Below are 72,089 nucleotides of genomic sequence, written 5' to 3'. Positions count from 1 at the left end.
AGGCCGTGCGCCGATTTCTCGGCTTGTGCGCCTATTACAGACGCTTTGTCAAAGACTTTTCACGGATCGCCGAGCCACTAACGCAGCTCACGAAGACCGACGTCGAATTCAGGTGGCAAACAGCGCAAGTCGAAGCATTTCATGAACTGAAACGACGCCTGCAGACACCTCCGATACTTGCCCATTTCGACGAATACGCCGATACGGAGATTCACACCGATGCAAGCAGCATAGGACTCGGCGCCGTCCTTGTGCAGCGGGCGGGCGGACTGGAAAGGGTTATCAGTTATGCTAGCCGGTCGCTGTCTAAAGCAGAGGTCAACTATTCCACAACAGAAAAGGAGTGCCTCGCCATCATCTGGGCTACGTCAAAGTTTCGCCCCTATCTCTACGGCAGGCCCTTCAAAGTTGTGAGCGACCATCACGCCTTGTGTTGGCTAGCTAACTTGAAGGACCCTTCAGGTCGCCTCGCACGGTGGAGCCTGAGACTTCAAAAATTTGACATTACTGTCGTGTACAAGTCCGGGTGGAAACACTCCGACGCCGACTGCTTGTCTCGTGCCCCCATCGACCCACCAACGCCCGACGACCAGGATGATGACAGCTTCTTGGGAGCCATAAGTACCGAAGACTTCGCCGAACGACAGCGAGCCGACCCTGAACTGAAGGGTCTAGTGGAATACCTGGAGGGCAGGACCATCGTTGTCCCAAAAGTATTCAGGCGAGGATTGGCATCATTTTCTTTGAAAAACAACGTCCTCGTAAAGAAGAACTTCTCTCCGGCCCGAGCCAGCTACCTTATCGTAGTACCTTCGGGACTGCGACCAGAAATCTTGCATACCCTGCACGACGACCCGACGGCTGGACACCTCGGACTTTCCCGAACGCTCGCAAGAGTACACGAAAAGTACTACTGGCCGCGCCTTGCCGCCGACGTCACTCGCTACGTAAGGACGTGCCGAGACTGTCAGCGACGGAAGACACCGCCCACAAGACCAGCAGGCTTCCTTCAGCCGATCGAGCCTCCTCGGCGACCATTCCAGCAGATCGGGATGGACCTCCTGGGGCCGTTCCCAACGTCGACTTGCGGAAATAAATGGATCGTCGTGGCTACCGACTACCTCACCCGCTACGCCGAAACAAAAGCCCTGCCCAAAGGCAGTGCCGCTGAGGTAGCCAAGTTCTTCGTTGAGAGCATCGTCCTTCGACACGGCGCCCCAGAGGTTCTCATCACCGACAGAGGTACGGCGTTCATGGCTGACCTAACTCAGGCGATCTTGGAATACAGCCACACAAGCCATCGCCGCACACCGCGTACCACCCACAGACCAACGGCCTCACCGAGCGTCTAAATAAGACCATCGCCGACATGCTGGCCATGTACGTCGACGTCGAACACAAGACGTGGGACGCCATCCTTCCGTACGTGACCTTCGCGTACAACACGGCCGTACAGGAAACGACGCAGATGACGCCATACAAGTTGGTTTACGGACGGAGCCCGGCAACGACGCTCGACGCCATGCTACCAAACGTGACGGACGAGGAAAACATCGACGTGACGACCTACCTACAGCGCGCCGAAGAAGCACGACAGCTCGCCCGCCTACGGATAAAGAACCAGCAGACGACTGACAGCCGCTACAACCTTCGACGACGCCACATGGAATACCAACCCGGTGACCGTGTATGGGTATGGACGCCAATACGCCGACGAGGACTTAGTGAGAAGCTTCTTCGACGATACTTCGGACCGTACAGGGTACTTCGACGCCTCGGCGCACTCGACTATGAGGTTGCCCCTGACGGCATTACGAACTCTCAGTGGCGCCGTGCGCGACCTGAAGTCGTCCATGTCGTGCGCCTTAAGCCGTTTTTTGCGCGTTAGCGAGCCTGGGGACTCTATTTTTTCCTTCGTTATTGTAATTTATTTGTGTATGCACTTGTATTGTTTTGTTTTTTTTTCTCTCTCTTCTATGTTCTTTCATAAGCATCGGGACGATGCTTTTTCAGAGGGGGGCAATGCCACGCCCACTTCTTGTCTTGTTTTGATGTATTCGGGTTTGACCGACAGGGACGGTTATCAACGCTCGACGCTGTCCGCGAAGTAGTGTTCTAGAAGCGTCGCGATTGTAGTAGATCGGTTTGTTAAGATTGCGCCCCGCACGCGAATGTTCCAGTTTTGTCTAGAGATAACGCCGCCACCAGCGATATTGCTGGAAAGTTCGATAGCGCCTGTATAAAAGCCGACGCGCTTGATCGCTTGTCAGTTGATCGACGGACGACGCCCTGTTCGCCGCTATCATTGTACAGCGTGCATTGCTGTAGTTCTAGTTCTCATTTTCCGGCCACAAGTTCGGCCAAATAAACAGTTTCATCCTACAAACGCCGACTGCTGTGTTCGTCGACGTCACGACCACGTGACAAGATTAGGCTCATGCACATATGAGAGTCATACCTGTATTAGGGTCAAGAACAATCGTCATACATATATGCTAGGGTTAGCGACCTGTGAGTTGTAGGCATTTCTACCTTGTGGACTGAATGCTCTGATAATTTTGGTCAGTTTTTACTATCAAAGGTAAATATTCGGCAGATATCTGGCTGGTGGTAATATACACTTGAGAAAAGAGAAAAAACCAACCAAATTTTTTTTTTTAGATTCCCGACGTTTGGAAGCCTGGGCGGCTTCTTTCTCGGGGGTGAGAAAGGTCCGGGACGTACCGCGCTTATATCTTTTATTTGAACCTACGCCATGTAGATCTCCCCATGTCACTTTCAGGTGTCTCGTGCATTCGTGCCACGTAACAGTATGCTTGGATGGTAATCTTGCTTCTCCTGTTATCTTCCTGTGCTGTGCGTCGCTCTCTTGTTGAAGTTATTTGTGCTTGCCCATATTTTTATTCAACATAATACTCTGCAACCCTGACTTTCTATCTCATTGAGCTTAGAGAGATAAGTAAGGAGTAACATTAGCATTTAATTTCTTTTTTGCAGGCCACTTCAGGGACAAAGTGGGTGCCTACGACTGGATCTTTTGGATCTGTGGGGTTCTCAGCGCGGTTGCAGTCGTTGTATGGATTGCAGTTATGGCATTGGAAAACCGTAGCAAAAATAAGAACGTAGTTCATCATGAATATACACCAATGGATACAGTTATTGCTAATATAAGCAGCTGACTTAAAGTTGGGCATCTTAGACGTAAAAAACGGTGTCGCGTAAACAACGGAGAGAATATGTTTCATTTAAGCACTCTCGTCTTTTCGATTAACGTTATATGAATATGGAAAGTTGTAACGAAGCTGTTCAAGTCGATCGCGTTTTATACTTTCTAAAAGATGAATTTGCGCTCAGATGGGGTCCGCGAATGAGATATTATGTCAGTATTAGTATGCGAACCGGAGAAAAAACACATGGAATGGCTGCAGCAAACAGTATGCTGGCTCCTTCAATTTACATGATAGCGTTTTGTTTTATCGGCAGCTGACAGTTTAATTCCTTGCAAACTTAATAATTGTAGAGATAAAGATAAACAAGTAAAGGTAGGTTTATAAGCCCAGCTGCACACTTCCGTTATGAAGCAGTTGACAAAGCAGTGTTCTGATAACGTACATAATGTAGTGAAATAATATAAAAAATACCTGTCTTAAGTTCCGGATGCGAGCCCCTATTTCATAGCCTCGTAATGGACATTATTGAAGACCAACTCACGCAGCCTGTTGCTGAAGCAATCGAAATCTTGCCATTAGTGTACTAGTATGCGTAAGCGCGTCGTTCATTACCGTTTTTTTTAACGCAGAGACAAGCGCCCATCCATGCATTTTTGTGATTTTCTTTATTTTTGTGCTGCGCGAAGCTTGCATACATGGTTGTTTAGTTAGTTCCCTACCCACTGAATGAGTCGAAATACCTTAGCTGCCTAAGGGGCTGTGCTTCGTGCTAAATGTTTCGTGATATAGACACTTTCTATGATATCACTATGCTAAAATTGTAATTGCGTCCTTGCCTTGTGTGAGCTTTCAATCTTAGTGTGCATTTAACGATGCATCCATGTACGGAATCTGCAACCTTGTTTCTCAAACACCTTCTCAGTCAGATATTTTATCACTGCACCAGTGACGTTACGAAGATGCGAACAGTGGCTTCCTCTTTCTCACTTGACATCCTGGTAGCCTGGACCAGCTACCACTTTTCCAAAGTGATGCACCAACGGGGAAAACCAAGTGAGCTTGTATCTAATGCCCTATTCCCGGAACTACGATTCTGTAATCCCAACGAAAGTAAATAGACGGTAAAGGTTGCAGTAAAATTTTTTCTTGCTTTGGAATCTGGATCTAGCATTTACCCTTGACCATAATAGGGACTTATAGCTTGTACGTATACTTCTTTACGTCACCGTATTACCGGATACTAGATGGAATCTGCGCATGTCCGAACCTTTACGGAACGTAACCTACTAGCCGGATAGGCTTTACGTTTACGGCCCTATCTGGCAAATCCACCTTCGTTTGTGGCTATTCGCGATGGAGATATCAGTAAACGGCTGTATTGTTAACGATCGAGCCAAAAAGGCAGACCAATTCGATCAATATTTTCACTCAGTATTCAGTCAGGGAGATCATACTGACACAAATATTACTTCTCTTTCTGCTATACCTACCGATTTCATAACTGTTGAAGGTGTCCTTTCACTGTTAGTGAAGGTTAATACTGAATCTTCCGATAGTCCAGGCAGTATACGTAATGCATTTCTGCAGCGTTACGCCGAGCCTATAGCGCATGTCTTCACCCATCTTTTTCGTCTCTCGTTTCATAATTAAATTCTTCCCGATGATTGGCGTACGGCGCATGTTATTCACGTATTTAAGAATAGTGATCACTTTATTGTTAAAAAACTACCGGCTAATATCATTAACTTCCGGTCCTTGTAAACGTCTTGAGCACATCATCACGCATTACATAATGTCATTTCTTGAAGAAAACAATATTTTGCCACCTTTCAGGCATGGCTTTAGGAAAGGCCTCTAGACTACCACTCAGCTTGTCGCCACTATTCACGACATCGCAATTACACTTGATATGGGCGACCAAATAAACGCCATCTTCTTGGATATTAGAAAACCTTTCGACGCTGTGTGTCATAATAAACTACTCACGAAACTTTATAACGTTGGTCAACCCATTGATGTAATTAATTGGATTCGCTCTTTCCTTAACAGCCGGAAACAGTTTGTCCAGGCCGAAGGCTGTAGCTCTGGGGTTCTGCCTGTAACCTCGGGGATTCCACATGACAGTGTCCTTGGCCCTGTCTTATTTCTCATCTTTATCAATGACATCGTTCTGTCAATTGACACCTCCTCCATAAGCCTAAAGCTTTTTGCAGATGATTGCAGTATTTACAAGCCAATTAAAAGTGAAATAGGCCAAGAGTGTTCGCAGAACAACCTAAATTCTGTCTCCGATTGGTGCCATACCTGGTCGATGGAGTTAAACATTAGTAAATTAGTCTTTATGCGTATCTCACATAAAATGACCTTTTTACATCACGCCACACCTTAAATAATAATCCCTTGATCGAAGTAAGCAAATTAAATACTTGGGAGTGAATATTACCAATCGACTGTCGTGGGGTAAGCATACTGACGACGCTTCTTCCTCCGCCTCTGGAAAACTCGGGGTTTTTAGGCACAAACTAAAAACGTGCCATCTCAGATCAAACCTTTTGCATGTAATACATTTATTCGGGCCCGTCTAGAGTATGCATGCGTTGCCTGGGAGCCGTATTTGAAAAAGAATCTTCATGAACTCGAAATGATCCGAAGAAGATCGGTAAGATTATTCTATAATGCATATCTAAATCGTGATTAACCTTCATCAGTTATGGCTACTAACAACGTTCTACTCTTGAAACAGCGTAGAGTTTTCGCCATACTCAATGCTTCGTAATCGGCAGTTTACTATCGATCCCAGTAAATACATCTCTCCCTCTTCTTACAGGCAAACTAGACATACAATCATTATCTGACACCATACTTTGCACGTACTAACCTTTTCAAACACTCCTTCTTTCCGAGAATCGTTAGCGAATGGAATGCACTGCATTCAAATGTTTTAGGGGCGTAGTTCCTCTCAGTCTTACCTTGTCACGTCTCCGTTGTCCGGCGTAAACGGCAGTATCTCTGTCCGGCGTAAACGGCAGATGGCGCTGTCTCATAGAAGTACATACAAACTGCAGTTCAGGGACGATATTCTAGATGGCGCTGTACACAATCTGTGTCGTCATCACCATTTCTCGTCTCGTTTCCTAGATGGCGTTGGTCCAATAGAATTGAGTGCAATATGGCGCTTGTGTGAATCGACACTAGATGGCGCTAGAAGTGTCGCTGCTCTCCGATTGGCTGCTGCGCGGGGATGCGCGGGGAGCGAGCGCCTCTCTCATTCTCCAGGATCGTCGCCGTAGGTGTCGGATCGTTGGTGGAGCATGAACGATGCGCAGCGGCGGGCGCTCGCTTGGCGGCAGCCGGGCGCATCCCGAGACGGGGCGCGCCAAGGACGCCGCTGCGAAAAGGGCTCATCGAGAAGCCGATCCCGAGACCATGATTGCTTCAGGAGCTTCGCGCAAGCTCTTCATCATTCACCCGTGGATATGCTGTAATTTTTTTCTTGAACGTGGCGTTCCCGACTTTGAAAAATACATGCATCTTTTGGTGTAAAGAACAGTTTTGATATAGCCATGCTAGATTATGTCATCATGTTATTTCAGCTGTGTAGCTTTACTTCCTAGGGCTTCAAACTGTTTCTAGAAATTTGTGCACTGTTTTTCTTATAATGTATGTTCAAGCATCCTAGTTAATATTACTGTTTTTCAGTAGTAAGGTCTGTCCACCTTCTGAGGACCGTGAGGGGGCGTCGAGATGAGCGGGCGTCTCCGCATCGGCTCCGCCTTCTGTTATGCTTTTTACCGGTCTACTGTGTTAAATCTTCCTTAATTTTATCACCCACGTTTTCGCTAAGTCTAGGGGAACACCCGGATAACAATTTTTGCCCGGGCCACCCAAATTTTCTTTCTTTTTCAACCAACGTTTCGCCTTCACTCGCTAAGCCTCGAGCAGGCTTACCACGACTACGTACCCCTGTGCCGGCGCGTCCCGCCGCTACGCCGCCGTCATGCCTGAGGCCATGGTGGAGGGAGAACCAATCACTCACGAGGAAGCCAGCGCGCCTGGCTGGATCGACGCAATTCGACGTCGAGCAACATCTTCAACTACTACGACCAGCAAGCCAGCCGGCGCCAGCGTTGGTGCCCTGCGAACCGGAGCTGCGTCGAGGGTTGCAGCCGCCAGCCGGCTCCCCCCGCTGCCAACGAATCATCACCGTGTCATCGTCCGCCCCGGAGGTGGACTGGATGTGCGTAAGTGCAACAAGCTTAAGTTCTTACAAGCTCTGCTATTCGCTGCACGACTCCCGCCAGCGGCGGCAGAGGAAGATATCGTCTGCACTAACGACACACAGAATATCTTTGTGATCAGCACGCCGAGCTTACAAACGGCCGAAGCGTACGCTAAAGTACGAGCAATTGTTCTCATGGAGCGAGCACATCCAGTATCCGCTTACGTAGTCGCCTCTGGCACGACCAGCCGAGGCGTAGTCCGAGGGGTCGACGCTGACCTTCCGGACTCAGAGCTACAACGCTTGTTCGTCTCATCACACAACCCCACGTTAATGGGGGTACGACGAATCAAGGATACAACCACCATCATCCTTCTCTTCGACGGACTTAAAGTCCCCAACTATGTGCGCTGCGGCATGCTTCTGCTGCGTTGCACGCTCTACAAGCGACAGATCGACACCTGCCGCAACTGCGGCCGAGTCGGGCATCGACAAGACGTCTGCCCTACCCCATCTGAGAAAGTCTGTGAACACTGCGGTATCAAACCCACAGGACCTGACCATGTGTGTGTGACTCCCAAGTGCGCGTTGTGCGGCCAGGCCCACATTACAGGCGACCGCGCATGCCCAAATCGCTATCAAATTCCTTACGTCGTTCGACGTCGACGCCGCCGCAGACGCCGGCGCAACAACAACCAACAGACCCAAGGAGGCTCGGCAAAGCAACAGCCGACGCCCAAGCAACCAGCCCCGAGTCCACCGACGAAGCACCTGCCTACCACCACCAAGAGTCCGACTGCAACACCTACTTGGGCCGACCGAGTCGCCGGTAAAGGTGAGACTCGCGGTTCCGCGCAGTCGGGTAACTTGCCACAGCATGAAAAAGATGAGATTCAAGCGCTCAAACGCGAGCTAGCGTTACTGCGCAAAGAAAACGCAGAATTCAAAGCACTCATTAGAAACCTGCAGCAGCCGAGTGAACGCGTTGTCGAGGCACCGACGCCCGCCGCTCCGGTCGTTGAACCCGCACCAACTACCTCGTCGAACGCCAGTCGCGCCGCGAAGCGTCGCGCGGCCGAGGACCCGCCTGACGAGCCTGTTACTATGTCTAAGCTCATGGAGGCACTTGCCCGCCTCCGCGCAGACATTGCGGCAGACCGAGCTGCCGATATGACCCCACACACCCTCCAGCTCACCGAGCTCCACGCGCGGTTGCAAATATTAGAAGGACAGCACACGGCGGTTCGTGCGCCAACCTCTATGCAGTAATCATGGCTACCACAAGCAATCTTGTAATTTGGCAATGGAATTGCTTCAGCTTTCCGAAGCGGAAGGCAGCTTTGCAACAATTCATTAAATCTAGCGCCAATCGGCCTGCCGTAATTCTCTTACAAGAATCGTTAACTGCCGACCCCGTTTTGCGTGCCTATCGCACCGAAGCGGACCATCGAACGGGAACGCGAGGGATAGCGACGCTCATCTCCAAGAAGTACGCATATGTTCGCCACGAGGTCCGCCCCGATCTGAAAGACGAACACATTATGATAGAGTTAATTCCAAACTCGGAGCTTAAACAGTCAGTCTTTATTCTCAACGTATATAGTTCACCGAAACACACGCAAACCACATTCCAGGTCCTCTTTCAGCGAGCGAACAAAATTGCAGGGGACCACATGCTCATAATCGCGGGAGACTTTAATGCCACGCATCCAGACTTTGGGTACCGCGGCTCTTCCCGTAAGGGCACTGCCCTGGTATCACAAATGCACACACATAGACTCACGCTCCTAACAGATCCCGCTTCAGCCACACGGGCAGGTAACTCGGTTACGCGCGATAGCGCCCCGGACCTCACGATGGTTAGGCACGCGGGACAACCCACGTGGACTAACCTAGGTGAGAATCTGGGCAGTGATCATTACATTATACAGACGATCGTAAACGTTTCAACAAACAAAATCAGACAGTTTCGCATAACGGACTGGGATCATTTTCGAGAGCTCAGGAAACGCGACGACACTCGCTACGAAACCCTACCAGCACTCCTCGCACGACTTAAAGAGGACGTTGCAAATTCGACTAAGGACGTTGAATCCGAACTGGAGGTCGAGCGCATGGATAGCCGGCTAGCTCACGTACTCGAAGCTAAGAAATCACTACACGCGAAATGGCGCACGCAAAAGCTCAATCGTAACCTTCGTAAAAAGATAGCTGAACTCAATCGTCAAATCGAGGAACATTGCCGTAACCTAGAGCGCCAGCACTGGGACGAAGTGTGTAACTCGGTTGATGGTCAAATGAGAAACGGGGCCAAATGGAACCTGTTAAAACACTTACTAGGCGACAAACCGTCGAAAGCATCCCAACAACTCACGATAGACAGACTAATCCACAAACTCAAAGTCTCGGGTAAGACCGACACTCAAATCACCGACGAGCTAGCTGCGCGTTACCTATGTACCGAACTTAGCTCCCCATCCGATTACCCGCCTCCCCCTGACGCTACGGAGGAGGATCCACTAGGATCCCCCTTCACTTGCGCCGAGGTTAAGGCGGTCCTCTCCGAACTAAACTGCCGCTCGGCCCCGGGCCCCGACGGCATACAGAATAAACTTCTTAAAAATTTCGCCGAGGAGGACATAGAACTTCTTACCGAACACATTAACAAAATCTGGGAGACAGGCAACGTCCCGCCTGAATGGCGCGAGGCAACCGTCATACTTATCCCTAAGCCAGGTAAACCCTTAGCGCTAGGCTCACTTCGTCCTATCTCGCTCACGTCCTGCGTGGGTAAGGTGGCCGAACACGTAATCCTCAAGCGAGTCACGAAATTTGTAGAGGAGCGTCAGATTCTACCGATAAATCAAATTGGTTTTCGCCCGTCCATGTCCACGCAAGACGTAATGCTGATGCTCCACTACAAGCTCATGGATAAGACCACCAGAGACACTAGAGCCATCCTAGCGCTCGACCTCGAGAAGGCATTCGACCGCGTAAACCACTCTCACATCCTTGACTCGATTCGCGAGGCAGGATTAGGCACGCGTTTCTACAATTACGTTAGCTCGTTGCTACGTGACAGGACAGCTACAATCCAACTCGGCTCGATGGGCTCGAAGCAGTTCAACCTGGGACCGAGGGGCACACCCCAAGGGGCCGTGATCTCACCGTTCCTGTTCAACCTCTCCATGCGCGCTCTGTCGCGACAACTCTCACAGATCGACGGCATCGGTCACGCCCTCTACGCAGACGACATCACCGTCTGGTGTACGAGCGGCAGCGACGGCCATATCGAGGAGCGATTGCAAGAAGCGGTAAACACGGTAGAAACGTTCTTACGGCAGGCCGGCCTCTCGCTATCGGCCGAGAAATCAGAATTACTACTCTACCGCCCGAAATACAAGGCGCGCAGAGACGCATACGCGGAGATCAACGTCCTGACGGCGGACGGTAGACCGATCCCCACGGTGGACCAAGTCCGCATTCTAGGCATGGTCATTCAGGCCAACGGCCATAACGACGTCAGTATCACTCACATTTCCAAGAAGGCCGAAGCTATGGCTAAATTAATTAATCGAGTAGCTAACAAGCGCGGGGGACTGTCTGAGGAGAATCTCCGCAGACTGTTCCACGCGTTTCTCATGAGCCACATCAACTATGTGGCTCCCGCCCACCTGTGGCAAAAAGGAGACGTACGCCGTCTGGACGTGATCATCCGCCGGTGCGTTAAACAGGTGCTCGGGTTACCGGGCAGCACCCGCACGACCAAGCTCAACGAACTAGGCATTCACAACACATTCAACGAAATCGTAGAAGCTCAAAAAGTCTCTCAAATTGTAAGGCTGTCTTCCACTGCAGCTGGGCGACGTTTACTAGCACACCTCGGGCTCAAATCTCCCGTAACCCCAGAAAACCCGCGACTGCTCCCCGAAGAGCTGCGCGCGAAATTTACAGTATCCCCGATACCCCGTAACATGCATCCCACACATAATGTGGGGAGACGTCAGGCACGGGCGCGAGCCCTACTCGGTACCGCAGCCGCTATGGAGGGTAACGTGGCCTTCGTAGACGCAGCGCAATACGGCTATACGGACCACTTTGTCTCGGTAGTCACAACACTCAAAGGCGAACACTTGTCGTCTTTGACTTTATTAAATTCAAACGCTGATCGCGCCGAGCAGGTCGCTGTGGCACTAGCTCTCGCTGCCACCGACCGCACCGCCATTTACACAGATTCGCGCGTAGCCGCACGGGCTTTCATGACGGGCTCGGTTTGTCGGGAAGCAGCGCGCGTTCTCTCTGCTGCCAATTGGTCACACAAAAAGCACATCATCTGGTTCCCGGCACACGTTGGCCGACACGTACACGGAACCATCCTCAATGCCAACGAATTGGCTCACTCCCGGGCGCGAGGTCTCACATTCCACGTCGGGGAGAACCAATCGGAGGCTGAGGACGTTACTTGGTGCTTCAGAGATCCGTTGTTAACATTTAATGAAATCTGCAAACATTACCAGTTGGAGAGGCGGAGGTACCCACTCCCGCACCCACACTTAAACAGGGCTCAATCGATCACTTTACGTTTGTTACAGACGGAGGCGTATGCATCGCCTTTAAAATGTTCCAAGTACATGGATGGCATAGAGCCGGGGTGCCCGCGCTGTGGCCACCCCAAATGCACTTTACAACACATGCTGTGGCAATGCCCTGCGTTGCGCGGGAGCAGCGAGTCTCCCTCTACGGAAGCTGACTGGAACCATCTGCTCACTAGCCAAGACAAAGGAGACCAGCTTAGGGCCATCCAGAGGGCCCGCGACATGGCCGTGGAGTTTAACCTCCTCGTCCCGTCGTGGGAGTGGCCCACCGGTGTCACCCCCTAAAGGGGGTCGAGCGCCGCCTCCGGATAATAATAAAGTTCTTTGCCTGCCTGCCTGTTTCAGTAGTAATGTGTATTATAACTTGCTGAATAACTTGTTCACTTTTTTCGCTATGCTCCCTTATTTTGCCCCTCCTGCCTGGTCTACGGACTGCAGTATGTTCTAAATAAACATATAAAATAATAAATATCTGCTTTGCGGACACTCCAGCCGCCGAGTCAAAATAAGCTGAAGTGCAAGCGCCAGTTGCGATCACCTTGTTTCAGCCGAATTACCGGGGCTAGAGCGACCTAGAATACCGAATCCGTAAACGTGAGAGGCCTAAAGCCCCTGAGAGGGCAGATAGGTGGCGCCATCTGATGGGGTCAAGGTGAACCAGGCCAGCACAAAATTGTTATCGCAGAAACATCGGGCATTCTACTTCCAATGTAAACGCCTTGCAGCGGCATTATTATGAATGAGTTGCCTTTTGAATCATTTTCCCCCTCAGAAACACTAAGCGAAAGCAAACGTGTCCATTACTGGTTGCACGAAGCGTCCCAAGATGTCGACACCATCGTCCGGTAACCCAGTATTGCTACACCCCTTTGCGTATACCGGAATACTGCACACGCTAAAAACCTCTTATTTGATTTTGCCGCAGCGGTAATTCAATATTATCTAAATTAAATGTAGTTTAAATCTGTTATCCTCACCATTTAGTGGTTTGCGCATACTTAAAGGTATACGTTTACGTACGTACGTTAACGTTTATGTATGGCGAGATAAAACTTTTCTAAAACATGCGTTCCGGTAACCCGCTAAACGCAATCCGGTATTCCGGTAACAGGGTAACGTTAAAAAGTATACGTACAAGCTAATAATGTGAAAGCGTTGGAGGCCGGGGTCCACCACGACTTCACTCACATCATTTCCGTCACGGATGTGACGTCGGTAAAATGAACAAGAACAGATCACAAAGCCAAAAATCGGAAGAAACCGTTTCGTTGATTTTGATGACATTGGAGTCAAACCTGCCACCTCTCGGTCAGCGACGGTAAGAGCCGGGCAATTTACCCACTGCGCTACCGACGCTCATGCACAAGCCCTTACAAACACGCCTTATATCTTTCATGCCTCCCTTTAACAGTGACCTATGTTGGCGTGGGATGGTGTCGCCGTCTTGGAGAGGTTAAGCGAAGTACTGCATCATGACCCTAACTAGCGCCAGCAGGACGCGCTTCTGTAGTCTCAGCGCAGCGGAGGCTGGCTTTCTGATTTCTACTCCATTTCGTTTCAATACAGTTTGAGTGAGTGCCTTGTTGCAAAGAGAGACACGCCAGGGGGCAGTAGGACGCCTACGCATGTTGAAGGCCCAAGTTATGAGCTCTGCCTCTCGCGTTCCTGAAGCGCCGTGTGGCACTGTATGCATGAGAGGAAGTGTAGGTTACCCAATTCTTGGAGAGCTCATGCCTTGCCGTTTCTCTCCTCAAATGACGAGGCTTTCAATCAGCAAATATTTAGTAATCGTGATTGTGTGCTTGCTGATGCCAGCTTTGCGCTGGATTCACCGTGCGCTGAGTCCGGGTTTATTAACTACGCGTACTTCATTACCACAAAGGTATAATCATGATCATTGAAGTTAGTAGTCTAGATGGAGATGTGCCACTAGGATCAACGTGCGTGCGTTCACATCGAACGGTGCTATAGCTGCCAAACACCAACAGACATTGCGCAAGATCTCATTTATCACTGTACAATGGACATTGAACTACATCTGTAAACACACGTTTCACTTTAGTGTTATACCGCTGTAACGATTCTGATCTTTTTTCTGTTCCCATTTTTGTTGTCATTTGTTCCGGGAGTTTTCTCGTACGTGACTAATCAGCTTTTTGCTGATCTACACAGCACGTGTTTTTCGTACCCTGCACTCAGAGTCACTTTAACATATTAAAAGTGTCACATCCGTTCGTTCTTCAAAACTTCGAGGCGTTAGTTACTTATTTAAGCACTCCTAACCCAGGTAAATGCAGTTTCTTACGTATTGATGTAAAGTATATGTATTACAACATTCCGCATAGTCCCCTATTCTCAAGTGTAAGACACTGTATAAGAGATGAAAACTATGAGTTAGAGTTCGTGAATAAGTGTGCTGTGTCGGTTGATACTTTTCTTGAAGTGTTATCCTTTTACCTGAGGTCGACATTTTCAATGTGTAACAATGTGGCATTACTACAGGCTCGAATGTAGCTCCGGTTTCGAGCGCAATTTACTTAGCTAGCCTGGACAAGGCAATACATTTGAATCTCAGTGGACTTGCACTCAGGGTGTTCCGCTTTGTCCATGATTTTTTGTATTTGTTAAACAGGGTCATCTAGAAAAAAGAGCAGCACAAGTTTTGAAAATCTTTAGGAACAATAGTCATGGGCTGGAATTCACTCTTGAGTTACCAAATAATGACAAACTGCAGTTTTTGAATGTTGAAATAGCTGCCACATCTGGACATGTATGCTGATCGTACAATCGACGAATGGAAAAACCGTTTCTTAGCTATAGTTCGGTTCATTCTAAGGTTGTCAAGAGTGGCATAGCATTTTCCTGTCTGAGAGCAGCCCTGATGAATTCGTGCCCAGAAAAGATTAGCGAAAGCTTCAGTCAACAAATTAGCAGGAAAAAAGAATGCAGGGTACGGAAAACACGTGCTGTGTAGATCAGCAAAAAGCTGATTAGTTACGTACGAGGTAACTCCCGGAACAAAATGACAACAGAAAAAAGTGTCTATACCATATGCACACGAGACTGCACACAACTTAAAAAACGTAGGCAATAGCTTTGACCTAGAAGTAGTGTTCTCGGCACCCAACAACTTAGGTAAAATTTGGGCAAGATTAGACCGCAATCTTTCCACAGCAGAAAAAAACTAACACCAACATATGCACGATAAATCACAAAACAAAGTTTGTTAGATGTACTACATGATCCGGTGTATATTGTTTGCCCCTATCTTGTGGGAAAGTATACATCGACCAAACGGGTCGATGCCTGAACACCAGGCTGTCAGAGCATAGGAGGGCCTTAAAAAATAATCATTCCCACATAAAGGGACACTGTTCTCAGTGTGGCTGCTTGCCACTGTTTGATGACAATACCGTGGTTTTCCATCATGGGAACCAACTAACCAGGGAAATAGTTGAAGCGCTTCACATTAACAAAAGTAAAGACTGCTGCATTAGTCAATCATCAGTTTCATTAAGTCATCGGGAAGCCACCTTTCTGGAAGGGCTTTAAGTTGTAGTGTTGCTTTTGTTACGCCCTGGTCCTGGTCTCTTATTTCCGTTTTAGGCGAATGTAGATTGCTAGTGGAACATCTTGCAATAACCCTAGACTGGACATCAATTTTTGAAAGTAAATAAGCTGCACGTGCTTCGTTAAGCTTTGGTTTTTTGTATCGCTTGAGTGCGCGCAGAAAGGTTGGTCCTAGATAAGAATACATACACTGTTGTTTTATTTTTGCACGTGCATTGGTTATCCTATCACTAGAGTGCTCACAAAATTTGTTCTTTCATAAGATTATATTGAGGGTTGGTTCATTTCCGTGTCGCGCTGGAGTGCTTAGGTGCATATATGAAGTAGTTTTCGTAAAATAAATTCAGTTGCAAGAGTAGAGAGTGTCGTGTCCTTCCTTTCCTTCTGTCCCCATCCAAAGTGCGCTACTTAACCATAGAGGTCGAAGTTAGAAGTTTATTCAGTATTGAGTACAGATCTAACCGTATATACCTTATGGTACAGAAACAAAAACACATAACACTGCAAGAGGCCTTTTATGGTGTAATATAATACCTACAGTAAACGCTACTTAACAAACCGAAAAAGGAACAGGAAAATACACAAACTAGAAAGTACAAATAAAAAATACCTGGGAGTTTACACGGTCACACAAAGAACAATAGAATGTAAAACGTAAAACTTTAGGGATAAAGCTCAAACAATAGCTGAAGATGAAGCAAACAGTATTTAGAACCACCGAGGTAAAGTTATGTTTGCGAGACATAGTAAAGAAATTGCGCATTAGATGAAACATGAAATTATGAAGCGGATATTTGAATGAAGATACAGAAATAATGCTATGGTGTTAATCAAGATGCAGAAATAATGCTCTTAATGTTATAAGGCAAAGAATACCAACGCTTGATTCAAACAAAAGCTGCTTTTTGAAAACCATAGCTTGCTCAGACCTTGGGAAGTAAAATGTTATTATTTAAGGAAAAGCGCGTAATATTTGAATAGTAAGGTGTAAAATGAAAAGAAATTTTAGAACGCTATTTTTGTTAGCTAATCGATAAGCAATTGTGCAGACATTAACTTTCTTTCATTAGACTGGCAATATTTAGTTTGTTCAGTTCACGGTACAGATTAATAACGTGTGAACGTTGGTTGATCCAGGTGGGAAGGCGAATGGCTTGGTTTTGTATATGCTAGTTGGAACAATGGTGGCAATGGTTGGTTCAACTCCAGGCCGCCATACAATTGTCTTGGTGACTTTGAGTGAATGCATAACATGTGGCCGATGTATTAGTTAAGTAAAATCATACATAGCTTTTAGTAAAGCCATACTACCAAAGAAGATTGCGACTGAAGTCCAAAAAGAGCAAGTTCAATTTTAAGCGGGAATCGAGCTTTCATCGAAGGAAGGAACAACATGCTGAGGGTTGATTAGGATGTTTATTACCCTTTGCTGGCTCGCCTATATTTTTCAAATCATGACATAATACCTGACTGTGGTATATACATATAAACCGCATAGAAATAGTATAAAACTAATTTAATCCAAACCAAGCCACTACTTTAATGAAAAAAATACTGAGACGCTTATGTCTCACTGACTGATGAGAGTGTTTTCGAAACTGGGAAAACAATATACCACTGACTCATGAAGGCAGCATCTTGCGATCACATCGCCGGGTATTTAGGATGAAATGGCTGTAACAAGTGGCGCAGGGTAGCACTTGTCAAACTTTTCAGAGAAACACTTTGTGCACCTCATTTCTAGCAGCAGAACACCACCTGCAGCTTCTCCTATTATTCGCCTTCACAGGGCTGGAGTCTGTTCCTATAAATGTCACTTCACCGCATGCACCACCCATTTTTTTGCCGATTTTGTCTTTTTTTTCGTGGTCGTAATGATCGAGAACTGATGTTGTCACTGAATACCTGCCCACATTTCAAGAGGTGTACGATATCCAGAAAAAATATTCTAATGCACCATTGTCCACAATCAGACTTAACGCAGAACTTGTCAGTTTTGCAGACGATAGTGTTTCGATGCATTTATCGGTCGAGTTACTGCACCAGCTTGCGAAAACACTTTATGACTGGGAGCTAAAATCGCCTTTCTAGAAAATCAGAAAAATTGAAAATTGCCTGGCACTTTGAATAGCAGATGTTTTTATTTCAACGAGAGGAAAATACGCAAGGTTTCGTAAAAAATAAACAAATTTCAACGGCATTCCGACGCGGTCGTCACCTTTTCATGGCGAAGTAAAACAAATCTTCTCGCGCTTACAAAGGACTTAGGTAAGAGAGCATCAACATTCCGTTGCGGCAATTGTGACAGGTGATGTTACAGAAATTTTTTACTGCAGAGGGAAAAGTGGGACGTATGTGACCCACTTAGGCACAAAGGGTTAACAAAAACTGACGTAAAAAGCGGTCGCCACTTGCACGTTATTTGTAGACCTAGAAATAAAAATACAAACTTACTTTTGGAGAAATTTATCGAAAGTTTATTATTAGCGCATCAAGGACTGACGTTAACAAGGGCAAAAGTAAGGGTTGACATAATGTTCCTTAGAGCATTACCCAACCGTAAAATAGTTCTCTCTTGAGCACACAAAATGCATTCTGTTGATATAGTTACACCTCGCCGTAGGTCAATAATGCAAAGTACAAATAAAAGCATGGCCTGAATGGAGCCTTGTGGAACACCCATATATCATAGTAAAAAAAAATTAGGAGCCCTTCCATTATCAGGGAAGTAAGGGCAAACAAACTTGGCGTGAGCGTGCCTGACGTACTACTTCGCTTTTTTCTCTTTCTTTCTTTCTGTGGCGTTGCGCAATGCTCCCTCCAAACTGTTTCTTACATCTATGCCGGGAATCGGGCCTTCATACACGTGCTTAGCAGCGCAATACTTCAGTTGCTGCAGACAGCAACGACAGTTGTGCGTTCGTGCACAGGCAACAATAAAATGTGGCAATTTGAGATGATAAGCCACTTCGATAACACATCAGATTGCTATATCAGAAATGGCTGATAGGTGAAAAACACACTGTCGAGGGAGCATCATTTACTGAAAAACGGCTTATACTGATAGGCATGTGACTGACGCATATTCGAGGGCCGCGTTTTTCTACAGTTCGCTGGATTTTTCGCGCACTATGCCGCTGCCATCGCCGCCGCCAGTAAAGTCTGTTGTGAAGTCGTAGCAAGGTTCGCTTCGAAAATTCCGGCAGAGCACATCCACTGTGGGAACCGATATTATGCGAAGGAGGCTACGGGAAGCTGTCTTATGCCGCATTTTTGATGTCCAGTGAAATTTTCCAAAACGACGGTAATGATATGTAGAAATTGTAAATGCGCAAACATAGCAATCAAAGGCATGGTTGTAGAACCAGGTATTCATAGTGCTGTAACGACACCAACGCAAACGTTAGTGCTCGCAGCACCAGCACTGGTGAGCTCATATGAAGTCCTCATTAGGGTGGAAAAGTAGGTGCGTTGGTATTGCATAACCCGAGGTAAAAGGCGCGAAGACGACGACGGACAAGAGAGAGAGACACACACACAGGACTCCCCTTCCAACAAGGTTTCTCCCGGGAAAAACTTGGGTGCTATTTATACAGACAGTGCTGTCACATTTCATCGCTACGCAGTCGCGTTCACAAAATGCAGCCATTTTTGTGATAAAGATATGGAGGCAACACTCACGCAAGACAACCCGCTTCAACAATAGAGTTTACGTCAATTATTAATCTATGTTGTTTGCCACGTTTCGTGGCCATCACAGAGCAGGCGCGAATATTCGATAAACACTTGCAATCTCGGCAATGGATTGTCACATGACACACTCTGCCATTCCTAACATCATTGCAATGCTGTCTGAGCCTATCGTTTAAGCATTCCTCATTTTGGCCAACATGCTTTTCACAGCATGACAGGGGAATATTGTAGACCACTCCTACCTGGAATTCGACATACATTCTTTCGTGGTTTACTGTACAAGCTGGTGCCATTCGGAGGTAAGGGTTTATCATTCTGCAAAGTCTAGGAAGTTTCAAAGGGCTCGAGAAGACCACTTTTATATCTGCTCGCTTGACAATATTATTTTTGGTTGGTGGACACGCGATGAACATACACTGCAGCTACCTTCTCTTTTACGCTAGGTCGCTGTTTGTCCACATGGCGGGTTGGCGGTTTTGTCAAAATTATTTCAGCCACAGATACCAGTTCAGCTTGCGGATAACCTTCCTCCTCCAGGCGGTTGATTTGCTAGCTAAAACTTCCCGCAACACATTGGGGACAGGATTTTTTAAAAACAATAAACAAGCAGAGGCAAGCAAGCACAGCTCTCTTCATTCCAAGATTTTAAAGTGCACCGTACCACAAAAATTCATAGTCGTGTTGCCCGGCGTCACCACGACAAATCATAAATAGCAACGGCATGTTACGGCAAAGTTTCACTTTACGTCACTTTTAATGGTGAAGTACAGTAAGAAAAACGAGGACTTGTTTCAGTTCATTCAGCGTCCAGTTCCTACTGCCCTAAGTTATGGGCGCACTCACGGTAAATTCCATTTAGCCTATCCCCAGCGGCCATCAGTTAGGTAGGCGCATCGAACAAGTATGACATTTTGGCCAAGAAATATAGAATGTGCAGGTTATCCCGCTAATTCGCAGTAAGAGACGAGAAAGAATCAGGTAGTGAGAGCATTGTTTTTACGGTTGCGGATGCTCGATGGAAGGTATAGGCTCAAATTATAAGACATCAAAGGTGGTCAGTGCGGACGTTCTGTTACAACGCCGCGACATATAAACAGCAGGATAAGCCGCATAATTATGGGCCATTCGGGACGTTCCAACTGCAGTGGCTCCGCACCAAACGGTTTTATTTTCACGAATATTTGTGGTTATTATTTTCCCCATGGCCACCCAGTGTAATTGCTGGGGCTTCAGTGTCAAAGAATGTGGCAATAAGACATCTAGTGATAAAAGTGCAAGCATTCTCATGCCAAAGTTCGATGATGAGTCGCAGTTTGCCCTAGCTCTTGCTTCCAGTCATTCAGCGTAGTGATATGACACTGTTCTGTTGCGCATAAGCTACTAAGAAGTGTATACTAAGCGACAGGTTCCAGCAATGCCTTTGCACTTTACCTGGTTGACGCTGTGGCCGCCAGTCCCTCCCGAAGGTATTCTCAAAGCCTGCAGCTTCGCTATGGGGGGAAACGGGCGATTCAGAAGGGAGGGCGCTTGGGCGTGTTGGTAGTTCATCCTACGTCAGAAACGGTAGGACACTAAACGAACATGAGACAAGATGAACACGGGACAAGTGCGTCCTGTGTTCATCTTGTCCCATCTTAGTTTAGTGCGCTATGGCTTATGAAGTACGCTGATGGACGATACCTGCTACAGCGCCACAAATACCACGTTCTCACCAGTAGCAGACTCCTTTTGTCTAAACGTTTTCTATAGGTGAATTACGTGCGCTACTTCTAAGGTGCGCGATGCAAGCGCGTCGAGGGTTTGAATAAGCGCGTATCTTCCAGCCCCTGCATACCTTGGTGGGAGCGTATAGTTTAAAAGGCTAGAAATTTGACCCCAATCTTGTTACCGGGACATACTGCAAGTAAAGCGCAAGCGAGACACGGAGAGCGGGCGGCCGTACATCCACCTGTCGCAGTTTCCTTCTGTCATTGCGTTATTTGCACTTTCATTAGAGTATCTGCAATTTAGTAAGCACGTACAGTACTCACAGAATACAACAGGCCAATTTAGGCATAAATAACCCGTATACTTTCGTTTTCACCGTCTTCAGTTTGGGTCATACCGGCGTAATTTCGAGTCAAACGCGTAGATGAGGGCCAACGTTATCTTTAGAGACAAGATTCCTTGCGACATGAAGTGGTTATCGCGAGAAGTTGCTCATACCAGTCGTCATACTAAAAAAATTGATGTCTCGTTTGAATCCGTGAGTAATGTACACCTTCTCGAGGCTTACCTACTACTGGGCTACACTTTTGTATGCTTCCGCCTGCTTCACGCATGTGAATTTTGATGCGCGCAGTAGTACATTCTCTTGCATATATCGAACAAACAGGTGTAACACAAGGGAATTATAATAGGATATCTTCCAATGAATCATATGACCTGCCCAGCTGCACTGTTTTCTCTCAATATTCGCTACAATGTCCGCTGCCTTGCTTTCTATTTAACCACAACTTCGTACCTCGTAGTTTTACGCCCATCATTTTTCCTTCTGTCGCACGTGGCGAGGTGCTTAACTTCTTCAGTTCCTTGGCTACTCGCCAAGTTTATTTCCAATTTATTAGCACAGGGAACATACACTGCTTGTACATTTGTCCTATTTAGAGACGACGGTAAATAGCCTGTCATGATTCTGGAACATCAGCCGCAAATCGTCATCATCAGCCTCACTAGGCCATCTGCAGGGCAAAGGCGTCTCCCGTGTTTATCCACCTAACCCAGTCCTGTGCTGGCTGCGGAAGCCTTATCCCTGCAAACTTCTTAGTAGCATCTGCCCACCAAAGTTTCCGCGTCACTCAGTCACGCTTGCTTTCTCTTGAAATCTCGTCTGTTACTCTTAATGACCAGCGGTTACCTTGCCTTCTCGCCAAATGTCGTGCTCATGCCCACTTCCTCCGGATTTTCTCTAAGACATGTCCTTTACACACATCTGTTCCCTGGGCCACGCTGCTCTCTTCTTTTCTCTTAAGATTGCATCTCTCATTTTCCTTTCGTCCTCAATTCAAGGTGCATCCTTTTGGTAAGCCTCTAGGTTTACGCCTCGTGGGTAAGTACAGGCACGATTCAGCTGTTATAGACTTTTCTCTTCAGGGATAACTGGCAAACTTCAATTCATGATCTGAGAATGCCTGCCAAGTACGCGCCACCACACGATTATTCTTCTACTTTCTTCACTCCCATGGCTCGATTTGCTGTCATTTCCTGTCCTGAGTAGACGCATTTTTTTACCATTTACAGTGGCTCACTGCCTACTGCAAAATGTTGTTATTCCTTTAGTTATTTTAATATATATATTAAACCCACCACTCTGCTTTGCCTGTACGGTTCAGTAATCATGTTCTACTACTAGTCCCTTGAGTAACTACGCAAGGCGATGCCATCGCTGAATAGCAGGTAACTAAGGCACCCTCCATGAACTGTTATCCCCGACTGCTCCCAAATCGAGGCTCTGAAAACCTTCTGTAAGCGTGCGGTCAATACCATTTGTGAGACCGTATCTCCTTGCCTCACACCTTTCTTTAGCGTAATTGTATGTTTTTTTTATGAAGAACTAGGTGACTCTGGAGCTGCACTAGATTTCTTGAAATATTTCTATACGATTCTTCTCGACCCTGATTCTGTGTCGCCACGACTGCTCAGCTTTCAACTGAAGGAAGCACTTTCTCGTAATCTATGAAGGCTCCATATTGGGGTTGCTTATATTCTGCGGATTTCACTATTGCCCAATGGCTAGGCTCAATGTGGTCTATTGTTTAGTAGAATCCACGACATTCTGCTTGATCATTTGGTTGGCTGCCGTCAATGCTCCAGCTCATCCTTATTGCAACAGCGTACAAAACTGGGCGAGCGGGATGAGCTTCATGGTTTTAAAAATAATCCTTATTGTTCGGCTAATTTCAGTCTTCTTGCGGGCTAGCATTCTCGCATTTTTTTTCCTGCGCTATAAAAAATACCACCTGCTATCACAACGTAGTTTCTACGCACATGCTGCTTCTGAAACGGTTCTGACATCGTCTGGCAGCGCTTTTCGCTTCGTGGAGTACACGATAACTTTTTTCAAACGCTCTATTTCCGCTTCCTTCTGACAGGCCAAATAATAAATCATATACCTAAATGATATACCTTGCTACAACTGAACCCGCACAAGTCTAATATTTTTCATATCTTTCATATCAAAAACAGGATGTGTTTACAGGTTATGCTCAGCTTACACTAACGCTGAAAATATGGTACCCTTTTTTTTCAGAAGCGCTGTTAACTGCGCATGTTCCGCCTTCTTAGCAAGCTGTCCGCACGTGTTGCAGTAACCTGTACGTATATTTAGCACTTGAAGAGAGTTGTCTAGCCTTCTTCGAACCGTTTAGAGACCAAGAAAAGAAGAAGCGATAACTAGAGGAAAGAGGGCAGGCCGAGACGAGTTAACGTATATGGGTAATTAGATCGCGCTCATAAAGCGGAAGCGACTCCTAAATGATTGTCCTTACAAGGACCCAGTGGCGGCTGTTTCGTTGGACAAACATCGTAGAAGGAATCGTGATAACTCCTGCAAGACTTCCACAATCACGTCTCTCCGTGTCGGGTGCATATTCGGATGCTATTTTTATTTACGCGGAGAAGGGCGCGTGCAAGGCGGCCGCGCAGTTGACGCACGTGCCTCGTAAAAGCAACGGTAGACGACAGGAAAGATAGCGACTGTGCACATGAATCCGCTTCTTGGCGACTGAACAACCTGCGAAAGCCCGAGAGGACAATATCCAAACATCACGGATAAGCCAAACGCTGCACGGTCTCGTTTCTAGGTGAGCGAACCTTTTTCCGACGAATCTGCTTGTACTTTGTTGTGGCGATGAAAAACAATGTTTGCAGCAGTATTCAGAAAAATGCCCGGTTCCAGTGCATCTTTTAGGTGAAATTCATTGGTGTACTCCAGAAGCTCTGAGCCGCCAGCAATATGGTAGTAGGAGAAATGAGCCAGACTACTGCCCGCTGCAGCAACCTCAAGATTCCTTCATGCAGATCGTCGAAAGGTACCAAGCATGTTTCAAGAAATGTGCCGAAAATTCTCAGAAATAAGCAAAATGAGATATTTTCACTCTGCATGCATAATTGGTTTTTCTCTGCTGGCGATACCTGTAGAAGAGTAAATGAATCTATCACCATAGTAATTAAAAAATTAAGGTAACTGACTTTGTACTTAGCGGAGACGGGTGGTCGTGTCAAATGGAAAAATTGCAGCCATTCAAGGTCTGTTTCCGTTTTCCCCTGGTAATTATTAACGAATTGTGAAATATCGCCAATCCCATCGGTGAAACCGAAAACGAAACTCGGAAGTGCAATTGCCATCCTCTTGCGAGACGTCCACAATGAGCGAACGTCTTTGTACGATCGACTTCGCTTCGTGGTTGTGCAGGTTTAGTTTGCTGTCACACGTACGTTAAGAAATGCAGAACGAACACCACTGCAATCACCGTAGTGTAGAGTCACGTTTTCTAATGGTCTTCTACTTGCAGGGTCGTAGCCAGAAATTTTTTCGGGGGAGCGGGGGGGTTCAACCACGGTTGAACCATACTTTATGTATGTTCGTGAGTGCGTTTGTATGTGTGCATGTATATATACGCAAGCAAAACTGAAAAATTTGGGCGGCGGGTTTGAACTGCCCCAACCGCCCCCTTGGCTACGCCCCTGGCTACTTGGCCTCATCGGAGCTTCAGTTTCGGTTTCGCCACTGAGTTTGATTGACTTTTATTGCGCCGCTGTATATACTAAACGCTCATTTTTCGAAATTTCAAGGCGGCAAGGAAGGGCAGCAATTCGCAGGAAGGAGAGCAATATTTTTATTTTGACCAAACCGCCTGCCCCACTAAATAAAAAGACCATTAATTACATTTGCCTATTACTACCGTAATTGGTGTGTCTAGTCATCTTATGATGACTCCCACCAGAGTAAAAGTTAATATGAAGGCAGCGAGCAAATATTCCAGTGTCCTTATGCTTGATGATTTGTGGATATATTTTTTGAAATGCCTTATAATACTAAACCTTAATGAAACCAGCAGACAATAAAGCCAAGGAACGTATAAGGAACGGAAATTGTGCTGTTTTAAGTATATTGTAAGAATTGTGATAGAGAGGTAAATAAAATAAAATGGACGAAAAAACAGCTTGCCGCTGGCAGGGATTAAGCTAATTAGATTTAGCTGTACTTACCTTGAATCAACTGGGCTTATCTAAGCTTAACATGGCAACGGCAACCTGGGCTTGGCTTAATTAGGATTTGCTTAATTAAACTTACTTGTGCTTGGCTTGATTAGGTGATACCATGCCTAACTAGGCTAACTTAGATTTGGCTACACTTACCTTGGCCTAACTAGGCTCATCTAAGCTTAACTTGGCTTAATGCGGCAAATGCAAGCTGGGCTCAGTTTTGTGGTGGGGCCACAGGACGTCACTAGAAAATGTAATTAATTATGATTGGCTTTAAGAAGTTATACGATGCTAGCTATGGTCTGCTAGGCGAATTAACTGGTGTCAAAAGCGATGCGCGCCAGGCGCTCGAGCCGGCCCCGCAGCAGGCGCTACGTGAAACAACGACACAGATGCAATTGATCAAGGAAAGCGACCCCCAGTTGATGTTTTCTCTACGAGCGCCATTACCACGTCAGACAAAGCGACATGAGAGGATACCTGATATGACAGGACGCGCATGCCCACCGCTGCTTGAGTGGTACTCTCGGCAGCAGGCGTCGCGTCGACAGATGGCGCGTGGATGCATTCCGACACGCGATCCCTTGTCCCGTACGCTTTTGCTCACACCTGTACGTTAAAGTGCAGCGACAGCTGTATTTGGCCTCGCGACCTCAAGCACGAAACACAGCTGGATGCTTTGACTACAACGCTACAGGCGCTTTTTATGTTAGAATCGTCAGGCGGAACAGCAAAAGAGTCATGGAACTATTTCGTGCGAGCACGAGTTTTCATGAGCTTGGCACTCTTTCTACAACTTTGATCGTTTCCTAAAAACTTTACACCGTTCAAGTTCTAATGCATCGTGCATTTTCTCGGCGCTGACGGAGTATTGATGAGTCGTCGCCTAAGCGAAGCCGTCTATAGGTAAGTAAGAAGAAACGTTTCATCGACAATACCACAAACGTTGCGCATTTTCGCACCCTTAAGTGGACAAAAAGGACTCGTTTTGAACTTACTTCCTGACCATTGCCCTGTTACCACCGATATTGCTGAAAACAACGCAAAATAGGGGTGTGTAGGGCTGCATACTGAGAACTTTCCGCCCATGATGGTGTGAAATTGGGAAATCAAGAGCTTTCAACGCGCCCATGCTTATGTATTCAGAACACATGTGTAGGCGCGAGTGCATTGCAAAACGGATCTGCGTATTGCATTTTTAATGCGCCAGAGTCGGAGGCCACGCCGAGGTCCCTTAAGCACAACAGAAGCATTATTGATGTAGGGTGTTGTATTAATTAGCTGTCTTTATATGTAATCCCCAAGTTGACCATTGAACAGATACCAATTCGAAATATCCTGAACACAGGCCCCGCGAATTTCTTCAGCGCAAGGAATAATTCTGGTCAAATGCTCTTGGTAAAGGCAAACGGAAAATGCGGAACATTTGCGCGGCTCTGTGGTGTGTTAATCGTGGGACTTCCTGTTCCGGGAATGTTTTTCAAGTTTCCTGTTGACAGCAGGTGAGCACAAGTATTTGGGTATATTACTTCAGCACGTGTTCATTTTGCATCAGTACATGAGCAAACCCAGTTCTCTGCAAGCCTGACTGGACTGACAGAAGCAATACTAGTTAGTCATGACCACGACCTACTACACTCCTGACCTGCCCAGATATCGGGGGTCCTATGGAAGCGCACGTCCCCGCTCTCGTTCAACCGCTCGCCGCAGGTGGCGCTACCTATAACCTGTTCGTCTGCTACTCTGCGACCGTTTGGACGGCGCTGGAGTAAGAACGCCTGTATTATGTGACGAACTGCCGGCATTATGTGACTGTTTCTGCAAATTTAGACCGAGGGTCAAGTAAGCTATTCTGTGCGGTTAAATATTTACTGCGCACTGGTTGACTAACGTGAGAAGCCGTAGACTTGCATAGTCTAGGACGGCTGTGTCCTTTTAAATGCAAAAAAAGTTCTAATTCACTTTCCGTATTTTTATTTCCGAAGTATTTTGCATTTATGCATAATAATTACACGACATGAGCGCTCTCCGCTGGCGAAACATCATCACGAGCGTTAAAGCTGACGTCGGCGAACAGGCGTTGACTAGCGCCACAACGCTCGTAGGTTACATCCCTAGCGGCAGGAGGTATGAACTAGAACGTGGGCGCTGGAGAGGGGACATCTGGGCAGGTCAGGAGTATAGTAGGTCGTGGTCATGACGATAGCCAACCTGTTGCCAGCAAAATGCATTTCATGAGATTCTTGAATGCGTGCTGGTTCGACTACACAGTTTGCTCATCCTTTACTATTGGCATGTAGTTCAAATAGGTTCATTCCTGTTCGTGGAAATGCATGTAGTTAGTTTGAAACATTGTGGGCCTTTACTTCTAATACTGGCACTGAAATACATGTAATGGACTCACTGATGCTTCGGGAAATCGTTTAACGGGGAACGTCGCTGGAGCCAACTTTTTGACAAGTGGAATTTTCTTCGTCAAAGCAATGCTGCTGCCCTGACGAAGACAAGTCAGCTTGCCGAAACATTGCCTCGAGCGGCCTTCCATGTTCAACGATTTTCCATCGCTTCACGCCTCCCTCTTCCCCTGAACGTCTGTCTTGTTTGGTACTTTTGTTCTGTAAGAAAAATATGCACGGCGTCATAACAAACGTGAGTTAGTCAAGTGCGACGTGGCCTGCTCGTGATTCTTGATAATTATCACATTGGTTCACACACTTTGGGTTAAATGTTTGCTCATTATGTGCATATTTCAGTTGTGAATTAAAGCTGCTTTTGCATATTTACACTTCCACGCCACGTGTATGTCTGTTGGTAGGAAACGTCTGATTAAAAAAATTAATATTTTACTTGAGTTGATCGAATTTTCTGTTATTGAATAACCAGCCAGCTTTTGTTTGTCCACTTTACAATACACGAACAAAAAAAAATGGTTAACTAAGTTTAACAAATGGCCGCTTCGCCCGAGCGGCCGGCGGACCTGCAAGAGAACACGAACGCATTCTGCTTGCATGCGAAGTGGGAAAGGAGTGCTTCCGCGGCAACCCTCCTCCTCTCGGTTTCGCGACCTTTCCGTCTATTTGCTGACGTCACCAGTGACGTCATGAAAGAAATGTTTTGTTTGTGAATGATTTCTAGTTGGATACCCGGCATCCGCCACTGGTGGAAGCGGCGCTGCCGCAGCGTATCGGCATGCGAGAGCGCTTTCCATGGGAGGTATATGAAGCTTCCGCATCCAGCAGAACTGCCTCCATCATTAGATGAGCACATGACTGAGACAAAACAGCTCTAAAACAAAAACAAGCAACGCTTCTTTTCACCAATTTTGAATGTACTGTCTGGAAGGTAGTAGCGGTTTTCTCGCCCTAGGATCACACCTCCAGCACGTGCTCAGCACCAATATTTAACAAGTCAAGAAACCGCACTTTCCATCAACTAGAACTTAATGGGTAACGGTTAAGGGATCGAAACAATCGCGAGTCAAGTTGAGAATATCGGCAACATTCGATTCAAGTTTGGTGCGTTTAGACTGAAGGAACATCAAGTAATCATCCATGCACTTAAAATTTTGTTTCGACATAACTATGTTTAAACTTTTTGGACCGGTCATTGTCAACTTCAGTAGCTGAAGGACTACAAAAAACTGGCGCAACCACCGCAGCCGTAACCAAGTAACACAAAGAAGAAACTGCACATTCCATATATTCACAAGGTGGTACATAACCTGAAACGAATCGCTCAGGAATCACAGGTTTCAACTGTATTTTCGACGCCGCCAAAGTCAGCTTCCTTGTGTAGGGTAACTCAACCCAACAGAAATGTTCGTGGGTGGCAGGTGTTAAGTGCTAAAAATCCTCGAGGAGCGTTGTAAAACAGCCTAGAATGCGCCGCCATGTGCCTTAATCAAGAACACTCCGATCCTGCAGCAGCGTGTTTGAACTGACCTGGTAGTGATTTGTGCGTCCTTCATTTGATGCAGTCAGGATGTTATTTATCAGTTCTTCGAAAAAATGCTGTGCGTTAGACCTTCTTTTTTTTTCCTTTTCTCGTAGCCCGATTTTCCGCTGTGCCCTGCGCGGATATATCGACTGCGCGCGGCACTGCGCAGTATTAAGAGCTTAGTTGGTAGCTATTGTGTCTAACGCTAGCCTTCGCATGTACCAGCTACATTTATGTTGGAAAAGAGGGCATTGCTGCAGTGTGTACACGGACACGTACCTAGATATAGGTTAGTAATTCCAGTTCACACACAAAACGAGCATGCAGCGCGGGCACAACACAAAATACGTTTCCAAAATATAGTCTAATAACCGAAATTAATATCTAGCACACTAGTGTATGAATGACACAGCCTCGAAAATTGCGATATGATGCCTTGGGCGCATTATGTTTAATGCTCGTCATAGAGAGACAACGGTAGTGTACGGGTATTAGGAGCTGACGCAGCGAGTAAGAGCACATCAAAGAGCCTCGCATGCAAATATCATACATCAGTGATGCGTCAGGTACGAAGCGAACGTAATTGACACAAGCTTCCTTCCGTAGCGGGCGCGACATTCATCAAGGCACGCGAAAGCTAGGCCTTGACTCTGCCACAGGTGTTATAGAACGCTCTTTGCGCGCATGCAGGTCAGGAAAAAAAATGTAGTTTTGCGGCTTTTGGTTTATGGGAGTCCACGCTTCCAAACAACTCGCTGGAAACAGCAGACTCTTCTCAAATGACACAAGGCACGTAGAAGGGCGAAGAAGCTGCCGGTTCAGCTGCACCCTGGCTTGGAGGCGCTGCGTATGTTGGCGCAAAACAGCCATTTGGGCTAGTTGGTAACGTTTCATATCTTAAAGCAAATAGGCGCACTATGGGACAAAAGGGAGGACAAAACAAGGACAAAAGGGAGGAACCGACGACACATTGTGTCGTCGGTTCCTCCCTTTTATCCTTGTTCCCATAGTGCGCATATTTGCTTTAAGATATGAGCGTATGTTGGCGATTAGTAGACCAGAAGCACACGTTGTTGGGCTAGTCGGTTCATGTTTTCAGAAGCCACGGAAGTGGCTATTTCGCGCAAAGAAAACACAAGGCAAGACATATGTCGGCCAGACGGGAAGGTGCGTGAATGAGCGTGCGCGGGAACTCGAGCTGTCACTAAAAGGTAAAGATGGGGCACATTTGTCGGCCCACTGCAATTCCCACAAGTGTGAGCCGTATCTGCATAAAATTCAGATTCTTGGGAGAGGCAGGGACACCACTGCTCGAGAGCTGTTGGAAGTTTTTTACATAAAAGCACGAGGTTTATTATGCATTAGTGACACTTCATTGTTCCTTTCGCAGGCAGAGAGCACTTTCTTGCATCGCAGGTTGTGATTAAGATGGTATCCGATTGTTGTGAGCCTGCACTTTTGCGCACGTCTATACCTCTGTATTGCATTGCACAAAGCGTTATCTGTTCGTTGGTTGCCTCGTATTCCGCGCATGCGTTTGCATATATATATACTACTGCAGTAAATTTGGAATAAACAGTCGAAAGTTTGCGCCCCCCTCAACCCTCCCCTTGTGTTTTCTTTGCGCGAAATAGCCACTTCCGTGGCTTCTGAAAGATTAGTAGACTCCACGATTACTTTGTAATTATTTGTCAGGACCCGTTCTTTGTTTTCCTTTCTCTACGCACGAGAGTTATGCGCAGTGAAAAGTGCATTTTTTTTATTCCGGGAGATTTAAAGCAACCAGGAGTTACATGATGACGCTGTCTCTTTGTCCAGGGCGCGTATGGTGATGTGGTTTTCAAAAATCTCGGATGGCAGAAGTCTAAATTATCTTCGCCATCTACCACGGCGACTGTTTCGCAGGTCTATAAGAACATGTGATTTCATTCGTCGAATTTACTCTTTAGTACCCAAAAAATTATTTTTACTTGTAAGCAAAATAAATTCCTAGAGGGAAAATCTGGGCCTTCCATTGCCAACAATCGTTTCTCCCTTATTGAAAGCTTTGATCAGCTCATATTTGGTGTCGATCCAAATTGCACAGAACATAGGCATTGTGTTTGTGGGTATTGGGCTTGCTCCGCACCGCCCATAGTCGAAGCGAGGGTTCCATATATCCGGACAGCAAGTACCAGTCCCCTGGCAGCTCGCATGTTACGCATTTTCAACACGCGCAAGTAGGGCCCGCCAACAGCCACTGCACGGCAGCGGCGCTATCTCGAGATAGCCGTTGCACGTGGTTCCCACAATTTGCATTCAGAAAAGATTGATCATTACTGATGATGTCTCTTTTCTATATACGCATACTGCTTTGCTTTACAGCATACAATAAGTATTTTGCATTTTCCTCGATGACAGGGCAGTACGCCTTGCAGGCCGCTGCTGCATGTTGTGGACGCAGAAGTCACATTAAGCATTGCTTTTTATGTACACATGATGTGGAATATGTATTTATATTGTCACGGGGTCGTGACGTGAACGAAGACCGCAGGCGACGTGTCCGAGATGAAAGTCTTTATTTGGCCGAACTTGTGGCCGAGAAACGGAAAGGTAATTTACACCAATACTGCTGTATGCACTGATAGCGGCGAACAGAGCGTCGACCGTCGATCAACTGACAAGCGGTGAAGCGCGTCGGCATTTAAACATGTGCCGTCGAATATAACAGCGTTATCGCTGGCTGTCGCGCAAATTCTAGAATAAGCTCGAGTGTGCGCGTCTTGCGCGCAATCTTAACAAAGCGAGCTACAATGATCGCGAAGCTTCTCGAACAATCAATCGCGGTTCGCGCTGAGCGTTGCTGACAGTCTTTGTGGGCGAAAACCGAATACAGCGAAAGTGAGAATAAGAAGCGCACGTGGCAATATGCATGAAAAGCGTTTGAGAGGCATGTCTCCTCTGTTGAAGTTCCTCGCTAGAAAAACTCCATTAGTGTCCACAACTGCTATGCTACAAGTACAGAGGGTGACTTTTCTCGTCTTGCTCCGGCACCGACGCAACGCACCAACGCAACGAAAACGAGTATACGGATGCTGCAATGCCCAAGTGCTCCGGATTCGTCGCGCTTCGTACCGCGCTGTTTTTCCTTAATGGCAGTAATAACTAATAATCATTGTTGGGGATTACGTTCCAAAACCACGATAACATTATATTTCTTTAATGATGAAGCTATACTTAAGTCCAATTTTTTATGAATCGGAGGCACACTGCAGTGTCTACTGTTAGCCTTGCGCAGCGGACCGCATGAACAGGTGTTACTGGAGACAGCATAAGCGATACACGCCCTTACCGGGAAGGGACGTTATATCCCTTTTGAATGGTTACCTAGTCACTGCTCTATTACCGGCAGTGAATGGGCCGACCAATCTTCCGTTCAGCACATGTTAAATACTGCAAACTCCCCATACCGCTTTCTACGACCATCTCTGCAATGAAGCTCGGCATCCTTGCTCGCCAATACACTATGTGAGAATGTAATGAGCAGCGCTTGAAGCATACTCGATTGAACTCCTTTTATCTAAAGCTAAGACTTCGACTCCCGTCAAGACTTCGCTGACTGTACGCTACTCCTTTTTTTTATAGCGAAAGCCCCGATGAGATCACAGGGGTCGTTTTTGGTGCCGTATCTGTCCGCCGCCGCCGCCGCCGCCGGTGTCCGTAACCACTATCGCGCGAAATGAGAAAAAAAAACTTAAATAAGAAAAAAAAATATACGGGATGGAACGAGGTTCGAACTTCGGCCCTCTGCGTGGGAGGCCAGTGTTCTACCTCAGAGCAATGCTGGTTTTTTTTTTTTTTTCTTTCATGGTATTTATTCAACATAGGATATCACTTGAAAGCAATTGATTCCGTGCGATATCTCTTGCCAGCGAGTTGTAATGACGTACCATTCGACATGTTTCTCCTCATTGGAATGCATAGCCTGTGGAAGACGCGCATGTTGCAGAGAAACGCAGAGCCGATAGTTTCCTCAACAGCCCACTTCATTAGGTTGGTCACTCAGCTAAGAGATGTCTACGAGCAAATGGAATATCAACCAGAATGGTATACGGCATTGGTGAGGTGCTTATCCTTACCGCTGTTCTAGCACACAATTGAAAAATCAGTTACGTGATGTATCCGCTATAGAGGTGATTGCGAATTCTGTAGTGCCTTCTGTTCGTCATTGTGTTGCGATAAGAGCATAATCAACATATTAGTTCTTTCTCAGAGCAATGCTGGTGCTTGAAAGTGCTTTGCAAAAAGACCTTATACAGGCTTCATGCCAGGAAGGAACCACATTACTATGTAATGTTGTGTGGTAGAAGAGAAAAATAACATTCAGGGCGTCACACAATGAGAATTGCACAACGAGTGGGCTGTTGAACGCTTCCAACCCATTACAAAGGGTTCTGCCATAATTCTTTATCGTCATCCGCCACAGCATCATCCAAGTGGACGAAATGCCTTACCGGTGTTTAGCGGGTACCACAGTTCTCCCCAGAACGACGAAAAATTGCATAGTGGCTGCTTCCGTACTTCAAAAACATTATGATGATTTATGACGTACTGGGTTCCTCGCAAGTGCACTTCTATTGGTTGCCAAGAAAGACCATAAGACTCCCATCATAAATTTCCTAAGGGTATCAATAAAGTTAAATCTCTGTCTTCTTTTTCTTCGTTCAGCGAACTGGGAGCGCAGAAAAAAAAATCACAGCATATCCACGGAGTGAATGATGATGAGTGGGCGAAGCTGCGGAGGTTCATCGGTAAACCGTGAATCTTCCGTGAATTCTGCCCAGTACATCATCACCGACGTGAGATCGGGCGCGTTTATACTAAAGGTTCGATGAGTTATGACGACTTGCAGCTCACTTTAATTTTACATGTACGCTGTGAATTTTCATTGTTTAGAAAACCATTGCTTTAGAAAACACCTTGCGTCTTTCGTTAAGCAGCTGGCGTCTTTTTCGTTTTGCTTTAGAAACATCTGGCGTTCTTTCGTTTTGTTTTTACAAAACATCTGGCGTCTTTCGTTGGTTTATTTCATCAATCAACGGCGTTTTGAACAAAATTTTTATTGTTTAATCACGCACAGGAGAAATCTCACCAGGCACTACCTTGGAGGTAAACAATGGCTGCTAATGGGAATGAGAGACAGAAGAAGTCGGCTTTTAGCTAACACTTACACTTCTACAGAGACAGAAGAATTCGGCTTTTAGTTAACGCGCACGCTGCGAATTTTCTATTGTTCAACAACGCACAGGAGAAATCTCCCACCGGCACCACCTTGGAGGTCAAAGGGTAAGACTTGTTACTCACTACTACGAGCACGACGAGGGACGAACGGGTGCCGCCTTAAGGAGCTTCGCCCCTAAAACACAAAGGACGAAGCGAGGAACCACATAAGACCTCGCTTCGTCCTTTGTGTTTCTTTCTACGCTCCCAGTTCGCTGAACGAAGAAAATGAATTACCAACTGGCCCACCTTTTGATCCTCCTGCAAGTTAATTCTCTGTCTCATTCTTTCTCGGGTTAACAGATGCTATGAAGCGTGGCGCGAGAGTTAAATAAAGACCGGGCGTCACACAGAGAGAATTACGTAATTAGTGGGTCGTTTAAAGCTTCCAACCCATTACAAAGAACTCAGCCATAATTCTTCATCGTCATTAACCGTCGCATCAACAAAGTGCACATGATGCCTTAAAGCAGGCACCTCTCTTCTCCGCAGAATGACGAATAATGGCGTGATGGGTGCCTTCCAACTTCACAATTATGACATAGAGAAAGAAAAAAATGTTAAGAGTGGACACTCCCATAGACCCCAGCGGCCCAATCGACCTTAGCGCACCTGGTGGTTGGTGAGAGCAAGTGGCCTGCGCTTCCTGTTTCGTTTTCACTGGCGCGAACTTTGAATTACTCTGCGTAACCGACGTTTGGCTATGGCGAAAGTTAATGATTTCAGACCACTTTTCTTCGCCCAAATGGCAAAGCTATTGTTTGTCGTTTTGATTTACCGTTTCCCTATTTTGTCCAGTACAATGGTTCGTGCGAATAGAGGTAGTGACATAATTTTTACTTTGATTAGATTGTAATAGAAAGTGATGCAGGTAATCACAATTCACTACGGATTTATTCATCGCGCTTGTGTTTTTCTTTTGAAACAAGCGCTCAATCTATATATCAATCAAAGAGACAGAGTATCTGCAATGTTTTTATTCCATGGCAAACGTAGAGGCTGCGCATATAAAAAGCACAAAATGAGAACATCATCGCACAGAAATGCAAGGTAGACAACAAATGCATCTCGGCATACAAATAAATTGTTACAAATATTGTATGAGATACAGAGAGAACACAGACAACGCACTCGTCGCTAGAGTTGGCAGAAGCTGACAAGCTGGTGAAGTATGACACACTGGGCCGTAAGGACCTATGGCAAAAACACAGAGAACAAAGCTGATGAAGGAGGAAGAAGTGGCATATACATAGCAATGAAGTCGCAAGTCACGACTATGGTTAACCGAAATAATGCACAGAAAAAAATAAAGCGTACAGAAACAACACCACGCAATATATCAGAAAAGCCAAGATTTATTCGTGGTCTGAAGCTTCGGGAAACGCGTGTGTGAAGCATGCGATGCCCAGCAAACGCTCCTCAATGTTTCGCACCGAGCTCAGCGCACAGACGCTCGCGTCCGTGGCAGACGCAGCGCGCGTCGCCTCGGCTTGACGCCGTGCCCCAAATGCTGTACTGCATACGTTGCACAATGTTCACGTCTAGCCACCGCGTAGAGCCGCAAACTGTTTTTTAGCGAACCTCGCCGTCCTTACAAGCTTCAGACAAAGGTTACAACTGCGCGAATAAGACACCACGTAAGAAACAGAAACACGCACGCACACGAAGCGCAACATGTGTGCGTGTCTCTATGTTTCTTACGTGGCGTCTTATTCGCGCAGTTGTAAACTTTTTCTGAATAAATGACCCAACTAGTCCAACAACATGTCATTCTACAAGCTTGGCTTGAAAACCAAATTTTATAGGAGGCGTTGTTGAAAACGTACGTCACCTGTTGTCTCACACACGAAAACACCGACGCAGCTCACGTTGACGAAACCTTCCCGCTCTCATGCATGGGCTTGTCGCTGGTGTGCCGGTATGGCAGACGCGAATCGTAGATGGTGTTTATGACAGCATGGCTGAATAAAGATAACCAAGTAAGGTGTGTTGAATAAATTGTTTTTATGTATAAAGAACATGCCAAAATTTGGCGTATAATTATTATTTTGTAAATACAGTTCTGTTGATAACTTTCTTTTTTTCGCGCTTGCGTCCTCTGGCGTTTGGTGAGAGCACTAGTTCGTTACGTCGTCGTGACGGACTTCCTGAGGCCAGATTTCGCGGAGTGTCCTCTCTTAACTTTTTTCTTTCTCTATGATTATGACTTGTGGCGTAGTGGGTACGTTGTTAGTGTACTTGTATTAGTAGCCACAAGAGAGTTTATAACGGGCTCTAGAAATGCCGCGCCCTTCCAGCTTTCGTTGTGACTGTGCTGCGCTTTCTGCGCAGGCCTGGCGTTTTTTTTTTTTTTTTGTGGAATGTAGTTTTTTTATTGAGACATAGACCTGCCCTTAAGCCATTATACTTTTTGTGTACATGTGTATTAAATGCGCCGTTAGGCCGCTGTTGCGTATGAAGTGAAGCTACGTCTTGGGGAATCTGTTGTAATGTATCCAGCGGTCATGACTGAACTGTAATTTGGCGCTGTATTTACGAACGCCTATGCGTTATGCATTCGGATGCGCGGCCCCGCAGTCTGTGATCGCTGCGGCGAAGTAGACGTGCGTTGTCAGCACTTTGTCTGTCGTGTTCATTCTTTCCTTGCCCGTGCCTTTCCTTCTTTGTAAGTCTTTATCATAAACCATTAGCCTGTAATAATATATTACCAATATCGGGGGTTTAGCGTCGCGAAACCACGATATGAATATGAGAGACGCCGTAGTGGAGGGCTCCGGAAATTTAGACCACCCGTGGTTCTTGAACGTGCACCTTAAGTACACGGGCCTCAAACATTTCCGCCTCCATCGAAAATGCAGCCGCCGCGGCCGGTTTTCGAACCCGCGGCCTTCGAGTCAGCAGTCGAGCGCCATAGCAGTCGAGCGCCATAGTTCACAAACCATGAACTTGTCCAAAGAACTACCTTCTAAAGGAGACACACCTGCCACGGCGGTCTAGTGGTTATGCTGCTTGACTGTTGACCCGAATGTCGCATTTTCGATGATGGCGTTGGCGTAAATGCTTCAGGCCCGTGACTTTAGATTTAGGTGCACGTTAAAGAAGCCCGGGTGGTAGAAATTTCCGGAGCCCTCATAAACCCTCATAATTTTGGAATGTTAAACCTTAGCAATTATTGCTAATATCCAAATAGGAATTAATTGGACATGTTTTTTGCGACTGCTTTTATATAGTGCACAAAGCCAATCTATTTACAACGCAGTCAACGACATGAAAACCGACCACTGTCTGAGGAAAGAATTCTGCGTCATCTACAGGACTTAACGACGCAAAAGACTGTGCATGTACTGCTGCGTTATTACGATCTACCAGTTTAAGGGGCGAAGCTCCTTAAAGCGGCACCCGTTCGTCCCTCGTAGTCGTAGTGCGTAAGCAGTCGTAACGCTAGTACCAGATCTTGACCTCCAAGGTGGTGCCGGTGGGAGATTTTTTCTGTGCGTTGTTGAACAATAAAAAATTCGCAGCGTGCGCGTTAACTAAAAGCCGAATTCTTCTGTCTCTCATTCGCCATTAGCAGCCATTGGCATGTTCCAGTAGGAAACGTTAGTAGAAGTAGAAGTGTAAGTGTTAGCTAAAAGCCGACTTCTTCTGTCTCTCATTTCCATTAGCAGCCATTGTTTACCTCCTAGGTAGTGCCTGGTGAGATTTCTCCTGTGCGTGATTAAACAATAAAAATTTTGTTCAGAAAACGCCGTTGATTGATGAAATAAACCAACGAAAGACGCCAGATGTTTTCTAAAAGCAAAATGAAAGAACGGCAGATGTTTCTAAAGCAAAACGAAAAGACGCCAGCTGCTTAAGGAAAGACGCCAGATGTTTTCTAGAGCAATGGTTTTCTAAACAATGAAAATTCACAGCGTACATGTAAAATTAAAGTGAGCTGCAAGTTGTCATAACTCTCATCGAACCTTTAGTATAAACGCGCCCGATCTCACGGCGGTGATGATGTACTGGGCAGATTCACGGTTTACCGATGAACCTCCGCAGCTTCGCCCACTCATCATCATTCACTCCGTGGATATGCTGTGATTTTTTCTGAACGACTGTGATTAGAACGCCAGTCCAGTGTTATTTTTCCTCTCTCGCTCTTTCTCTGCACCCTATTTTCAACCTCTTTTCCCCTAGCGAGTTCAGGGTACCAAACCAGATGCCATTACCTTACCATCCTCTTCACACCTATATATCTCTCAATAACTTCCTTTGACATACCTTTTTTTTTGACGTATTGGACTCTGTAACTCGGTCTCGACAACGCCGTTTTTTTTTTCAATAGAATGTGATATAGATCTCGTAGCATACAACGGCATTGATGTCATGTATTGTCAAAGCAGCACTTTTTTTACCGCGCTTCATTCACTGTGCTCTTCTGGTTTCTAAGTATCTCGGGGTTCGACAATGAAAATTAATATACCTCCAAACAAAGTACACAGCTCTGCGCTGTGCGCTACGCGATGGTGCCGTTTCTGACAATATTTGGAACAGTAGTAAGACAAACTACAGTGAACAAATTTATTTTGCATACGAGGTAGCAATATTGAATAAATGAGCAAGAAGGCCTGCCAAAAGACAGCATGTAAACATGTCGCAACTCTTTCAAATGAGAGCGCTTATTGGTAGGCCACAAGCCACAGGGCTGGTCCTACCGTGTCTAAAAGCAAAGAAGCTTTCACTATTTTGCATTCGTATGCGGTTATTCCCGGCGTAGGACAACCACGCACGTCGGAATATTGCGACATCTCTTAACAAGCAAAGGGAATGGCTCTTTAACAAAGCGTTTTTATGGCGTGCGGCGAGACGCTACATCTATATGATGGATTGCAGACATCGGTAACATCGCTCAGACAGTAAAAGGTTGGCAGTAAGACAAAACCTGTCGTAACAGTATTATTCCCACTGGTAGGGCCCGGACTCTTTGTTTATGAATTAGTGCGCACCTCGACGCCGGTGCTTCCGGAAGTCGCAGTGCAGCTTGTCGCTTTTAACGAAGTTGCCCGTCCAAGAACTCAAAAGGATAAGTGAGTGGCTCTCGCAACAATGCGCCTGCGTGGATTACGGCCGCGGACGGAACATGGTGTCATTATTCATGCAACCCCGTTTTCTCAATCTACACCGCGTCACAGTGGGTCACTGCACGTCTCTTCACTAGAAGCGAATGTGGTTTCCAGCTGCCTAACTCCCCTGAAAACCTACCAGGTCAGGCTTCTTGGGTTACCGCGAGATCAGAAATCAAGAAACCGGCCTTAAAGCGCCCTAGGAGAATTTGCAACGGCCACTGCGACGCACAGATGCGTTATTTCCCTCACCATACGGCTGAGATGTCCACAGAGATGCGAAGTATAGCGAGGGAATGAGAAAGTAATGCGAATGGATTTCGATAGCGTAATCACGTTCTCCTCTTATAGGCGAAGCTGTTGATTTTTTATTTCTCCTACTCTTCTTTATTTCTTCTCTGCCTTATCTGTGCTTTCCCCTTTTTCCCTACCGCGTGTAGGGTAGGCCATAGAGTTTCCTACAATACTTGCTAGAGGGAACTCTGGCGCTAGTGTCTATGGGAGCTGCAATGCATCGCGCTTCAGCTAGCATTGGAATCATGGGTAGTACACGGATTTGTCTAAACTTCGTTCTTTCGGCTCCGTTTGGCTCCGCGTCGCCTGCATCCGCTTTGTCGCAAAACGAAATTCGGCAAAGATCAGCAGTTTCACGTCGCCACTTTAACTTCTTTAGGCTCACCGATACAAATCTGGTCACGAAGTTCACAACGATCAATGTTTTTATCTGAGAGAAAGCGAAAACACAGCAATAAACAAAACCACAAGTGCTTTCGAAGCCCACAAGCACGAAGACTAGGCAAATCCATGTACTACCCACCATTCCCATGGTGGCTGAACGATCGCAGCGCCAGAGTTCCCTCTAGGTCATTTTAGGAAACTCTATGGGGTAGGCAACCGACCGCGTGCTTACTTAGCTCCTTGCCTTCACCTTCGTTTTTACTCTCTATCTTAAGCTTACTTCAAGTATACTTATATTCAAATTCATGTAAAATAAAGTTAATCTTCTAAGAGTCAGGCAACTGCTGAAACTATATTAAAGGACTATATTACGTTTCACTTGAAGAAAACACCACAGTCCAACGGTGCTGAGAATTTTGATACCATACGTTTACACATTGCAGTCGTAAACGCACCAAGTTTGCAAATGAGTTACTATAGGCCATAAAATGCATATCCATTTCTATTAGCAAACAGCATACTGTACCACATCTAAAGTGGAAACATACGAAGTGCGCGATAAGATCGCCGTGAATGATTTCAAATGCTTCTTTGAAATGAAAAGTGTCAAAAAGATAAATTGACACTTTTCAATATAGTTACTGCGCAATCGCGAGCAAGTATACTTTAAGCACGAACAGCCTCGATGACAGACTAGCAGAACAGACTGTTTTTAAAGACGATAGTCTTTCTTGGGGAACTTAAACGCACAAATTTTGGTCTGTCTTTCTGTCTGTCTGTCTTTCTGTTTGTCGGCACGTCCCTCGATTCAGCCACTCGGCCAAAGTTGAACCACTTGCCCAAGGGCCAGCCGTCTTGAACTGGTATGGCTGTTCATACTCGTGAACGTTGTCGATCAAAAAGTAAATATCATGCATATCTGAGGTGCAACATCAATAGGTAAGTATTAGGTGGCGTGTTCCTTTAATAGAAAATGCATACATACGTAATTTTAAGGACCCTAGTTTCTTAAGCTGCGCTGAAAATGCATAAGAATGGAAGCTTGAGCGAGTTGGTATGCGTTCATCTTTGTTGAAACAGCGCTCACTAGACGACGACGAAGTAAAAGAAGGCACAGGACAGGCAGCGCCTGTCCTGTGCCTTCTTTTACTTCGTCGTCGTCTAGTGAGCGCTGTTTCAACAAAGCTGAAAATGCGACTGCGCTGAAATTTGCCTTCCTCCGTGCCCTTCGCACGAGCTCATTGTTGTGTTTCGGTTTCGGTTCTGTATTGCACTGTACGAATGCCATGGGTTGGTGTTGAAAAACTTTAGTTTTGAGAAGGCCAAGAAGGTGAAAAAAAATATTTAAAAAATGAAAAAGCAGCGTTGTGGGCGGCCTTCAGGCTGCCGGTTGTGGGCGCCGCTCTGGCGTTCCTGTTTTACCCAGGCGACGTGTAAATAAAAGAGTGTGTGGAGAGTACTCGTTGACTGCGGACGTTTCTCTGCTTCAGCGCTTCGCGCCAAACCGCGTTTTCGGCCTGGCTGGCGTCCCCGCCGGTCGCGTTGGTCACCGCCGGTCTTCGCCTGCTGCTGCGCCGGGACTACCAGCACGCAACACAGCACTCATGTTTCCCGACGTATTGCCAGATGGCGTCCATATCTCACACAGCGCCTCTTCTATCGTCTTTACACGACATTTGCAGCGAAGCACGCAGATACGCGGCCATTTTTGATCCACTAGTCGTCCGTGCATTTCCTTTTCTTGGTTTCCTCCTTTCTCTCTACGCACTGTAGAGCTTACCATAACGCGCGACATCCTAGCAGTAATTTTGCAAAAGCTTGCGCGGTGCTCGGGCATCTTCGCTTGAATCTGGACGGGTGAACATCCTTAGAGTGAGAAAAGCAATCTGCGAACTACAGTTTCGTTTGGAAAATATTATTGCAGAAAAGCCAACTTACATATAAATATATATCTTTTGCGAAGTGTCAATTCGAAGTGTAGAAATCATAGCGTTGTACAATACTTCAGTTTTGTGCACTTTGGATGCTTGAATAGGTGCAGTTTACGGAACTGTGATAGTGTTATTCGCAAGTGAGCAAAACAGCTCAGGAGGAAATATTTCGTACCTGAGCTATCGTTGAATCTCCGATTTCGAAACAAATTTCGTAAATGTATCTTAACAAAATTTTTTTCTCTCCTTTGACGATATAGTTTATCTATTATTTTCTGCGTGTAACATAGTTAGGTTTTCTTCAGTAGTTACCGAAAGAAACCATTTTTCCAATCCGACGTAAATCATTTGAGCTGAGCAGGCAAGAGAGAGAGAGAATTTATTTGAAGGCAGAGAGGTTAGCCTGAGCTAGTGTGCTCTAGCCTGCTACCCTGCACAGGGCGAAAGGGAAAGGGGGAAAAAGGGGTGATGATGGGGAGAGGAAAGACTTATGCGTGTATACAATAACCACCTAACATGGTGGTTTCGCTAGAGTCTGGTGTCCAGTCATGTGCCCTTCAGAAAATCTATAACAGCCCTGGTAACAGTTGATGAGTTTGTCTGGTCGCACATAGCTGACAAAATACTAGTCTCTCTTAATGTTGCCACACCGATTCCTGCCAACGTTGAAGCGACAGTATTACGTTATATGTAGGGCAGCAAGGTGAGCGCTGTGCAAGTTATAGTGTTATGGAGACGGCGGCAAATTTGAGTCCATTGATATCAACTCGTGCTACACGGACGCAGTCACAGCTGGCGGCCTCATTTTGTCATGTCTGTGCTTGAGGCACGCCGCACCATGGCGTCACATAATGTGGACAGCCAAAGAAATTCGTTGCAAAAATAAGCCTACATTTCAATGGTACAGAAAGTTAACAGAAACGAGGCATCCCCAGTTTGCGACCCTATTTTAGAGCAAGGGGTAAACTGTCAAAAATAACGAGAGATGGGACAAAAAATCACCAGCAGTGAGCCCATATGCACAACAAGGAGGTGTCATTGTATGACTAGTCACCTTGCTTTGTGAGTCAGCCACGAACATAGCTATAATCCTGATATATTCGCTTAGAACGACTGCGTAAATTCTGCTGGCTAAACACTACTTAAATACACAGTCCTGTGGCAGTTTAGCATAAAGTGAAAAATTCTGACGAATGCCGGCCAGACGTTGCCATTATCGTAATGAAATGTCAAGTAGTGAAACAGTCATCGCTTTCTAGAATTATCTAAAACCTGCGGTCATGCCTCCCGTCTACAGTCTCCATAGCTGCAGCAAAACTTCAAGTTGGTGCTCTACTCTTCGTTCTAGTTGATGAGAGCTTCCCCTCAGCGAAACCTACGATGCCTGGACGGAGGACGTGGTATCTCTGGAACTGTTGCCATCGCGTGCCGCAACACGGCCCCGACAGTGTCCACAGCTGGCTTGTGGACGGTAAGTTTATAGTCTACACTATAGCATAACCAGTGCTCCGAGAATGTTATGCAAAACAAAGTGCACGTGTTTTGTTCAGTGATGCTGCCAGCAGCGCGTGAGAGAGCACCTGCCGAAAGAAACGACTGCATTTTATGGGTAGTAGTTTGATGAAGTGCTGGTCGTGGTAGCATGCCGAAGTGTTAGACATAATATTGCTGAACGAAAATGGACTATTACTGTACGGTGAAATAAGCCCACGTCCGAAAAACCAGGAACAGCGGACATTCTTGGAAATTCCGGACACTTGTTTCAGTGCCCGTTTACCCCCCAGTTTGAAGTGCCCCTGGTGGTTACAAATTCCCGCATTCACGCAAACACTGTGAAAGACTGCTAAATACCAATCACGAACCAAGATGGCATATTTGGTCAATGATATGCAACTTCTAAGATTTTGTCATGGTGCATGGCTGTACAGAGCAGGATAAGCTGCGCGGGGAAGGCTTCAAAGGTTCTCAGCACGCAGGCTAACAGGTGGTACAGACTTAATGACCAATTATTAGATGCGAAGCATCTTATAGCGGAGTTCAAACCGGTGGTGGTGGTGGTGGTGTGCGGCGTGACCACCCTTACTGCGAATGCGCATACCCTCTCCACACACCTCCTCTCCACTCCCCCTCACAACTCTCCCTCACCACTCCTCATCTCCACTTCGAAGTCTACGATGAAGTAGGTGTAGTCTCATTAAAAAGTGAATTTTTCGATTTATATTATCAGAATGTTTCACCGTTATCTCTGAAATAATTATCCGCATTTTGTTTACTCTTTCTTAGGCGCGCGTATTTCGCGGTAAGTGCCTCGTACACCTATTTTCGGTCGTCAAGCCTCGCGTGAGCTACTTTGGCAGCCATACAGTTGATGTTAATTAGCATAATTAAGTGGAAACGCTGACAGGCTGATAGTGGCCTCGATAAAGCAGACATCAATTTGATTAGCAATCACTTGAGTTCGAGTGACAATGACTGTCATTTACTAATTGACTTCATTGCGCATTAGCAATCTTGGCTGACAATGTTTTAAAAGGTGTATAGTGAAGCACATATAGGCAAGAGTCTCTGAAATGTACTCCGTATTACTGTCCACAACGCAGGAGCATGTGCCCTGTCATCCTTCTTCGCACTGGCTGCGTGGCGTTCTATGGGATTACTATTCGTCGCTATGCTCGAGACTTTCCACGCCAGCAGGGTGGAAGCCTCATGGCCGATAGTAGTGCTGGGCGCGCTAGGCTACATGGCAGGTGAGAACAACTGGCTAAGCAACCAAACATTTGTCTAGCTCTAAGCAGCATAAACTTAAATCTTTAAGAGATTGTGCGAAAGCAACTGCTCTAATGTAGACTGGTCGCGCGCGCGCCATTATTGTATTTTATAAATGAACAAATACCATAAGATCGCTTATATTAAAGTTGGATTATAAAATATTTAATACCCCTTACAGACGAGCACTCTAAAGACATCGTTCACAAATGCGTTCATGCGCAGTGACACATCACAATAGAGTGTGTCACTCTCTGCAAAGCGCCAATGCGGGAAAGCAGATGGCGCATCGACTTTTTGAACGTAAAGGGTGTTCTTTCGCATTCAGTATGCGCAACTCAATAATTCAGCCTTTCGACGAAGGCTCCCTGGGTGCGGTCATAATCCCCTCTGGGGTTGTTGCAAATATCCGTGACGCCCCAAAGGTGCGCTGTTGAGGCAACGACGTGATCCTTCGTACGCCCGCATCTAGTCTGTAAAGTCACCATGTTGAATTAGAGCAGTGTCATTTGCTGTGACGATAGTGTCGTGCATTGTAGCCTGCACAATGGGCGCCCGTTTTGTTGGTTTTCTTTTTTATACGTATGCGTCTTATAACAACTGCTATGTGTTACATTGCTCTTCTCTTTTGTATTGGTAACTTTCGATTGTTTGCTCTCCAGAGTTCCTGTTTTCCTTTTTTGCCTTGTTAATCATATGTGTATTTCTTGCTTTCGTTTTTTCGCACTATCCATTTTCTTTCTTACCGAAGGTACCGTAACCACTGAATGCTGTACATTTTGTTTTGTTTTCCCGTTCACATCACGTAGGGAGGCCCCCTGGCAGTTTCTAACTTTGAGGCTCATTGTGTATTGCCAATCTTGTACACACGTTTCTGTAAAGGAACATTATTATTGAATAAACATGAAACCGGAGCTAATCGCTGAGGCCACAAACCAACTAGCCACTTCGCATTACTGCCAAATAACTTAGCGCAGTGCCTTGTGTCATCGGTGCGACTGCTTTCTGCAAGGGGTTCAGAGCAACAAAGGGGACTTACTGCACATTTATTTTTGTACGTGTGTAAGAGGTGTAACAGAGATATCTTTGGCGCTTTCAGCCTTTCTGTCCATCTATCTATCTATCTGCCTGCGTCTGGGCGCTCTCATCCTCGCCTCCTTAACATGGTGCAGAACGAAATTGGCATGGGAGAGTAAAAGGATTTGGCGAATATGACTGTCGGGTCATGACATCAATAACGTGAAAATCCTGTCGCGTACATCTCCAAACACTTTCATCCAGACACTTGTGGCATATACCCGTTTACCAAGGGCCGCGGTGGACGGGTATGCGCAACAGGTGATTGACAGTTTCTATCTACCCAGGAACGTCGAGAACAGACATTGGTAATTTAAATGAGACAGCGTTAAGAAAAACCGACATCGGAAGCGTTGACCCGATGAATTGAAAGAATAAGAATCGGATTCCCAGCAGGAATCGAACCCAAGCATTCTGCGTGGCAATCAGGTATTCTACCACAAAGCCACACCAGGTCTACAAACTGGTTTGGAAAAAGAGCCTATTCAGGCGTCATTTCGGTGTAACATCGATTGTGGTTATGGTGCTGTATATCTAATTTTACAAGGAAGCAATAAACACTACATATGTAGTCCTACGATACAGGCGTCATATCAGATTAACGTCGGTGGTTCCAGTGTTGGGTACGCTTTTATAGCAGTCTAATAAACATTACATTTGTATTCCTATGATTCAGCAAGCTATACTGAAGCATTGCTTGACCCCGGAGGAATACGCTATCGAAAGTTATGTTTGATATTCAAAACATCGCAGCCGTAAAGTGCATTTAGTTTCGATAATACTGACCTATGTACTATAAAGTGAGTGCTGACGTTGCGTGTCACCATATTTTACCCTTTAAACGCCACTGCTGTCGACGTGCCTGGTAAGCCCATGATGTTCACATAGCTACTACACTTACAAAAACACGTCGATCCACCTTGTAACGCTTGGCTCAAATCCATAAAGTGAGCTTTGAAGACCTCGCTGACTGCTTCGCATGGAACTGATTCCCACAGGCGTGGGATCTGCCGAACATTTTATTCGATCTTTTTTTTGTTTCTAACTATGCCACGATGTCTCGTAAATGTGAACTGCTATCCCATGGGCTCCATTAAGGATTGGCGTCATATTTTTAAGGACTATCAACAAACAAGTTTTAGATTAGACTAGCCAGTCTTGCAGTTTAGATTTGGATGTCGTCATTACATTCATGACGAAATATAGTAGATATGCTGAAGTCAGACCACTGCAGGGTTTCTAGCGTCATGCTGAAAGATAGAGCTGTGTAAATGCACAAGTAAAGGCATGTACACACACACACGCGCGAGCGCGCGCACGTACACACAAACGCACACACACACACACACACACACACACAAACATGCGCATAGATGTTGCAAAGTTTGAAGCACCTGCTAGTTAATCCCCAAAGCAGCATAACTGAAACATGATTGAAGTATACCTATAAAGGAGAAAACTACAGATGTCATCTGTGCAGACGTATCACTTGTTCGAACAGCCACTAAAGACGCAAGGCATTTAGACGACGTAAGAAAATCGACATGTCTCGGTATTTCCATCGCGAAACTGCAAATCGCAGGATGAAAACTTCACTAAGTTTCAGCCGCATTATATTCTATGTTTGAGCAGAAGAAATAGTGATAATTATTGGATCTCCGCTGCTGCCCAGCTGGGGTTTTTTCAGGTGGTTCTATTCGAACGAATAGCATAAGCCCCAGGCCCACAAATTGTAGAACCCAGTTCCTTGAATTGTCTACCTCGCACCGCTTAAGATGCTTGCTTGCTCTTTCTTTAGTAAAGTGCTTCTAAAGCCGTGGCACTTCAGCGATTCGTACTTAGTTTGGTCGCTGACGTATGACTGCAAAATCACCCGTTGGTATAATAACTAGTAAAATACACCTAACAGCGTGATGTGAACTTCCGTCAAAACGCTGAAGGGAACACTTCACAGCGATTGGCGGGACTTAATTATAAATTCACGGTGCACTTAGGCATTTCATATGCTTAACCCTCAAGTTCTCGTGATAGTATTTTCCCTTTAAGACCATCTTTAAGTATTCGCTGTCGCTGTTTTGGGAATCTAGAAGCTGAACGAATACATATCTGCATAAGAATGGAAGCTTCAGCGAGTTGGTATGCGTTCATCTTTGTAGAAACAGCGCTCACTAGACGACGACGAAGTAAAAGAAGGCACAGGACAGGCGCTGACTCGCAACTAAAGTTTATTAGGAGTCAGCGCCTGTCCTGTGCCTTCTTTTACTTCGTCGTCGTCTAGTGAGCGCTGTTTCTACAAAGATGAATACATATCTATTTGCGGTGGAGAGAACTACCGAAGGGTATATGAAAGTAGTCGAATATACAAACGATGACGTCTGAAATAGGTTTGACTACGTGTGATTTCAAAACGCACACATTATTGTAACTTCATTAAACAGGCGCCCGTTCCGGCTTGCTCAGAGTTCGTTAGGGAGTTTTAGTATAGAGTAACACGCTTACGCTAGCGTTCGCGTCCGTTTCAACGCTAACACTAGGATAACGGAAAGGTGGGCGAGTTGGTTAGGGTTCATAGTGTAATGTATGGGGCAGCGCTACAACGAATACAAGGACGAGAACAGACACTTACACAGCGCATGTCCTGTCTTTTCTCGTCCTTGTATACAGCGCATGTCCTGTCTTTTCTCGTCCTTGCATTCGTTCTAGCGCTGCCCCATACATTACACTATTACTTACGGTAGAATAGCGCAAATACCAAGACGAGGGAAGATGGGAGACGAACAGGCGCCTTCTTCTCTCGTCGTCTCTCGCCATCTTCTCTCGTCTTGGTATTTGCGCTATTCTACCGTAAGAATGAACCAACTCGCCCAACAAGTCACCTTACTACATTACACTATGCAGACTAACACCAGGCCCGTAGCCAGGAATATTTTCGGTGGCGGGGGGGGGGGGGGGGGGGCGGCACTTGCTGAAAGCCCTGACTATTTGAGACAAACGCCTACTTTAATTATTTATTTTCGGTAAAACACCATTTTTTCATAAACATTTCGCGGGGAGACCCCCCCCCCCCACTGGCTACGGGCCTGGCTAACACTAAGACGCAACGCACTGCATGCCCATTGGTGGTCTTTTAGCACAGCGGAAGGCATTCCCGCTAACGCTAACGCAATCACATACGGCGGCATCTAGACATAGAAACACTAAGGGGGGGATCGGAGATCTCTGTTCGTTCCGCGTTCGTTCTGGCGGTGCTACGTCACAAAAGTGGGCGGTCCGCAGCTCTCTTCCGCCGAGAGGAAGAGGACAGCCAATCGTCAAGCGGTGAGCGGCGAGCTTTCCGGAAGTAGACGCGCATCGTTTGTCCTCGGCAAGGGGACCGTATATTTCAAAACGAAGTGTTTCTCGCCTTCTAATAAATACAGTTGTTATACGAAAAGATATTGTTTTCTTTTCAAGCTCAAGCAGTTTCTGAAACAGCAATAGCTTTGAGTGCTGATATTTATTGGTGCTTGCTAACGTGCTTGCTATGTTAAGTCGCGCACGCGGAAAAAAAAAGAAAAGTAGCGGTTGGCGCAGTTTTTCAAAATGTCGTCCCGTCGGAATGTCTGGCTTGGCTCCCGGGTGTCGGATCGTCAAAGGGAGTTTCTGCTGGCTTTTATAAAAGAGCACCCACAGATAGCTACGCCGTCGTGCTCACTGGGGCCGTCGTTCACGAGTGAGGACCTGGACGACACGTGGCAAGAGCTGGTAGCGCTTTTGAACTAAGAAGTCCCTGCGCGTAAGACCACAGCCCAGTGGCAGGCCCGTTCATTTCGTTCGCACTGTTCGTTTAGAGAACTGAAAGCGACGCCGCACTCACTCATGGCTTCAAACGCATCTCGCACCTCCAACCGCAAGAGAAGCACACGTCGCAAGCGCCATTTTCTGAAAATCAGCTGTTGCGGCAGCCGCAACCACCGCATCATGCCGTGCGAAGCCGTTTGTTCGCTCGAGAGAACGCGTGCGAACGGCCTCGCGGTCCGTTCGTTTGTAGCAGACGACATGCTCGTTATGACGCGGTCTGACGTCACCAAAAAATAGAAGATCAAGCAAAAAGAAAAATGGCTACGCCCGTTAAAGATGTGTTTTTTCCGGCTTCGGCTAATCGCCTGCGCCGCCAGAATGGGTGCAGAACGAACGGCGCAGAACAGAGATCTCCGATCACCCTACTCGTTATGACGCGATATGACGTCACCAAAAAAGAAAAGTTCAAGCAAAAAAAAAAGAAATGGCGACACCCCCCGGCCTTGAGTGGCATCTCCCGCTTCAGCCAATCAGCGCGCTTGTTCTTCCCCAGGAGAACGAACAAGCGGAACGAACAGATCTCCGATCGCCCCCTAAGTGCATTGAAGAATCCACAAGTGCGCCACTACGTCGAGCTGATCCAAAGTCACCGTTGCTGCGCCTCCGTTATCGCCTACCGTAGATTCGTGCACTGCCGCGGAAAATGTCACAAGGGATGCGAATCGTGACAGGTCTCGGCGTGACTTCTGGCCGTTTTGACCGTATCTTGGAAACATGCGAATGAAGTGAGCGTCGCCATCTCTGCGCGGCCGCAGTAAACATGAGCGTAAATTATAAACAAACCATGTTAAGCCTTCTGCACCGCTAATCGACGGTGGTTCTCGAAAAAGGAGCTGTTTTATTGGCGGTATACGGGTGGCGAAGCATCATTACTCAGATCTAAATCAAATGCGAACATTAGTTGCCAATAAATTAGTTTAATAATGCAGGCCGACGACTCGAAAGATTTGAAGTGGACGGCTCTCGCTTCAGCAGGCGTCGTCATCTTGCCCTACGTACGGAATCCCTTGCGTGCGTGAGCGTTGAACGCTATATTCCGGAAACAGCGTAAGTGCGTAATAGCTCGGGCTACGTTTACGTTCTGCGCGCGCGTAGTTTGGAGCACGCAACGCTAACGCTAAATCCTTGTTTTTGCTGTTTTTGCTACACTAAATCTCGTTATTATGCCGAAAAGCGTCAGTGAACACGGGACGGGATAGCGTACAGCTGTTACGTCCGGATTTCATTCCGTTCTGCCAGACATCAGATTTGCGCCAACGCCAACGGGAGCAACGGTGGCAACCAGCTACATTTTCTGAAAAGTGGAATCACACCCTCTTATTTTTTATCTTAAAATCGTTTTAAGTCCGCTGGAAACAAGAACAATAGAAGACCAAGGAACAACACCAGTGCTTCTGCCGTCCGTGTTCCTAACACGGTTAAAGCACCCTTCACTCTACATTCGTTCTTCCACCGCAGTATATGTCCCATCGCATTGATCATCACCATAAAGTAGCTGTTCCACTGTGGGCGAAGCGCAAAAAAAACGTAGACGGAAAAGAAGAGAACGACACAGGACAGGCGATACACTTCAACTGGTTTTGAATTGCAGAAATCACACGCAAGAAAACTAACAAATAAAGCAACCACGGCAAAACCCTGCCTGATAGCAAAAGAACGAGCAACACATTTGAGTATGAGAGGAACCTGCACCACCAGGGTGGCATGTACCTTTGCAAACAGCCTTGCTGCACCACGCTCATGCCTGACCCTTTACCAACAAGTGTATTTTGTTATGTGATAGTGCCACAGACGACTGGCTGATTCATGAATCTCCATGTTTATTTATCTGGTAGTCCTCCATCACTTCACGTTCCCTCTGGTTTTTATGACGACAGATCACGGAAGTTTCACCAAACACCGGTGCGCAGCTGCAACTCTTGCAATGCATGGTCAAATGAGAATACGGTGCACCCTTCAGAGAGCTATGATGCTCACGTAATTTCATATTCAGGCACCTGCTAATTTGGCCTACGTATGCCATCCCACAACAGGTGGGCAAACGGTAAACCACCCCGCACTCACAAGGCACAAATTTCATTTCGTGCTTCACATTACATGTGGCTCGCTCGGATGAATTGTCACTGTCTTTTCAAGTAGCTGCAGCACAAATTGTTCCTAATTTACGACGCGACGTGAAAAGTACGTCAACCTTGTAATTTCTGGCCATTTTTTCAAGCGGTAAGACAGAGCATGACCATAGGGAATGGCCACCACGTGCTTGGTATCAGCCTTGGCACTGCCTTCTCCGCACTCTACTGACTTGAGGCTTCTTAACACTTTTTCACAAGACAGTGAAATTACTGAATTGGAATAGCCAACTTCTTTCGGTCTTTTGATTTGCGACATGGCGCTTGCTTGCAAGGAGTGAAGTCAAGATTTTGAAAGAGCGGACCGGAAACATGTTGTGGCTATGCCAATTTTACCAGCTTGTAGTGACTGGATCTGAAGTCCACGATATGTTTAATTGATCTTGGGAGATACTCTCAGCAAACATGGGCGCCAGAAAAATCGAGCCTAAAGTCTAGGTACTGCAACGTATTGTCTTTTTTAAGATTCAACCGTGAAATGCAGTCCCATGCCAAGCTCTTTAAAAGCTTTCAAGGTGTCTATCATCTTCCTGTTGACGTTTTCACTCGTAACAAAGACAAGGAAATCATCGGCGTACCGAAACATTTTTTTCAACTACGCCGTTCAGATTCTTGTCAACAGCTCTGTCAAGTTTCGCCAAAAAAATGTTGCTCAGGATGGATGCCACCCTCGACCCTATGGACACGTCGCCCTCGACGCTCGAGGGTGGCGTGTGTTTTTTGCGCTTCGCCCACAATGAATCCTCACCATCTAGCCCAATTTGCATTTCTGTTAGCTGTTCCATTTTCAAAAACGAAACATTCTCCGCATCATTTTTACGACGCTCCGCAATCAGGTGGAGCCTCCTTCCAGGTGAAATGGCATCAATCACCGACTATCAGCGTTTTCGCGAAGCACTAACCAACGCATTTAAACAAAAGCCTGGTTCACTTTATTGTTATGATTACTCACTCTATTTGTTATTGCGTATGTATGTATGTATGTATGTATGTATGTATGTATGTATGTATGTATGTATGTATGTATGTATGTATGTATGTATGTATGTATGTATGTATGTATGTATGTATGTATGTATGTATCAAGGAGGTTCTATAGAACCTCTGGAGTGGCAGTCCCGGCCGCCGCCTACGGGAGCAAGTGAAGCCGCCGGCGGCCATGTAGCTAGAGAAAAGACAGGGCGCGACCGCCATAGACGGCAACAGAATACGCACGGCGCGCGCGTTGGTTTGCAGTCCCACAATCAAAAAATGAGATGAAAACTGCTTTAAAGTTACACCCACGAACAGTTGCCTCTTCTCGCTTATGAAACAAATTATGTCATACACCCATTGTCAGCTGCAGACTTTCAGAATAATTTGTTGTCGAAGGGATGCTTCGTATATCGAGCGCGCTGGCGCTCTGTAATTACATATGTGTTACTAGGAACTGGGTTTTTGTGATGTAACGACGTCAATGTTCAAGGGTAACCACAAGCTAACATGGAACGCACTTTTCTCTTTACATAAGCACACATCCATCACGCGAACATTTGGCCAGAAGGAGGATTCGCCAGCATTAACCTACGTGGGCGACGTGTGCCATCACGGCAAGCGCAGCGCGCACAGCCTCGAAACCAGGCAGCTCGCCCTCTCAGACTAGACGCATAAAAAAGTAATGCAGCCGCGTCCTTCGGTGTTTCGGTTTCGGTTTGGTCGGATTTCAAAAGAGTTAGATCTTACTTTTGCCGCAACTTCTTCTTTTCGTAACTATTTGTGTTGAAGCGACGTCAAGGAGGTAGAAACTAACAGGCTTTGTAGATGCGCTGGGAAAGCAGGAAAAATTGTAGGTACACTGCCAGGCCGTCTGCCCCGTTCTGTCGACGCAGCATTCTGCGAAGTGAATACAGCAGAGGTGGTTGGTTGGTTGGTTGTTCCTTGGCAACCTGGCGCAACCACCGCGCGGGACCGGCCATGAAACGGGCGGCATCCTATTTTAGAGATAAAATTGCTTTACACGGAGCAGAGGTGGTCAGTGCTGGTCACCGTCCTTACCTCTCTAACCACTTCTTCGACCGGCACGTTCCCAGGTAGAACGCTGCGCGCATTCCTTTGGAAACATGTAACATGGATAATCACGTCATGGAATGTTGCGTTTGCCAATTCCTCGATAAACATGCATCAACTTCGATATCCATGCACCGGATAAATATGCATGCACGCCGTCAGTCGTGACTTGCAAGAAAACACCAGAAAGCTTGGAATTCTAAGGGCGTTTAGATTTCCTACTCGTACCAATAATGCTCGGTACGTCCAGCTAGACTGCACCCCATTATATGGTACTTCGTGCATACTCTTACAAATCAAGCACAACGTCTAGTCAGCAAACATTTAAAGCGTAAAATTTTCGTCGATACAACTCTACGCATGTATTACATGTATGCGCACCTTTCAAATTGTTTCCAGTTTAACAGCATGCATGGAAAACAGACAATCGTCAGCGAACGAAGTGAGGACACTTACACGTGAAAAGTTATCCCAGGCGTCTTTTTATTGCGATTTGTGCAGCCATAAGCGACGCACGAAGTCACCATGGCCTCGTAAAATGTTTAGCTGCTTTGCAAAAGCATGCCACCGTCCCCAAAGACAACTGCGACGGCGGGGCAACGGAGCGCACTCCGTCGTCTGCTTCCAACTTTTTCCTTTTGCAATATGGCGGCGACCGGCTTCACTTACGGGGGCGGCACCTCCACTCCAGAAGAAATAGTATATAACCTCCTACAGGGTAGCCAGCCGGTCTGAGAACTGGCTAACTTCCCTGTCTTTCCGTTTTTCTTCTCCTCCTCTTCTCCATATAACCTCCTTGGTATGTATGTATGTATGTAGGTATGTATCTATGTACGTGTGTATGTATGTACGTATGTATGTATGTATGTATGCATGTATGTATTATGTATATATGTATGTATGTTTGATTGTTTGTTTGTTCCCACCCCCTCTGTAATGCCTTCGGGCTTGAGGGGTAAAATAAATTTAAAAAACCATTTTAAGAGAAGCTTCCACCATCTAGCTCAACTTGATGCTCCTCTTCTTTACTGGAAATCTGCTATTCTTTCTTGGAAGACAAATAGTACTGCCTGGTGTGACAATTTATTCTACCGGCGGTTATGACACGCTGGGTGCAAAGCGTTTACCTGAGCTGGGCCCTCATAAATAAATAGCAGGATGAGGGTAGTTCCAGGGTCTGCGATTCGTTCTGCTTCTCGTTACTTTCGCGCGGCGGCTTGAAACGGTAGTGAAAGCTTGCAGCAAGAGGTGGAAAGAAACGCTTTTTCATCAATGAAGAGCGCGCAGAGGCGATTCACACCACACGGAAATACATTGCTTTTTGCCAGAAGCGAATAGCAACCGCTGCCAAATTGATCAGCAGGCAGCCATCTTCTATTTAGTTTGGACGGGGGCATTGTCCAGCTATTCCATCAAAGTGTAGGTTTTGGTCGTCATATAAATGTCCGTCTGGACAGGGACCCTGTCCAGACGGACGGTCGAAATGCACGCATCCACAAGGGGCCGTATTGGCGTCATGGCGATCGGCGGATGTGTTGTGGACACCTCGAGGAACCCCATGGGAAGCATCTGAATGTATGCCACTTTGAGACGGTCTAACGAGACGACCTCTTCACAACCACTTATTAGGTTTGTGGCAGACATCGGCATCGGAAGACACTTTAGGGCCCATCGTAGGAGTGTATAAGATGCATGTTTACAACGGCTCGTCTGAGGAAAACGTGTGTTATACACTCCAGGCCCGGATGCACGAAAATGCTGCGATAAAAAGAGCGAGGTGAGACGAGGCGCAGTCACTGTACGCAGTTCTGTAGGCAATGGAGAAGCATCAAATGCTTAAGTGGTGCGGCCGGTACACTCTGCAAGTCTCCATTAAGCCACAGGTGTGCAGTGCAGATGGTTAATTCTTCAAAGGTATACTGCGCTAAAAGGAACAAGGACACAGAAAAGGGGGGACAGTTGTGAGTCTGCGCATGTGTTGTCCCCCCTTTTCTGTGTCCTTGTTCCTTTTAGCGCAGTATACCTTTGAAGAATGAACATCAACCAACTAGCCCAACTTGCTGCTCTGTTGCAGATGGTTAAGCCACCGAACAGCCAAGGTCACAATGGAGGATGGTGCGTAAGCCAATAGGCACCATAGGAACGTAGTCGACAGAGTGTTCTCAATTTAGGCGCGCAGTTAGGACAGCCCTGTGCTCGCGATAGAACCATTCCACGGTACTGTAGGCACAGAGATGCTATACTGTGGCACGAAGCTCTTTAAAGCTAGCATATGTTTGAGTGTAGTGAAAAAGGTATATCCGAAATGCCGTCTGCGAGTGGCTGTAGCGACGTGGGGGAAACCGAATGGCCAAATCCACGTGGAAATGTAGGATTTAGAGACAGTGTCAGCGATGACGTCCAAAATGGGCACTGCTTCGTGCCAACCGGTTGTTTTGCTTTACACTCGGTACTCTCGCTGATTCCCAAAACGGGCACCCAGCGATCAGCAATATAGACTGTTTTTATGTACTGAGCTCTTTTGCTAAGCGAATTATTTCTTCCGTCTTTGTGGAGTTATTTGGGAATGGCAGCGTTAGCATATATTAGGATAGATATGACTGTCTCTCCTCTTTGGGCCATAATTGGTATAAATTAAGTAAGGATGTCCTACAGCAGGTAATGCCAGGTGCTCCCTGTCACACGAGAGGAGCAAGACTAGCTAAGCAAACGGGAAGCCTGAAACACCGTTTTTTAGCCGACATGCATTTGTACAAATACGTTTGCCAGAAAACTTAGCGATACATTTTGACTAGTCCACACAAAGTGCATGGTGAAAAAGCAGCCGGCAAGACTGACGAAAATTGCGATGACGATGCTAACCTACGACTCCTTTTTCTTTGTTTTCACCCCAGGCTTGATTACGGGACCACTGGCGCACAGTTTCTACGCTCGTCCAGCCATCATTGCAGGCGCTGCGATGTCAAGCATTGGCTTAATGTTGAGTTTTTTTGCCACAAATATCAGCTTCCTGACATTTTCACTGGGTGTAGTGCACGGTAAGGCCCATTTGTTAGGACGTTTGTTAGCAAGTGCTTCGTATGTGAACAGCAAATAGACATCGAGTTATTCAGACCCACTCTAAAAACTCAACGGTGATTGGCTTGCTAAACTTTTTTCTAGGCAGCCGTATTTGTGCATGCGAAATAAGCAAACACACGTGGATGCACAACTGAGGGCCGGAGATTTTTCTTATTTGTTCAGTCTATATGACAGCTGAGACACGTTTAGGCAGAAAACGCTTGTTCTAGCCATGCTTGAAGCTGATATTTTTAAGTAATCTGATCAACAGCATTTCTCACAATTCTACAAGGCACAATTTGCTTTGATCCATGATAGATGAAAATTCTTTGTTTAAAAATCTTGGCGGACCCTACTTCTCTTGTGACCCTGCAGAACTCGTCAAAATAACATGTGAAAGCACGAGCCTCACATTTTACAAACGTATTGGAACATAACAAACAAAATAACACAAATAGACAGGCATAAATGGAATGCCACACAACAAGTGGTTCCTTGAGTGGCACACATGTAACAGCAGTTCATACCTATTATACATGTGTGTCAGAACTAATTTCATGAGCTCGCAGCCACACTCCTCAACCGTCTTCGGCACACACGAATTTTCGCTCTGTAATGGTACCTAATGGACATATTTATTTGTAAGTTTGCGGTGGTGTTACAGCCAGAACATTGTCTATGGCGTTCTGACTTCGAGATATAAAATGCACGAGTGTAAAATGCCGCTAGTTCTCGAGCTCAATTGATTATGCATGACCTAGCGTTGTGGGTAGAGCAACGTAATTCATCACTTGTTTGCAAAACGAGTTTGTTGAACAAAACTAAGTGCATTTAGATGATATTACTGCATAACTACATAATGAGATAAATTACGTAGTTGAGAACCGAATAGTTTTTTTTTGTATGAGTTCCTGTTGTCAGATGCAGCTATATTGCTAAATTTTGAAGGACTACATTGGTCTTCAAGACGCAGTAAATATCTACCATGCGACTATTTCTGAGCATGCACAAGAGAAATCACATTGCAAGTATTTTAGGAGGTCTCTATCTTATCGTGTAGTGTAGCGGCTATGTTCAAGAATGACATGGAATTAATTTTAATCCACGTATAAATTTCTGAGCAGATAACCGCAAAAGCATTTGAGGCAGATGATGGGCATAGTTAGCTCGGTTTCAAGTGCGCTGCATCTATAGCATCTTCAATTATGGTAGAAGGTAAAAGCAAACTTTTTCATTCGCATAATTAACGTATTATAGAAACATGTGAAACCTCACAAAACCATTCACTTAAACCTCAAAAATCAGATTCTTCAAGTCTTTCAAGTCAATACGTTTTCTTTGCAAGAGCAGTGTTTCGATGACTTGGTGCGTGGCATATGAAGCTACTCTGTCATTGCCTTACTGTAAGCGAATGTAGTCAGGTATACGAAATTTGAAATTTGTTTTAGGTTGTAGATATATTTGTTTTACAGGAGGATGGTTTTCAATAAAGATTTACAGATATGCCTGATGTGGCTAATGCAGTAATTAGTTAAAGGGCACATGGTCTTATAAGCAGTTGCACGTGAATTATTAAAACGTCACAAAAACAAGGAACAGCAGAAATTACGGTACATTAAGGGTGTATTATTACACTTCTGTTAGGAATACTATGCACAAATCGACAGAAATCGGAAAAGAATAGTAGCGAAAAAGCATCCCCAATCTTTGTGAAATGCGGACCACAGATTCGCACATAATTGTAATCATCTAAAGCAGAGAAAAGGTAGAGCATGGGCCATCACACTGCCGGAAATGCGGCTTAACAGCATGTCCCACCCGTATTTGCGTCATTTTAATGAAGGCGCAGCTGATACGTTTGAAACTCGATTGCTCTAGGAGGGAATGATCATAAATAACTATGTACAGGGCAGTGATCACCAATAATGTTTTTCATCCATCCATGGCAGTGATAACGGTATTGTGCATGGGAGGGTGTGATCTACGAAATAATCTATCAGGACCCGGAAACAGCGCATTTGCATTTTTCATTTTACAAGCCCACCACCAGTTTTCACGTAAGCAGTAGCAACAAACATTCGTAGTTTTTTTTCGTTCCACGAGCGGTTACTGCATGCTTGTGAATGAGGGAGTCTTATGTTTACTCTTACATAGGCGTATGAGTAAACATAATACCCCCCTGCCCCCCCCCCCCTCCCCCCTGCGCACGCCTATGTACTCATAGCCTTGTTAACTGTGTCTACGTTTGCAGCCATTGGAACCGGCATGGTCTACATAGTGGCCCCTACCATCCTGAGCGAGCACTTTGTCACGAACAAGGGCCTCGCCATGGGCATCAACTACGCCGGCGTCACCGCAGCCCTTTTCGTGTTCCCTAAGCTGCTCGAATACCTCATCGCTGGATATGGACTTCGTGGCGCTCTTCTTATCTGCGGTGCCGTCACCATGAACGGGTTTGCGTTTAGCTTGTTCATACGCACACCAGGTTGGTGCAAAGTTGCTGCCGAGGAGAATGAAGACTTCGGCGATTTCCCCCCGAAAACCATTGAAGTTGAAAGGAGCAAGAAGCTACGCCACGCATTCGCGGTGTTCAAGAGCCCCATGTTTTATCTTATAATGTACAGCTTCAACGCCTACTCCATGTCGTATGATTTTTACATGTCGCTGTTCGTCGACTTCGCCTGTGATAGAGGTGTACTGGTGTCGACTGCTGTTACCGTGATGGCGGCTGGAGCTGTCTCCGAGGGTTTAGGGAGGTTCATGCTCCCGATCGCCGTCGACCGAAATCTGTTAACAAGCAACGTGGCTCTGACTATCACATTGGGTGTGGAGGCGGCGGCATTCCTTCTGCTACCTTTCGTGCACATTCATGGGTTCATCTTCGCCGTAGCCGCTGGAATCGGCTTCGTCATCGGCACTGGTATAGTTATTTTCCCGGTCACCCTGGAACATTACTTCGGACATCGGAAGATGTCGGTAGCCTTCGGCATCGTCGTCGCGTCGGCCGGATTCCAATCTTTCCTGAGGCCTTCTTTGATAGGTATGTCATATATCTTTACTTTCGCTAAGAAATCAAATTCGGACAGGTGCTTTTGTCGCTGCCATTACGAACTAGGCAGCAAAATAATTGTGTTTGAGTTGCTCACTTAGATGCTTCTAGCTTTTAAACAAGCATATTCACTGATTTTATGACTGTTGACAATTAGTATAGCCTAATTTAGATCTTTATTGTTTTGGAGCAGTACTTTTTTTACCACATGAAGTTGTAGTGAAGCTCCATTGAAGTTATGAAGTTAGAGTTTTAAACTTCGTGATGACCAGTGGTATTTATAGGCAGCCGCATAAAGGTGGGCCTCATGGAGTTATCACCATATGTACCTCGCTTAACAAAACCGTATGCCAATCCAAAATAACAGGCACTACCGGCAGAACCAGACGCTATTGAGGCGTTATAAGCCGAAGCAAACTTGTTCACTGCAACATATTTCTCGAAGTGATCCTTTGCTGCTGAATGAGGACGGTGACGTTCCCCTGCTTTCTAAATGATTATCTCACCGCCCAGTCTTGATTAAGTTAGGCCATCGATCTAGTGTGAGTGTGGGACACGCTGCTTTAAATTTTGCTATTGGACACATGAAATTTATCTTGAACAACAGCTACTGTAGCTGTCGTTCAGAGTAACTGAACTACAGCCTCGTGCTACAGCTGTTTCTTCTCCTCAAAACAGCAGCGTTGCCAACAGTATGGTGGAGGGAGGCAAGTGAAATACTCTGATGTTCCAGTTTTTTATGTAGTGTAATTCTATGTCTGAAAACCGTGTTCCTTCCTGTGCTACATATTGCCATCTAGTTGCTGTCATTGTTCCCACCAATATCTTTAATGGTAAACAGTGCAGCGTAATCTACTAGGTGAAGTCCAAATAAAGCTTCGCTTTAGACTGAGGCTGAGTGGCAACAGAGCGGAAAGCGTTAACTATGCTACCCGCATATGCATGGAAATGGACCTAAAATCAATCGATGTGTCAAGAAGGGCGCGCTGCGCCCTTCAAGCGGTCTTGACAAGCGGTACCCGAGGCTCTGTCAGGTTCCGAAGATTTTGCTTGTGTGGCTGGCAAGAACGGTTTTCGTTTATTCACAAGAAAAATGCTTTTGTACATAGTTCGTTTACCTGGAGAACGACACAACTGGAGTAAGCGTATGCATGTGTAGTGTGAGCACACATATTAAATTCATAAAACTTATACAGCCTACGGCTCTTCATCCCCTGCGCCTATAAGCCGTACTCGCACAACGTGCACACACATTGTCGTCATGCTGTGCTGCCACTCTGTGGATATTTCAGTAGAGTGCACCGCCAGGGTACTTGTTTCATTTGCCCTGGCATCCGTACCAGCTTCGCCCGCATGCTTTAAGTGAAAAAGCTGTTTGAATCCCGGTCGTGAGAAGTTCTTGTGTCCCATGTGAAACGTGCTTCCTATTTTTTGTATATAATTTTCATATAGCATGATTTGTAACGCTGAAGTCACTCCAGCCCATTTGTGAACAATACCTGGCACTTGGGGGCCCATTCGGTCCTTTCCCCGGGGTGTGACTGCCGTTTGGCGTCGGTGACTGTCGCGGCTGGCGTCTTTCTTATCCTCTAAGGCCAGATCTTCCTTTCCATGTCGTCGCAAAGGCCGTGCACGTACACAGTGAAAACTGTTGCCACGGAGCTCTCAATGTCCCCAGCAGTATTCTCACTGTGCCGCGACTCCAGTAAAAACCTCCTTCCCGAGTTCATTTCGAGACCGAACGAGTACCGAAGCGTCGGGTACATTTTAGAACATGTGGCAGCAGCCATTTCAGCATCTAGAAATCTTTCACTTAGACAGACAGATCTCTGTCAAGATGCTTGCATTTATGTTTTAATGTGCATGATTTTGTATTTTGATACAGAAGATTCCTTCGTGGCCGTGTTTATATTGTGTTGCATTTAAAAACAAGAACACATATCAAGAATAATATAAAATGTCGCACTTTAAACGTCATGAAGAGGTACTGTCATTCACAACACAGGTGGACCTCTGAAGGACTTCATGAGGCATGAGGTTCTCTAACACGGGTTTGCATCTGAATAAATAGGCTTTTATGCATTTTCCCCCGGAAATACGAGTGCCGTAGCCAGCAGTTGGACGAACATCCTGTGGCTTACCATTATAGCAAAGTGGACATACCTTTCTGTTGCAGGTCACTTCAGGGACAAAGGAGGAGCCTACGACTGGCTCTTTGTCATCTGTGGAGTGGTCAACGTGGTCTCAGTCGCTATTTGGATTGGTGTCCTGGTGTGGGAGTGCTGTGCGAAACATAGGAACGTGGTTGTTGTCGAAAACACACCAACAGGTGGTGTTATTAAATTGCAGCATTTAAATAAAGCTCAGGGACCTCAACCGGTATAAGAAAAGCCATTGTCTTTATGACAGAAGAAAAATTCCGCATTCACCATGCTGTATCAGAAACGGTATTATGTGTACAGGAGCTAAAAGAGCTATTCATTCACACGTTAAAGGCGCTAATAATGAATGCGCTACTACAAAGCTTTGTTTGCAAAAGCCGAAAAACAAGAATAAATTAAACTTCACAATTGTAGTTGCTGGCAGAAAGGAGCCAGTGAGATCGAGGATGTGGAGCATTGGTTCATAGTTAGGGATAGTAAACCAGCGCAAAAGACATTGATGAAAGAGACTACTTAACATACGCACAGGTGGCGATGCAGTAACCCTAATTTAATAGCTTACATTTGCGTACTACACGGCCTGTAAATATAGTGGATGGCGTTTCTCTAACTACTGTAGGTTTTCCAAGCCTTTCATAAAAGCCAACGTAATTTTTTGCGATAAATAGGGACGTACACAAAAACACCGAAAAGGCTGCTTTGTTACCTTTCTGGTGGCCTCGTATGCTCGATTAAGCTACTTAGTTACAAGCCAAAGCAGGCAAATCATAAAACATATGTTGTATTGACTGGGTAATTTGAAATATCTGGCCGAGTTATCGGGTGCTAACCGCTGTTTCGAAAGAGAGCAACACCACACAATATGCCGAAATGAAGTCTCAAGACTCCTTGCTGAATATTCATACAAGCCGCGCTTGCGGTGTGGAGTTCACAGCCACACCATGTCTCCTTCGCTGTACGAGACATGTCGATGTCACTTATCGTAGAGGGCCTTCGAACGGTCTTGGGAAGCGAAAGTCCGGAGACGCGTGATGCGCCTTGCCTCCTCTGCGTGAGAGAGTGTCTCTGCAAGAGGTGGCTGTTCCTGATCCGCAAACGGGAGAATGGTGTCAAGAGTAGTGCATGGCGGACGGATGTAGACAAGGTAAAACGGGCTAAAGCCGGTGGTCTCATGCAGCGCAGTGTTGTAAGCGTAAGTCATATCAGGTGAAACTGCGTCCCATTTCTTGTGCTTGGAGTCAACGTACATAACAAGCATGTTAACGAGCGTCCTGTTGACGCGCTCAGTCAGTCCGTTGGTCTGAGGTTGGTACGAAGTGGCGTGACGAAACTGCGAAGCAGACTAGCGGAGGAGCTCTTCTACGACGTCGGCTACGAACTGACGGCCACGGGCACTGAAAATCGCGCGAGGCGACCCATGCCGGAGGATGATGTAGCGTAGCATGAAGTACGAAACGTGATCGGCCGTTGCGGCAGAGATCGCTGCGGTTTCAGCATATCGAGTGAGGTGGTCAACACAGATTATAATCCAGCGATTCCCAGTGATCGATCGCGGAATAGGGCCCATCAAGTCAATACCGACCACCTCAAAAGGGGAACACGGAGGCGGTATGAAATGTAGAAGTCCCTGCGGCTCACTAGTTGGACGTTTGAATCTTTGGCAATGCTCACAACTGGCAACGTATTTAGCTGTATCTTGACGCATGCGTGGCCAGCAGTGTGCGGCGGTAGGTCCTGGCAAATCCGATATGTCCGGATGTTGAGTCGTCTTGCATAGCTTGCAGCACGTTGGGTCGCAAAGCTTTTGGGACAACTTAACGTAGGCGGGCCCCCTGTGCAGCGAAATTTCGCTTGTAAAGAATGTCATCCCGTATAATGAAAGGGGACTGATGCGGCTTATTGAGGGAAGATGAGGGTAAAGGAGCCAGACTATGGTCTTTGCGTTGTTCTGCATGGAAGGTGTTCAAATGTGGAAACGGCGAGCATCACATTCCGTCGTGGGAAGGGGAAGTTGCGACAGGCAGTCAGCGTCCGTGTGGCGGCGGCCACTCTTGAAGCACACATCAAAGTCATATTTTTGCAAACGTAAGGCGCAGCGTGCCAGACGGCCGGAAGGATCACGGAGACCAGTGAGCCGACAGAGTGAGTGTTGCTCTGTGACGATAGCGAATCGGCGGCAATGGATGTACGGGCGAACCTTGTGCACGGCAAAGACGACCGCCAGGCATTCTTGCTCTGGAGCAGCGTAATTGCGTTCAGCTTTACTCAAAGAACGGCTTGCCTAGGCAATGACATGTTCGCCGGCTCCGTGACACTGAACTAAGACTGCACCGGTACTAATTCCACTGGCGTCACACCTCAGTTGGGGCTCATGCGTCGAAATGGCGAAGAATAGGCACGGAAGTGAGTACAAACTTCAGCTGAGAATACGACGACTCGCACTCTTTCGTCCACTGGTAGGGCACGGCTTTGTTGAGCAGATGAGCAAGGGGCTGAGCGACATCAGCGAAGTTAGGAATAAAACGCTGGAAATATGAACAAAGGCCCAAGAAGCTTCGTAGTTCTCGTAGCGAGCGTGGTTGAGGGAAGCTGCTGACTGCGGTGACTTTATGGGGATCAGGTCGAACGCCGTGCTTGTCTACGAGATGTCCAAGAACTATAGTCTGACGTTCATCAAAATGGCATTTCTTTGAATTCAAGGTAAGTGTTGCTTTCTCAAGGCACGTGAGAACAACATCAAGTCGACGATTGTGTTCGTCAAACGTGCGGCCAAAAATTACATCATCGAGATAGCAAAGGCATATTTCCTATTTTAAGCCACAGATAACTGTGTCCATACAGCGCTCAAATTTGGCAGGAGCATTGCATAAACCAAACGACATGACATTAAACTCAAGTAGACCGTCAGTAGTTGTAAACGCTGTTTTTCCTTGTCGGCAGAGTGCATGGGAATTTGCCAATATCAAGATCTCAGGTCTACGGAAGAAAAATACGCAGCAGACTGCAGACAATCAATAACATTGTCAATTCTGTGAAGTGGACATACGTCTTTTTTTGTGACAGAGGTGAGCCGCCAGTAATCTACACAAAATCTCCAGGAACCATCCTTCTTTACAAGTATAGCTAGATGACTCCTGAATCACTTTTTACCCGAGTTTTACCCGAGTTTCCTACACGAAAGCTATTCAAGGAAGATAGCGCGGAAAGCAGCACGCGATGAATGACGAGATAAAACCACGTATGTCAACAAGAGACCACCCGACACACGCACCTCCCATGCGTAAAACATAGAGGACTGCGCAATATAACACGTCAGCGCTATTTTTGTTGTCAAGGTACTATCTCAGTACCACGAACTACCCGCTATTCTACCTGCACATCGGTCGTAAGCTTCTTGCAACGCCGTTTTCCAGCGCCTTGTCTTGCGGGCATTATGTTGCTATTCTTCGTGGGCACGTACGGTGCAATTCTCGAGCCTTGAACTTCAACCTTTCAGGCACGTTAAAGCACAAGAGATAATATATTGGAGTTTTAGGTCAATAAGCATGCGTTCTTCGTTTCGAATACAATGAAATACTGATCGATAGGAAATTGATAGAATTATCAAGAATGTTCTCTTTCTGTCATGAGTGGCAATGCTGAAACGTTGGCTTGCATGTGAGTTCAAGTTGAATACACATGAGCCGCACAGAGAAGAACTCATAGAGAAGAAAAAACACAGAGAAGAACTCATACTGATTGGTGAAAAAAATCTGTACACATGGGGTCGGTGCTCCCGCCGACGTTACGAGAAGTTAACTTCTCTTATTCGAGGCTGGTAGTCATCGGGGAGTTTTTGTACCGTTTCTTTTAGCTGCCTATGTTTGGAAAGTTGTAGGCAACTTCTGGGCACTGAACGTTTTAACGCGGTAGACGTTAAGGAGCTCGTTAAATAGCTTGCATAGCGTTGAATAGCTCGTGTCCGCGGTGTCGACGGCGGCGTCTTTAGGTTGTGAGCGAAAAAGCAGCGTTGTCCGTGAGCGAAAATTCGAGGTAGATGCTTATAAAGATGAGCCGGAGGGAGTCCTCACTTTGGCTTGCTGCATCTGTTCCAATCAAACTGAGCCACATCCATTAAACCAGCGCTGCGTCAACAAGCGTCACCAAAACAACCAACATGGTCTCATCCAATCTGTTTCATTTGTGTCCTCGTTGCGTTGCTATGGTGTTAACGTTCCACAATTCGTTTTTATAGGGCGAGGTGGCACTTACACCACATGGACATGACGTTGTAGGGCAAAACTCGAATATAAAGAGATGAACGCAGTTATGAATGTTAAAGATTATGAACGTAGTTAGCGACTGCCAGTGAGTTCAGGGTCGCACACGCACTCAGAATGAGATGGGGTAAATTCGCAAGCACTAGATCGTTCAGGCGCTGAACAAGAAGTGACTTGTACACTGGGTACTAAAACATAATTTCATGTAGACAAAGACTGCAATGCGCTACGTTTTAATCGCATTAAACAAAACAAAACGAGAAATAAGGGGACCCTTAAGGTTCGCCTTGCACACACACACACACACACACACACACACACACACACACACACACACACACACACACACGCGCGCGCGCGCGCGCGCGCGCATGACACACATACGCACGACATACATAGAATTGCACCGAACATGCCCTCTTCGAACGCGACTAAGAATAGGAAGATAATGCCCGCAAGACAAGGCGCTGGAGAACGGCATTGCAAGAACCTTACGACCAATGTGCAAGTTGAATAGCGGGTAACGTGGTACTGCGATATTACCTTGACAGCAGAAATAGCGCTAGCTCGTTATATTGCGCAGTCTTCTGTGTTTGAAGCATGGGAGGTGCGTGTGTGGGGTGGTCTCTTGTTGACATACGTGGTTTTATCGCGTCATTCACTGCATGCTACTTTCCGCGCTATCTTCCTTCAATAGCTTTCGTGCAGGAAACTCGGGTAAAACTCGGGCACACGAGAATGCCTGAGCATCCTGCAGAGCACCCCTGACAGTGCTTGGGAGCGGGTGTAAGCACCGCCATCAGAGTCAACCGCCTCACCGTTCCAGGTTATGCTGCGTGTTTGTCAGCCATGCCAGCGTGTGGTATCTTCCTATGCCGCCCGTGAGACGCGCGTTTACATGGCGATACGCGGTGACAGCGCCGCTTCCACCACTGACGGCTGACTGGTACCCGTGTGAATATAATTAAAAAAAAGAGAAACAATGCTTTCGCGGCGTCACTGATGAAGTGACGCCTACAACTCCTTATGAACCGCCCATTTCTGAATGAGTTACTTTTTCGAAAGAAGTTTGTTATGACCCATAGGTATCGATGACGGTATCGTACACGAAAAGCCCAGCGCCACCGAGCGTACAGAAATGCGGACCTCGAAGCTGCTCCGGTCACATGCGTATATGTATCTGCCGTCGTCTGCACTCTAACGTGAGTGCTGACATAACATCGGACCATATGCTACCCCTTAAGTGCAAGTGTAGTGAACGTGTCTTGTAAGCCCACAATCTGCTCACAAGTATCCAATTTACACAAAGAGATCACTTCATTTCGTGATGAATGCAAATAGCGCAAAAAAACGTAATACTATACGAAGAAGGCTACAACGCTTGTGCTGTAGCCTTCTTCGTCTAGTATTACGTTTTTTTCGCGCTATTTGCATTCATCATGAATTACCAACTCGCCCAACAATCAATCCTTCTAAGTTCATTTCGTAACGTGTGGCTCAAAGCAAACTACAAAATAAAAACATCATACACAGCTACTCGGTTCGCATGAAATCGATTACCACAATGCGTAGTATGTGCCAGATTTTTTATCTCTTTTATGCATTCATTACAAACGTTTGCCGTTGAATATTTATATCCGAAGGTGCTGCGAACAAACATGACCTTGAGACTAACTGCGCTGAATATTCGCGTAAAATCAGCTCAATACAAAAATATACCGACGCTTTATAGCCATATTATTAGCCCTGCGTTAATTCAGATTCTTTTGTTCTCTTTCACTTCTCTTTTATATCCCGGGCCCAGTAATGCATACTTTTCTTTCTAGGAGCACAGCGCTTCTGAGTATTACTTTGCCGCTACCACACCGGATGCGCTGCCTGGCTGAAAGTTGTGTTCATCGCCTCTTTCAGGCTGCTGGGCACCTTGCTTTCAGAGACTTATGCCCTGCCTTTTTTTCTTGCTAACAAAAGGAGGGGGTGATAGCCACCCCGTATGTTGTTTGGTCCTCATTCCGAGATGACGAAGAAGGAACTGGAAGCAGTAGCCGCAAGCGCGGATGGCGTTGACTCTGGTTATCTGCGTGCGGTCGAGAGAGACGGCGCGAGCCGTCTCGTTACAAAAGTTACAGAACGGACAGTACTTATAGATGCTGGCGAACGACATGGCACATTTCACGACTTGGAAAATTCCCGCCAACAGGAATAAAACCCCTGAGTGACAAAACGAATAAATGTCTGGTGATGGTGACATGACTTTAGGTATCAAAGTGGTGACGTCGACAAATTAATGCGCCGTCTGCTGCATTCCCCACATGTGCCTCCGCTCTGAGGCACCACTACCATCGAAACGTGCAACCTGCCTCTCCCGACAACGAGACAATGTCGTCGAAGCTTTTGCCACCCTGGTGGACTAGCTACGTAAAACGCAGTTTTCGACACTTCGATGCAGCTGCTTCCACGACAATAGCAACGATGGAAGAAAACGTCGAAGTGGCGTCATGAATTGGTACACAGACCACACTTTTCTTAGCCTCGCAGCGAGAGTGTCAGCGGCGCCGCTACTCTCGACACCAGGCGCCGCCTGGTGGCGCAGACGACGGCAGGGGTTGCTCATGGCGCGAGCTGATGGCCGTGCTTGCGTACCTGATCATCTGGGCTTATATGCATAAATGCGTAATTTAAAGCGCTTCTTGATATGATACAGTTCTAAAAAAATGATGGTCAACTGTACTCTGTTGCAATTATTGTAACCTTCGGAACGATAATGAGCATTCTCGCGAAGTTTCACAAGTTCCCTGGCACAGTTTCGCCGTACCAAAATGTAGTCGCATGAAAGAAGATGCACGCGCCGACATTTAGAGAAGACTGAGCGGCTGCACCGCTTGCGAATCTGCCATCGCCCGCTATACTGTTTGCCACAAACGTGGTGCGCCATGGCGTGCTGTCCGCTATCATGCTGCACGGCGCAAATAAATGGGACCGGACGCATACTTTCGCTGCTTTCACTCAGCGTTCTATGACAGAGTTCAGTTGTATTGCTGAGGGGTACGCACCTCTTTGCCAGAAGTGCATCGCGGAGCCCACAAATACGTAGAATAATGGGCAAACTTGTTAACAAATACTTTCGCGGCACTTATATCTGATGAGACATTTACGGTAGTTTGCCAAAGCAGCCGCCTTGGCGGCCTTGACGCGCAGCTGGAATTTCATTCCCGCAGAATAAGTGCTTCTTTTTGCCTCTTTGCGTTTCTTTTCGAGTTTAGCGCTGCATTATCAAGTCCTTCTTTCGCTCGAAGACCACATATTAGAAATAAAAGATATGAAATGAAGATGTTGGGCAGTGATCTATTCCTTGAAGACGAAGAAGTTACCCTGAAAGGCACGACATAAAACGATAAAACGAGCTCCGGAAAAGAAAAAGAGCTGGAGCACTTTTCAAGACCTTCAATAGACGCCAAGAACAAGAAATCGCTGCCGACAATCCAGAATAGTGCGCCTTTTGCCAGGAAGGACCACTCGCTCTTCAAATCTAGTCGTCACCATTGCGCGCATGCGACGGAGGACGGCACCAACAGAAGCACAAGGATAATGTTAATTTTATCGCCAAATATTGCTATACCGTATATTCGAGTCGTTTTGGACTTCTTTTATGAGCCAATTCAAGCCTAAATGAAATCTTCCAATCTATAAGAGTCAAATAAAAAGTTTACTCCTGAATACCGACGATAGTGAGCTATATAGATTTTACCCGCAAGACAGATTTGACCTGTTTAGGGGACAGGAACGCACTGGCAAAAAATTGTTCGAGCAGGCCCGACCATATTGGCAGTTGCAAAAAAGTGCGTTTTTCTCAGTTTCAGTTAAAGTGCCTTTGGCTATTTTGGAAAAAAAAAGAGGCCACACGTATAATAATTCGAAAGTCTTTATGGATATGCCTTATCATGACAAAGACGAAGGCAGCAACAACAAGCGGGGAAAGGAAGCAAATATATGAATCTTGTATTGGAGACCACGTTTCGCGACCGTAATAATAGGGCCGCGTGCATTACATCGCCTAAATAAACGAAATATATCTAGTTCCACATTTCGCTTTCGTGCGCTATGCAATGTAGAAGGCCACTTCTCCAAGGCTATCGCACAAGGCTATTGAAAGTGATTCCGCTAATTGGTAAGAAAATTAGTATATTTCCTTTCTTTCGCTCCCCTTGCTTACCTGTTATTCTGCGGGAATGAAATTGCAGCGGCGCGTAAAAGGCTCATGAGCAATAAGTGCCGCCAAAGCGTTCGTTAAAAAGTTTGCCCATTAATGTACGTATTGGGCTCCGCGATGCACTTCTGGCAAGAGGTGCATGCCACTCAGCAATACAACTGAACTGTGTCGTAGAACGCTGAGTAAAAGCGGCGAAAGTATACGACCGATACCATTTAAATGCGCCGTGCAAGATGATTGCGGATAGCTTCAGCCGCAGCTAATACACCAGAATTTAGAACGCGCGGTGGCTGCCGCCATGTTTGGCCGACCGAGGCACCGCGGTACGAGCATTTTTGGGGGGCTGCTGAAGTGTGCTGGTGCACACCACGGCGCATCACGTTTGTGGCACTCAGTATAGCTGGCCATGGCAGATTCTGAAGCGCTATAGCCGCTCAGTCTTCTCCGAATGTCGGCGCGTGCATATTCTTTCATGTGACTAGATTTTCGTACGGCGAAACTCTACCAGGGAGCTTGTGAAACTTCGCGAGAATGCTCAATATCGTTCCGAAGGTTTCAATAATTGCAACACAGTACAGTTGACCATCATTTTTTAGGACTATATCATATCAAGAAACGCTTTAAATTACGCATTTACGCATATAAGGCCAGATGAACCAGTACGCAAGCACGGCCATCAGCAGCCCCCGCCGTCGTCTGCGCCACCAGACGGCGCCTGGTGTCGAGAGTAGCGGTGCGGCTGACACTCGCTACGAGGCTAAAAAAAAGTGTGGTATATATACCTGGAGAATGGCGCATGATTCATGATGCCGCTTCGACGTTCTCTTCCATCGTGGCTATCGTCGTGGAAGCAGCTGCCTTGAAGCGTCGAAAACTGCGTTTTATGGAGCTAGATTTGCCAGGAGGCTCATCCGCCAGGGCGGCAAAAGCTTCGATGACATCGTCTCGTTGTCGGGAGAGGCAGGTTGCACCTTTCGATGGTATTGGTGCCCTGGCGGAGAGGGGCGCACAGAGCGGAGGCGCACGTGTGGACTGCAGCAGATGGCGCACAGATTTGTCGACGTCACCACTTTGACACTATACGCC

At 46.3% G+C, this 72,089-nt stretch overlaps 1 protein-coding gene across 3 annotated transcripts; it reads left to right on the top strand.

Annotated features, from left to right (window-relative positions):
- Positions 1 to 23,987: 23,987 nt before the first annotated feature.
- LOC119390737 (monocarboxylate transporter 2) lies at positions 23,988 to 62,998 on the top strand. 3 transcript variants are annotated; one of them, XM_037658426.2, is made up of 6 exons: positions 23,988 to 24,088; positions 43,754 to 43,876; positions 45,006 to 45,152; positions 57,158 to 57,301; positions 59,575 to 60,363; positions 62,549 to 62,917. In XM_037658426.2, exons 2-6 carry the CDS (start codon positions 43,786 to 43,788, stop codon positions 62,755 to 62,757), a joined length of 1,380 nt encoding a protein of 459 aa, XP_037514354.1. In that variant the 5' UTR covers positions 23,988 to 24,088; positions 43,754 to 43,785; the 3' UTR covers positions 62,758 to 62,917. The 3 variants fall into 3 exon arrangements, with proteins under 3 accessions (XP_037514354.1, XP_037514353.1, XP_037514355.1); XM_037658425.2 differs by lacking the exon at positions 23,988 to 24,088 and adding an exon at positions 39,662 to 39,760 and having other exon boundaries at positions 62,549 to 62,916; XM_037658427.2 differs by lacking the exons at positions 23,988 to 24,088; positions 57,158 to 57,301 and adding an exon at positions 39,662 to 39,760 and having other exon boundaries at positions 62,549 to 62,998.
- The last annotated feature ends 9,091 nt before the right edge of the window (positions 62,999 to 72,089 follow it).

This window comes from Rhipicephalus sanguineus, chromosome 4, assembly GCF_013339695.2.
Source record: "Rhipicephalus sanguineus isolate Rsan-2018 chromosome 4, BIME_Rsan_1.4, whole genome shotgun sequence".
NCBI classification, from domain to species: Eukaryota; Metazoa; Arthropoda; class Arachnida; order Ixodida; family Ixodidae; genus Rhipicephalus; species Rhipicephalus sanguineus.
The sequence above is the reverse complement of the archived record's forward strand: the minus strand, read 5'-3'. Positions and strand labels throughout refer to the sequence as shown.

Excerpts from the sequence above, each read along its gene's own strand:
- LOC119390737 (XM_037658426.2), top strand. The coding sequence starts at position 43,786 with ATGCCTGGACGGAGGACGTGGTATCTCTGGAACTGTTGCCATCGCGTG. Across the intron at positions 45,153-57,157 it reads CGCGCTAGGCTACATGGCAG|GCTTGATTACGGGACCACTG; the intron begins GTGAGAACAACT and ends TTTTCACCCCAG. Across the intron at positions 60,364-62,548 it reads CCTGAGGCCTTCTTTGATAG|GTCACTTCAGGGACAAAGGA; the intron begins GTATGTCATATA and ends TTTCTGTTGCAG.